This window comes from Homarus americanus, unplaced genomic scaffold (assembly GCF_018991925.1).
Source record: "Homarus americanus isolate GMGI-L3 unplaced genomic scaffold, GMGI_Hamer_2.0 scaffold24756, whole genome shotgun sequence".
Classification (NCBI taxonomy): Eukaryota; Metazoa; Arthropoda; class Malacostraca; order Decapoda; family Nephropidae; genus Homarus; species Homarus americanus.
Window position 1 is genome coordinate 185,959 of NW_024733940.1, and position 72,089 is coordinate 258,047.

Sequence of the window (72,089 nt, forward strand, 5' to 3'; positions counted from 1 at the left end):
CCCACCAGGGCAGTACACCTCCACCCTCCCACCAGGCAGTACCTCCACCCTCCTGGCAGTACACCTCCACCCTCCCACCAGAGCAGGCACTCCACCCTCCCACCAGGGCAGTACACCTCCTCCCACCAGGGCAGTACACCTGCACCCTCCCACCAGAGGGCAGTACACCTCCACCCTCCCACCAGGGCAGTACACCTCCACCCTCCCACCAGGGCAGTACACCTCCACCCTCCCACCAGGGCAGTACCTCCACTCCACCAGGGCAGTTCCACCCCTCCCACCAGGGCAGTACACCTCACCTCCCACCAGGGCAGTTTCCTCCCACCAGGCAGTACACCTCCACCCTCCCACCAGAGCAGGCCACCTCCCACCCTCCCACCAGGGCAGTACACCTCCACCCTCCCACCAGGGCAGTACACCTCCACCCTCCCACCAGGCAGTACACCTCCACCCTCCCACCAGGGCAGTACACCTCCACCCCTCCCACCAGGGCAGTACCTCACCCACTCCACCAGGGCAGTACACCTCCACCCACCCACCAGAGGCAGTACACCTCCACCTCCCACCAGGGCTACCTCCACCCTCCCACCAGGGCAGTACACCTCCACCTCCCACCAGGCCACCACAGGGCAGTACCTCCACCCTCCCACCAGGGCAGTACACCTCCACCCTCCCACCAGGGCAGTACCTCCACCCTCCCACCAGAGGCAGTACACCTCCACCCCTCCCACAGGCACCCACTCCACCAGGGCAGTACACCTCCACCCTCCCACCAGGGCAGTACACCTCCACCCTCCCACCAGGGCAGTACACTCCACCCCTCCACCAGGGCAGTACCTCCACCCTCCCACCAGGGCAGTACCTCACCCTCCACCAGTACACCTCCACCCTCCCACCAGGCAGTACACCTCCACCCTCCCACCAGCAGTACACCTCCACCCTCCCACCGGGCATTACCTCCCCTCCCACCAGTACACCTCCACCCACTCCCACCAGGGCAGTACCTCCACCCCTCCTACCAGGGCAGTACACCTCCACACCCACCAGACCAGGCAGTACCTCCACCCTCCCACCAGGGCAGTACACCTCCACCCTCCCACCAGGGCAGTACCTCCACCCCACTCTCCACCACCAGGGCAGTACACCTCCACCCTCCCACCAGGGCAGTACACCTCCACCCCCCTACCAGGGCAGCAGGCAGTACACCTCCACCCCTCCCACAGGGCACCTCCACCCCTCCCACCAGGGCAGTACACCTCCACCCTCCCACCAGGGCAGTACACCTCCACCCTCCCACCAGGGCAGTACACCTCCACCCTCCCACCAGGGCAGTACACCTCCACCCTCCCACCAGGGCAGTACACCTGGGTTTTCACCATTAGCCCTGCACACGTGAGCGGCCCCGGGGGAAATTTGCCTCCAGTCCCGCCCGTCGTAGCCGATCAGCAGCCAGCGTCGTGAGGGGATTTGTTAACTGCTGTGTCACTCGCTTTTCCCTGATTAGTTTCCCCTCTGTTTCCCCTCAGCACCACCCGATACTAGAGCTACAATTGGGATCCAATCAGGATTCGATAGTGTTGTGTTTGGAGGTGTGGTGTGGTGGTGAGGTGTGGTATGCGTTGTGGTGTGGTGAGGTGTGGTGAGGTGTGGTGTGGTGGTGAGCTGAGGTGAGGTTAATATTATATCCCCCTTTTCCTCCTCTTCCTCCCACTCTTCTTCTTCTTCCTCTCCTCTTCCTTTACCCCTCTCCATCTTCTTTTCCTATCCAACCAATCTTCTCTTTTCTCCTCCCCCTTCACCTTCAACCTCCTCCCTCTCCATCCATTCACTTCCTCATTACATTCCTCCTGTTCTTCCTTCTCTTCCTTTTTACCTTTAATCCCCCCCCCCCTCCCTTTCCTTTCCTGAGTGGTGAAGGAACACGAGGGAACACGTCAGGTCTTGTTGCGTCTTGGTAAAGTAACAAGTTACGTACAGGTAGCAGAGCCAATGACGTCATACTTACAGTTCTATTGGTAGTATCAATTGTAGATGTAATAGTAATAGGTTAGGTTAGGTTACGTTAGGTTAGGTTAGGTTTATGTTATGTTAGGTTTATGTTATGTTAGGTTTATGTTATGTTAGGTTAGGTTAGGTTAGGTTTATGTTATGTTAGGTTTATGTTATGTTAGGTTAGGTTAGGTTAGGTTAGGTTAGGTTAGGTTTATGTCATGTTAGGTTAGGTTAGGTTAGGTTAGGTTAGGTTAGGTTAGGTTTATGTTATGTTAGGTTAGGTTTATGTTATGTTAGGTTTATGTTATGTTAGGTTAGGTTAGGTTAGGTTCGTCTAATCTCCAATCAAGATTAACCCCCGTATTATTCTTCCATCATTTACTTCATCAATGACCTAATCCAATCTTCACCCGACACCTGGAACTTGTTTACATAGGGTCGCCCCCACTGGTTACCCCCCGCCCGGCCTGTCGTTGATGCAGTGTTCATTATCCATCCGGTTCATAATACTGTACTAGTCTCTCTCCTGTACTGCTGAGGCAAGGAATACTGACTGTACTTTCCTTAACAGCTGTAACGAGCAATAAGATTTCGTTTTTAGTTACAACCGCTGTACCGACCAATAAGCTTTCGTTTTTAGTTACAACCGCTGTACTGACCAATAAGCTTTCGTTTTTAGTTACAACCGCTGTACTGACCAATAAGCTTTCACTATGAGATATAACGGGTGTATATCGACCAAAGAACAGTCACCGTGAGTACAGCCTGATAAACACAACCAAGGCAAAGATTCACCCAATCACAACTCAAGAAAAGACTCGTCGACCAATCAGAACTCTAGCAAAGTCTCGTTTAGTCACAAAGCAAATAAATCTATACCAATCACATCTCAGCCAAAGTTTCAACCAATTACAAACTCCTTACAGGTGATATTCTCACAGCCAACCAATATTTCACATACTCTGTGCTGTATCAACCAATCAGACTCCATCAAGCTGTAACTACATCGACCAATCAGACTCTACCAAGCAAGAGCCCATTCAACCAATTAGATTCCACCAATAAGAGCTCCTTCAACCAATTAGACTCCACCAAACCATAACTGTATCGACCAATTAGTCTCCACCAAACAGTAGCTGTATCCACCAATTGGACTCCACCAAACCATAACTGTATCGACCAATTGGAGTCCACCAAACCATAACTGTATCGACCAATTGGAGTCCACCAAACCGTAGCTGCACCGGCCAATCAGAATGAGGTTGATTGGCAACGCTTTGAAGCTCTTCCTACATAATTGTTGCTACAGCTGATTAACAGGATTTACACCCAATTAATCCTCCCCCCCCTTGAGAGCCTCAGTCCAGGATATAAGATTACCTTGTTGAGTCTCTACTGGGCCTACCCTGCACGTCTCCTGGTGGGGGGAGGTAGTGGGTGTGGTGGTGGGTGGGTGGGTGGGTGGGTGGGTGATCGTGGTGTGTGATGGGTGTAGTGGTGAAGGGTGATGAGTGTGTGTAGTGGTGCATGGAAGTGTGGTGATGGGGTGGTGGCAGGGATGATGGTAGGGTGATCATGGGAGTGAGGGACTCTAATGGTGAAGGGGTGATAGCGGGGGTGATGACGGGGAGAGGAGTGTGAAAGGGGTGATGGGTGGTGGGGGTGATAGTGGTGGATGGGTTAGAAAAAAAAAAAACACATACATCATCATCACACACACACACACACACACACACACACACACACACACACACACACACACACACACACCTCCCCCTCTCCACCAATCCCCACCTGTCCTAAAGGTTGACTACCTTGTCGGGCGCTAATAAACATCCCTCAGAGGACCACCCGGTGCCTGGGGAGGAGGGAGTGGGGGGAGGGTGGTCTTAACACATACATCACACTACCTTGCTATTCCCTCCCTCTTCTTCCTTCATTGGGCCCTGGTAGAGAGGAGGACAGGGAGGAGGGAGGTAAGGGGAGGGAGGGGTGGTGGGGAGGGAGGGAGGGAGGGTAGGAGGGGAGATGCTTTGCTACTTCCACTTTACCTTACCTTCTCTCCCCCTCCCCTCAGGGGCGTGATGAGCTATTCCTGTGACAGATTGAGTCTAGAGCTTACCTGACGCGAGGGGTGAAGGGAGGAGGGAGGAGGAAGGGGATGGAGAGGAGTTGTCAGAGGTAGAGAAGTGAAGCGTGAGTGGGAAGGGGGAAGGTGAGAGGAGTTTGTGTGTTGGCAGGAGGGAAGGGAAGGGGGAAGAGGTATCTGAGGTAGGGAGGAGTGAGGGGAGGGGGGAGAGAAATACGTGAGATAGTAACAAGACAGAAGCCATATTATCAGAGACTCGTAATCCAATTCTTATCAACGAGACTGACAAAACAATAACACACATCTACTAACAGCAAAGCCTCGGTGATATGTGGCCTCTTACGACACAGGTGAGGTAAGACATCTTCTCTCACCTCTACAGACGAGAGAGATAAAAATAAAATAATAACTCAGGATAAATCTTGACCTTTGAAGAAGATATAGAGACTTTATGGGGGAACTACTTAACTATAATGAACACATACTAATGACTTATATTATCACAGGTTTGTTTATATACAATGACAGAGAATTAAACTCGATCTAGGAAGACATTTAAAGGGTGAATTATTATCGTTATGCTTCACACTGGCTGTTAGGTTTGTTCTGGTTCTGCATGACCGACACAGGCAGGTTTAGGATAGAGGAAATGAGTGGGGCGTTCTCTTTGAAGGGAGTGTGGATGTAGGTGGTTGGTGGTTGGTGGTGGTGGTGGTGGTGGTGGTGGTGGTGGATGCAGGTGGTTGGTGGTGGTGGTGGTGGTGGTGGTGGTTATTTTGATGGTGGAGGTGGTGGTAGGAAGTGTGACCCATAATTACATAATATAGAACCATACAAACTAACACTCACTCACATAAACAAGAATTAACGTCCAAAAAAAACAAAAACAAACAAAGACACTAATAAACAACACTTAATGACAAACAATAAAGAAAACACCACAAACAGACAACTAAACAAACAAAAAACAAACAAACAGACGACATAAACACAATTATATCAATAGCTCAGTGACATAAACAACCCGTGTGTGTAATTTCCTTATGAGCGAAACAAACTTGTACTCTTAACACTGAGTACAAGATGAGATGCCTTAATAACACACACATTGATCCTGAGTTGGATTTTGTACTCATTATGAACTACCAGTACTGTATTATGTACTTGTATCTGTAATTATGAACTTGTATCTCTAACTGTGCTTGTATCTCAGTATCTGTACCTGTACTTGTGGCTGCAACTGTACCCGTAGCTGTACCTCCACCTGTACCCCCATCTGTACCTCCACCTGTACCCCCATCTGTACCTCCATCTGTACCTCCTGTACCTCCTCCTGTACCCCCATCTGTACCTCCACCTGTACCTCCATCTGTACCTCCACCTGTACCTCCACCTTGCCTCCATGTGCCTCCTGTACCTCCACCTGTACCCCCATCTGTACCTCCACCTGTACCCCCATCTGTACCTCCATCTGTACCTCCTGTACCTCCACCTGTACCCCCATCTGTACCTCCACCTGTACCCCCCCATCTGTACCTCCCACCTGTACCTCCCCTTTACCTCCCACCTTACCTCCCTGTACCCCCACCCTAGCCACCCCATGTGTACCTCACCTGTACCCCCACCTGTACCTCCCACCTGTACCTCCCTGTACCTCCCTGTACCTCCCTGCCCCCCACCTGCTCCCCATGTGTACCTCCCACCTGTACCTCCACCTGTACCTCCCATAACACCCTCCTGTACCTCCACCTGTACCCCCATCTGTACCTCCACCTGACCTCCTACCTACCTCCATCTGTACCTCCTGTACCCCCACCTGTACCCCATGTTACCCCTCCACCTGTACCCCCCATCCTTGCCTCCACCTGTACCTCCACCTGTACCTCCATCTGTACCTCCTGTACCCCCACCTGCACCCCATGTGTACCTCCACCTGTACCCCCCACCTGTACCTCCACCTGTACCTCCCTGTACCTCCCTGTGCCCCACCTCCTGTACCCCCACCTGTACCCCCATCTGTACCCTCCACCTGTACCCCCCATGTGTACTCCCACCTGCACCTCCACCTGTACCTCCATCTGCCCCTCCTGTACCCCCACCTGTACCCCCATCTGTACCTCCCACCTGTACCCCACCTGTACCTCCCACCTGTACCTCCCACCTGTACCTCCAGCCACCACACCTCCCCATGTGTACCTCCCACCTGTACCCCCCACCTGTACCCCCATGTGTACCTCCACCTGTACCTCCATCTGTACCTCCTGTGCCCCCCCACCTGTACCCCATGTGTACCTCCACCTGTACCCCCACCTGTACCTCCACCTGTACCTCCCACCTGTACCTCCCATGTGCCTCCCTGTACCCCCACCTGTACCCCCATGTGTGCCTCCTGTACCTCCTGTACCATCTGTACCTCCCTGTACCTCCATCTGTACCTCCACCTGTACCTCCCATGTGTCCCTCCTGTACCTCCCACCTGTACCCCATCTGTACCCCTCCCACCTGTACCTCCCACCTGTACCTCCATCTGTACCTCCTGTACCCCCACCTGTACCCCCATCTGTACCTCCCACCTGTACCTCCCATCCTGTACCTCCCCACCTGTCCACCTCCATCTGTACCTCCTGTACCTCACCTGTACCCCCACCTCTGTACCTCCCACCTGTACCCCCACCTGTGCCTCCACTGTACCTCCCACCTGTACCTCCATGTGTACCTCCTGTACCCCCACCTGTACCCCCATCTGCACCTCCACCTGTACCTCCACCTGTACCTCCATGTGTACCTCCTGTACCTCCACCTGTACCCCCATCTGTACCTCATCCCTCCTGTACCTCCATCTGTACCTCCATCTGTACCTCACCTGTACCTCCTGTACCTCCCATCTGTACCTCCCACCTGTACCTCCACCTGTACCTCATCTGTACCTCCATCTGTACCTCCTGTACCTCCACCTGTACCCCCCATCTGTACCTCCCACCTGTACCTCACCTGTACCTCCATGTGTATCTGTACCTCCCACCTGCCACCCCCCCATCTGTACCTCATCTGTACCTCCACCTGTACCTCCATCTGTACCTCCATCTGTACCTCCACCTGTACCTCCTGTACCTCCATCTGTACCTCCACCTGTACCTCCACCTGTACCTCCATCTGTACCTCCATCTGTACCTCCACCTGTACCTCCTGTACCTCCATCTGTACCTCCACCTGTACCTCCACCTGTACCTCCACCTGTACCTCCATCTGTACCTCCTGTACCTCCTTCTGTATTAAATTAAAAGAACATAATTCTTCTTTGGGAATCATACAACTGGAACGCGGGAATGAGAAAGTGGGAATTGCACAAATTGCAGTGGGAACGTCTAGAGTGTTGGAATACCGAAGTGGGAATATCGATCGTGCTGGAACGGCAAAGTGGGAATGTCAAACGTGTTGAAACAGCAATTGGGGGGAATGTCAGGCGTATGGGAATGGAAAAGTTGGAATGTCGAGTGAGTGGGGATGACAAAGTGGGAATGTCAAGCGTGTGAGAATGTTCAGTGTGTGGGAATGGCAAAGTTGGAATGTTAAATGTGTGGAAATGACAAAGTGGGAATGTTTAATGTATGGAAATGACAACGTGGGAATGACAAAGTGGGAATGTTGAATGTATAGAAATGGCATAATGAAAATATCAGAACCCCCCCAAGCTTATACTTCAACCACTATTTAGACATCAATAAACTTTACCCTTTAAAAAAAAAATCAAAGCTAAAAAAAAATAAAAAAATAAATCCATAAATTTTTACTTAAAACTCAAGTAACATTTTAGAGTAAGAGTTATCAGCCTACATAATAAATTGATTATATAAGTACCTCAAGACAAGACACTCACACGTTCTACATCCTTACCTTGACACAGCTGAAGGGACACTGAATCCTGCCACACCTTGGTCATATCTTATATCATCTGTTGGTTTGTCGTGTGTGTGTGTGTGTAAGTGTGTGTGTGTGTGTGTGTGTGTGTGTGTGTGTGTGTAGTGATGGGAGGAAGTTACTAAGGAACATCAGGTATATAGTTGTTATGGAGGTATTTTATAAGATTATCTTCTCTTCCCTTTCCTTTCCTTTTCTTTTTTTTATCTCGTTTCTCTTCACTTCTTTCTTTCTCTTTTATTTTCTTTCTTTCCTTCCCTTCCCTTCCCTCTCCTTTTTCTCTCACTTTCCTCCACTCATTTCTTTCTCTTCTATCTTTTACCTCCCCCCCTCTCTTCTCATTACCTTCCTCCCCTTCTTCATTTCCCCTGTGTTTCCCCTCCCTCATCCCCTGTTTCCTCCCCTTCTCCTCTCCTCTGCCATCACCTCAGTCTTTTGATCCCAGGGGCGTGAGTGCAGGAGAGACCCGCCGACAGCCCAGGTAATTTACATACACAAGGTTATGATTAATTATTCACCTGAGGGGAACCTGGGGGAGAGGGGAACCGGGGGGAGAGGGAAACCGAGGGGAGGGGGAGGAGGGAGGAGAGGGTCTGACCCCGATGCCTAAGTAAGCCTGGGAATTTTCTCCCATTTACGAGTGTTGGGGAGAAGAGGAGAGAGGGGGGATGGGAGGTGAAGGATTTACATTAGTGGGTGGGTCAGTGGGTCTCCTTGGAGTGGGAAGGGGGGGTTTGGAGACGGTGTCACTACTGCCGGGGATGCCTCTAGGGGACGACTGAGGACTCCTTCAGGTAAATTAGAGGGTCCTAAAACCTCTCAAGACGGCGGAGGTTAGGGGTCCCGTGTGTTGTTGGCTGATAATGGCCGGGTGCTCGAGGGAGTGGCAGGTGGAGCTGTTAATTAATTATGGATGAGTCAACAGGTGTCGTCGTCAGTCTGAGTATACCGCTAAAATTATGGCTTAAGTACCCGAGGAGAAGACTGCCTTATGGAGACACTGAAGGTGGGAGAAGACGTACCCCCCCCCCACCACCCCTCCTACCTCCTGGCTGGCTGAGTGGCGAACTTTAGTACCACAGCTGAGGACGAGAAAGAGTGTGAGGTTCTCCTGCTGTATTGCCCCAATTAGGTTAGTTTAGGTTAGGTTAGGTTAGGTTAGTTTAGGTTAGGTTAGGTTAGGTTAGGTTAGGTTAGGTTAGCTTAGTTTAGGTTAGGTTAGGTTAGGTTAGTTTAGGTTAGGTAAGTTTAGGTTAGGTTAGGTTAGGTTAGTTTAGGTTAGGTTAGGTTAGCTTAGTTTAGGTTAGGTTAGGTTAGGTTAGGTTAGGTTAGGTTAGTTTAGGTTAGGTTAGTTTAGGTTAGGTTAGGTTAGCTGGATTATATTTTTGTTTTTATAGATATTATCACAAGGAGAATATATTTACAAGTATTAATTTCTGTGTGTTTCCCGGCGAACCTCATCTTGTTATTCACCGACTACAGCTCCGTGGCGTGTGTACTGTAGGCATCGGATTGAGTAAAAAACGCGATATATCTCTGAATGTACTGGTTAAAAGTAATCCAATGACGCCTCTTATCAAACTCCTACCTAGCTCCTGAAGGAAGACGGGGGAAGGAAGAGGGGAGGAAGGAAGGAAGGGGGAGGGAAGGGGAAGGAAGGAAGGGGGAGGGAAGGGGAAGGGAGGGGAGGAGGTAGGAAGAAGGGAAAAGTGAGGTGGTAGTCAATGTTTCGCTGAGAGCAAAGAAAATATATTTACCCTTTATACGTGAATAAAAACGCTAAGAATATAACGAAACGGCGGTAAAATTTATTCTTCACTATAACACCTGTACTGTACCTTCTTCCGGGTTATAATCACACCTAGACTCCCCCCCCCCACCCCCCCTCTTCATCTACTCCATCCTTCCCTCTCTCTCTCTTCTCCCCATATTCCCCTCAAGACTCCCCTCTCCCTTCCCCTTCCCCTAGACTCCTCCTCCTCCTCCTTCGGCGTCGCCTTATTAATATTCATGATTTGAACACAACACCTGCAGCCTCAGGTAAGGGATTAGACCAACGGCTGATACGGCAGGTTACAGGTGAGGGGACGGAGGAGGAGGAGGAGGAGGGGAGAGAAAGAATGAGAGGAGAAAGTTAGGGGGTGAGGGGAGGTGAGGAGCGGAGGAAGTGGGAGGAGGAGGAGAGAGAAAAAGAGACAGAGAGGTAGAGGAGGAGGTGAGGGAGTTGGAAGAGGGGGAAGAGGAGAAGGGGGAAGAGGAGGAGGGGGAAGAAGCAAAGGGGTAGAAGAGGGTGATAGGGAAGAGGAGAGGAAGGAGGGAGGAAAGGAAGGAGCAGGAAACGGGAAGGAAGGTGAAGGGGTTGAGAAGACAAATTAAAGGAAGGAGAAATGGGATTAGGTGAGGGGAACGAGGGGACAAATTAACGGAGGGAGGAAGTGGATGGATAAAAAAAGGGGGAAGAAAGGAGGAGATAGTTAAAAGGGGTGCAGGAACAGGTTAGGAAGGGAGAAGAATGGTAAGGGGAGGGAGTGAAGGGGAAAGGTGAGGAGTGAGGGGACAGGTGAGGTGAGGAGTGAGGGGACAGGTGAAGAGACAGAGACAGATAGAGAGAGAAGGCGTGAAGAAACAAATGAGGGGAGGGGAGGAGAGAGGGAGTGAGGGGAGACGACTCATTACAACATCTTTATGGCGCCGTATATTTTATTGCACTTAATGGCGTATGGTAATGGTGGGGCAGGCGCCTCATCCCGAGCGTATCTGGTGGTGTTGATGCTACATTATTAGGTGAGAGTGGGGAGAGGGAGAGAGGAAGGAGAGAGGGAGGAAGGGAAGAGGAGGAGGGAGGAAGGGAGAGGGAGGAGGAAGGAGAGAGGGGAGGGAAGAGGAGAGAGGGAGGAGGAGAGAAAGAGATTAAGGAGAGAGGAGAGGAAGGGAGGCAGTGAAAGAACAGGGAAAGAAGAGGGGAGGGAAAGATAAAGAAAGATGGAGAAGATGAAAAGGAAAGAAGGGAGAGGGGAAGATGAAGAAGAAAAAAGAGAGGAAATAGAGGGAGAAACAACCCAACGTCGACTCATTATCAATCTCTCTCTCTCTCTCTCTCTCTCTCTCTCTCTCTCTCTCTCTCTCTCTCTCTCTCTTCTCTCTCTAATACTAATGAGATACACCTGTCTCAATGGTAATGACTAGTGTATGTATTAACCTATAGCCTTACTGCCTTACAAGACCATATACAGTAGTTGTTGAAGCCAAGTAATTCATTATGACTTCAACAACATATTTCCTTTTCTATTCTATACCTTTTATCCCTCTTCCTCCACTTCTTCTTTCCTCTTCTTTCCTCTTCAGCCTCCTTCGCTTCCTCCTCTTCTTCTTCCTCTTCCGCTTCCTACTCATCTTCTTCCTCTTCAACTTCCTCCGCCTTATCCGGTTCCTCCTCCCCTTCTTCTTCTTCTTCTTCTCATCTTCAGTCTCCTCCGCTTTCTCCTCTTCTTTTTCGTCCTCTACAGACTGCTCCGCTTCCTCCTCTTCTTCCTCCTCTTCCGTTTCCTACTCCTCTTCTTCCTCTTCAACTTCCTCCACCTCATCCGGTTCCTCCTCCTCTTCCTTTTCCGCTTCCTCCTCCTCTTCCACTTCTTCCACTTCCTCCTCGTCCTCCCTCTCACATACTTAACACGCTTGAGTCTATAAGTGTTAACACCAGGCACTTCCCTACAGCACTACAATAAGTACATGGTGACACACTTAAGGCACTTCATATGTGGTATTCCCTCTCTCCCTCTCTCTCCCTCTCACTCACCCTCTCACTTCCTCTCACCCCCTCCCCCTCTCTCTCTTCCACTCACTCGCCCTCCCACTCTCTCACCTTCTTCCTCTTACCCACTCACCTTCTCCCTCTCACTCTCACCCCTCCTCTCCTCCCCCACTCTCTCGCCCACTCACTCCCTCTCCCACTCACACCCTACACCTGCTAAGCTTGATAATGGTCTACCAGAGTCCATATGCTCTCAACCCTAGTCTCATAAATCCCAGCTGTACATTGTGACCTGGTCTTATAAATCCCGAGCCTTATAATATAACCAAAAAGCCTAATAAATCCTACCTTTAAATCATCACACAAATCTTATAAATCCCAGCTTTGTATGGCCAAGAGTCTTATAAATCTCAGCTTTGTATGGCCAAGAGTCTTATAAATCCCAGCTTTATAGTATATCTTATGAATCCGAGAGGTCTATAAATCCCAGCCTTATATTGTCTTATAAATCCCAGAGTCTTATAAATCCTAGCTTTACAGTTTACGATTTATCACTATATCTTATACAATCTGGGATTAAACCGTTACTGTATATGTAAAGTAATATAATAAATTTAAGGAATATATTATTTAATGTTGTATGATGTATAATTTATATATATATACTGTAGTGTAATTTATACTTTATATATGTTTGTCTGTCTGTCTGTCTGTCTGTTCCTTGATCTCTCTCTCTCTCTCAGGTAAACTCCCCCACAACACAACATCCATTAACAATCACCACTACAAGTTAATGGACAAACATTTAAATAACACGTTTCAATATTCATCAATAACCAGATCACAGGAGAATGGAGAAGAAGCATTTAAATATTACGATTCAATGTTCGTCAACAACTACCTGTCACATCATCACTACAAGATGATAAATAAAGTGTAAATTACTCATCAGTTTTCATGTTCATATCTGACAACACGACAGGTAAGGCAAATTAATTTTCTATTTTTTTTTTAGATTAAATGTCAAAGATTCGCCCCAAATATGTCAACATTACGGAAGAAAAGAGGTATAATTCCTAAGTCTATTTCAGGAGGAAGGAGGGAAGGAAGGAAGGAAGGAAGGAAGGAAGGAAGGAAGGAAGGAAGGAAGGAAGGAAGGAAGGAAGGAAGGAACTGGGATTTAAGGCATAATAATATACACCAGTACATACAGTAAGTTATAGGATGAGAGATAAAGGCCGACTTGTAGGGTTAGGTTAGATCAGGTTAGACTAGGTTAGGTGACAATTAGCCTCTCAGAGGGAGGGAGAGAAGGAGAGGAAGAAGGAAAGAGGAGAGGAGGGAGGGAGGGAGGAGATCAAGAGGAAGAAGACACAAGTTAGGAGGGAGAGACGTAGTTGAGGGAGACATACATACATACATACATACATACATACATACATACATACATACATACATACATACATACAAAACATCGGGTTCAGAGTGCTTGAGAAGAAGAAGAAGAAGAAGAAGAAGAAGAAGAAGAAGAAGGAAGGAAAAAAGAAGAACTAAAGAAAGAGGAAGAAAAAGAATAAGGAAAAAGAAGAATAAGTAAAGAAGGAAGGAAAAGGAAGAAAGAAAAGCAAAGACAAAAAGAAGAAAGGAGAATGAAGCAGAGGGAAGAAAACGTAAAATAAGGCAAATTGCAGAACACAGGTGGAAAAACTACCATAATCCTTTTTTTAATATCTCCCACAAGGTCTCAAAGACAAGGCCTTGAAAAATAGTGAAAATCTTTATCTCCATTGTCTTCATTATCATCATCATCATCATCTTTGTCTTCGTCTCCTGGTAAGCCCGTGATGAGTCTCTCTCTCTCTCTCTCTCTCTCTCTCTCTCTCCACTTCCTGATCATTATTCCCGGCTTATTCCCGCCATTAACCTTAAAGTTTATAATTCCCGTCGCTTCCCCGGCCGGACAAGGAGGAGGAGAAGAAGGGGGGGAGGAGGAGGAGGGCGTCAGGGGCGAAGATGGATGGAGGGCCAGCCAGCTACCCGGGGAAAACTTCATTGTTTTCACACCGACAAAATAAGGCGGTATATCAATCACTCAGCTTTGGTGCCGACTCGGGGGTGAAGGGAAGCAGGTAGGGGGGGCAAGGAGGGGGGAAAAAGGGGAGGGGAAGTACAGGGAGGGGAAGAAACGGGGGAGGGGTGTAGGGGAAGAGGAAGGCACAGAGAGGAGGAGAAATAGGGTGGGGGAGACACAAGAAAGGGAGAAACAGGGAGAGGGAGGGTAAATATAGGGAAGGGGAGCCGCAGGGAATGGGAAGCACAGGGAGAGGGAAGTGAGGGGGATAGGAGGAGGAGACGAGAGCAGAGGGAGGGGTTGGGGGGGGCAAGGAAGAGTAGAGGTGAGATAATTAGGGTAGATGGGAAGGAGAGGAAATGTGGAAATAATTGAAAGGATAGGAAAGGTAAGAAAAGAGGAAGAGTTAGAGTGGGATAGGTGGGGAGGGGAGATGGGATAGGGGTGAAAGGGAGGGAGTGGGAAAAGGTGGAATCTATAAAGAAAGGGATAAGATAAGGTGGTAAGGAAGGAGAGAACATGGATGAACCCCAAGTCACCCCCAGCCTCACTAAGGTCAACCAAGACACAGGACTGAACCCTCCCCCCCCCTCCCACCCCACCCCACCTACAAGAGATCAACAACCACCAACAACAACCACAACCCTCTTAACCAAACAACCACCATCACCACCAACAACCACAACCCTCTTAACCAAACAACCACCATCATCACCCACCAACAACCACAACCCTCTTAACCAAACAACCACCATCACCACCAACAACCACAACCCTCTTAACCAAACAACCACCATCACCACCAACAACCACAACCCTCTTAACCAAACAACCACCATCACCACGAACAACCACAATCCTCTTGACTAAACAACCACAATCCTCATCCATTAGTTGACTTTAGCCTGATCCGTCCAAAACTAAAAAAAAAAAAAAAAAAAATTATTTCATCCGCTTATCAATTTCCACCCAGAAACTTTAAATCTTGGCCCTGTGCATTTTTGACAACTACTGGGGCTCGATTCGCTCTAAACTTGTCCGCTATCTCGTCAACTTTGGCCGCCGAGTTGGGCTGTCTGTCTGGCCGTCGGGGGCAAGAGAAACACCAAACCACAATCCGTCTCTAAGTCTCAAAATCCCTAAATCTAGTCTACGGAATCAAGACCTTATTGCTACTGGCGCATGTGTGTGTATAGATGTGTTTGGTTTATCTTGGTAGTTAAAGAAGGAGAAAAAAAAAAGAAAGGTAGATAATTATTTAACCTCACGAGTTTTCTTAAGGTAGAGTTTCTTGCTTGAAGGCATTATTAAAATAGACTCTATCGCCGGCTCAACCCACAACACACGCAGGAGGAGGGGGGCAGTAAGATGACAACCCACACCATCACACAGGGGCGAGTTTCACATTATGACATCGGGTTAATACAGACCCTTACGTGTAGTGTGAGATGTATCGCCGGTACACTGAAGAGCTGAAAGTCAACACGTAAAGATAATGTTTGATATTAAACATTTTAAACAACTCTTTTTGTTATGCTTATGACGTATGACACGAAGCAGATGACACAGACAACACATGACACATACGACGCAGATGACACATACGACACATGACACAGATGACACATACGACGCAGATGACACATATGAGGCAGATGACACATACGACACAGAGGACATATGTGACACAGTTGACACATACGACACATGACGCAGATGACACATACGACGCAGATGACACATACGACGCAGATGACACATATGAGGCAGATGACACATACGACACAGAGGACATATGTGACACAGTTGACACATACGACACATGACGCAGGTGACACAGACGACACTAAAATAACAAACTACGAACTGATCATACCTACCTTATTGTTAGGCTGGTGTCATACGCCTGACAAAAAGAAGGAAGGAAGGAAGGAAGGAAGGAAGGAAGGAAGGAAGGAAGGAATGAAGGAAGGAAGGAAAGAACTGGGATTTAAGGCATAATAATATACACACTTCTTAACTAAATGATATATACACAAATAAACAGTTTTTTACATTAGTGACATAAGTTGACAATACCCCACTTATAGGCTACAAACTTTCGGTAACTTTATAAAACTATTAATTAATTTTTTTCCCCATCATTATTTACTACCATGTATTGTGTCAATTTATTCCGAAAAACAAATAAATAAATAAGTAAATAAATGCTGGAAAATTGAGAGAAAATTGAGAAATATTAATGAAAAAAATAGTAAGGGAATGAAAGGTGTGTTGTTATAATCAACTTTAAATACAACCAAATTATCACAAGTTATCAGTTATCTTTAAACAACAGCTAATGATTATTTTGGTGGCTGGTGCTGTTTACCAGATGGTGACGTGTGGATGACTGTGTGTGTGTGCGTGTTCATGTACTTACACACACACACCGACCCACCCACATACACACACACACATATGCACCGACCCACCCACCCACATAAACCCACCCACCCACCCACTCACCCAACCTAAAAATACACGTATCAATGAATATAACAGAACAGTATCTCCCCTTCTAATACTCAACCTTCCATTACAAAAACAAAATCTATTTAATGCAGTCTTTCCCCTCACTGGCTCCTCCTCTCAGCGCCCGCCTGGATAATACTTTTTTTTCTCACTTCACCATCACAGAATTATTGAGTCTAGTACTGCAGGAGTATATCGCCTCTGTCCCTACCTAATATATATCGCATATTTTCCCCTTTGGTTATATTCCCCGTTAATGCCCTTTTTTTTTTACAGGACGTATCATACCTTCCCTCATCTTCTCCCCTCGTTCTACCTACTTTCCCTCGGCCACCAGCTTTTAAGATTCCCCTCGGCCGACGCCAAGACATGGAAACACCATTTTCCCTCCGTAGAATTTCCCCTCAAGTGCTTGGTGACCGACAGCTCCTCTGGCCGCCTCCTTCTCCTCTACCTCCCACCCTTGCCCGTCACCCCTCACCCCGCCCCTCCCCCCACTCCCCCTCACCTCTCTCCCCTGTCATATAATCATTAAATAATTTAGTGTAAATGGAATAAATGCAGTGATTCAGATTGTGTAGATAATAACAGTAACGACTCAACTGCCCAATTCTTGCTCGAGCTTTAAAAATAAATGAGAACAATTTGGCACTCTAACTGTAGTTCAGGATCACTGATAACGACTCAACAGTCTAATTGTCTATCGATAATTAAGAAGAATCGGATACAATTGATGTTTCCGGTGGTTCAACTACAGCCGCTAACGACCCTAGTACCCAATTCTGGATCGACATTTGAAAAAAAAACGCAGCAAAAACTCAACTTCAGGTTATGTAACTACTCCTCGCGTTTACTCTCCGCCGTAACGACCCAACTACCCAATTGTCCTTCAGCTGTTAGAGATACTGAGCACCATACTGTAACTTACACTACATAACTGTGGTATAAGTCAGCACATAACGACCCAAACACCTAACTACCTGTCGATGCCACCAGAGAGGAACTGTATACATATGCACCGATACTTCAGGATACATAACTAACCTGTAACGACCTAACTGCTGTATTATCAGTTTATACACAAAAGCAGTACATGCAATACAGCGATACAGGTTATGTAACTGTAGTGTAATCGCCGGGGGGAAGGATTAGCTGCTGCTTGTAAAGGATTAAGCTCTTCATTATACGCAGGATTAGGATTAAGCTGTCCATTCATATGAGGTCTTCCTTAGCCCCGGGAGTGGAGGATTACAAGGGGGAGCGATACGACTACAGTTATTACCTGTATGTATGTCCGCCCACACTACAATGGGGATGTACTTGATAAAATGGGCTAGAGATGTGCTACTAAGGACGGGGACTACTGTTAATGGGGACTACTGTTAATGGGGACTACTGTTAATGGGGACTACTGCTAATGGGGACTACTGCTAATGGGGAGGGAGAAATAGGGATGAGATGTGTTACTGTTAATGCTACTGTTAAGGGAAGTACTGTTCATGGGGACTACTATTAATGGGGACTATTGTTAAGGGAAGTACTGTTAATGGGGAGGGAGAAATAGGGATGAGATGTGCTACTAAGAATGGGGACTACTGTTAATAGGGAGGGAGAAATAGGCAAGAGATGTGCTATTAACAACGGGGACTACTGTTAATAGTGAGGGAGAAATAGGCAAGAGATGTGCTATTAACAACGGGGACTTACTGTTAATAGGGAGGGAGAAATTAGGAAAAATATCCACTCCCAATAATTTTTATTAAAGGTGATGCAAAATAATTGGTGTATTTAAAGTACAAATTAATAACACTAATTACGTCGGTATTTATAGACAGCAAATAAAAATAATAAATAATAAATAAACAAATAATCTTATAAATAACAACTAATTATTACAACAACAACAAAAACAAACATAATAATCATAATAATAATAATAATAATAATAATAATAATAATAATAATAATAATAATAATAATAATAATAATAATAAATAAATAAATAAATAAATAAAAAATACTGAATATTTTATCTCAATTCAACCAGACTTATCAATAGATTACTTGAATTTTATATTAATAAAATTTTGCATAATTTACAGAAAACTTAATTGTTCTCCCTTAGCATTCAATCTCTTAATAACACAAAACTATTCATACTAAAATATAAATAAAATCATAAAAATAATTAACACAAAACTATTTATTACTATTATTATTATTATTATTATTATTATTATTATTATTATTATTACTATTATCATTATTATTATTATTATTATTATTATTATTATTATTATTATTGTTATTATTATTATTATTATTATTATTATTATTATTATTATTATTATTGTTGTTGTTGTTATTACTATTATCATCTCAGTAGCAATTAACACTAGCATCTATTAGTTAAATCTAAATAACCTTCCATATATATATTATCCAAAAGTAAATAAACAACACCGATTTAATAATTTACTGTTTAGTTATTAAAGAACATACAGGTTGAGCCTTAACGCAAGCTGAGTACAGGTGGGCTTGTGTGTGTGTGTGAGAGAGAGCCAGTGTGTAGGTATGTGATGAGTAAGTGTGTGTACATCTATAAAGCGTGTATCTATGTGTGTGTGTGTGTGTGTGTGTGTGTACGGTGCCCTCCACTCAGCAGGCAGCCCAGGTAAGGTACTCACTACAGGTAATCGGCCACACGCCATCAACCAACAACCATTTGCCGCCAGTTTTCCACTCAACTAAATTCAAATCTAATTTATTTCTGGCGTTTGAAGGGCGGGGGAGGAGGAGTAAGAGGAAGAAGAGAGGGAGAGGGTAGGAAGAGGAGGCAGAGGAGGGGAAGAAGGAAGCGGGGTGAAGTGGGGTCGGGATGAGGAAGGGGCGAGGATGAGGGGAGCAGGGGGGGAAGGGGGAAGAGGAGAAGTGGCGGGGTTGAGGGGGTGAAGAGGCAAGGAAGGAAAGAAGGAGGAGGAGGGGGTGAAGAAGAGGTGAAGAGGAGAGGAGAAGGCGAGGAGGAGGCGAGGTAAAGGAGAAGGAGGAGGCGAAGAGGAGAAGAAATGAAAGCGGGTAGGAGGGAGCGTTCGCATTTACCTCCCTTTTATCCCAAATGGAGCGTTTTAACCACATTATCTCCAGCACACACACACACACACACACACACACACACACACACACACACACACACACACACACACACACACACAGAGGCAACATTTCATCACTACCACTGTAACTAACTCCCTAACACACAACACCTGATATATTAATGTTTCCTTCATTATTAATGGTTGGAATATCCAGTCGTCATTATAGCATATGGGCGGCTGAACTAATAAAAAGTATACTGTGTGTGTGTGTGTGTGTGTGTGTGTGTGTGTGTAGGCCTATACCGTCTTCCCCCCCAACCTGAAAATTTGAATAATCACAAATGAGCTTCGATCTTTTCGTTTTTTTTTGTGTGTGTCCTCGTGATTACCTCCGCATACATACATACATACATACATACATACATACATACATACATACATACATACATACATACATACATACATACATACATACATACATACATAGTCAGTGAATAAATTAATAAAATAAAATAAAATAATACCGCCCCCAAAAAAGTGTTAAGCTAAAATGTCACTAAGAGTCTTATTCAGGTCATCTCTTACGGAAATAAAACCGTAATTAAAAAGCAGAATATTTTACCGTCCTGTTGATATTCACGGGAGTGTTGACAGCAGTCTTGGTCAGCCATCAACTGGTCATCAATCACCTTCTGCAGCGCTTCACGTAAAACCCAATTTAATCGTGAGAGTTAGTGCTGACTCCCCCGGTGAACGAGTGGCACTTCTAAAACACAGCCACCTACCCTAATACCCACCTACCCTATTACCCACCTACCCTAACACCCACGTGGTGACGACACAGTAAGGTTCTAGTGTACGTGGTGACGACACAGTAAGGCTCTAGTGTACGTGGTGACGACACAGTAAGGCTCTAGTGTACGTGGTGACGACACAGTAAGGCTCTAGTGTACGTGGTGACGACACAGTAAGGTTCTAGTGTACGTGGTGACGACACAGTAAGGCTCTAGTGTACGTGGTGACGACACAGTAAGGCTCTAGTGTACGTGGTGACGACACAGTAAGGCTCTAGTGTACGTGGTGACGACACAGTAAGGCTCTAGTGTACGTGGTGACGACACAGTAAGGCTCTAGTGTACGTGGTGACGACACACAGTAAGCTCTAGTGTGCGTGGTGACGGCCTGGTAAGGCTCTAGTGTGCGTGTTGACGACACAGTAAGGCTCTAGTGTGCGTGGTGACGACACAGTAAGGCTCTAGTGTACGTGGTGACGACACAGTAAAGAATGCTTGTGCGTGGTGACGACACAGTAGAAACCAGTGTACGTGGTGACGACACAATGTAAGGCTCTGTGCGATGGTGACGACACAGTAAGACTCTAATAGTGTACGTGGTGACGACACGGTAAAGGCTCTAGTGTACGTGGTGACGACACAGTGAGCTCTAAGTGTACGTGGTGACGATGACACAGTGGTTTCTGGGTGAAGGCGACACAGTAAGGTTCTAGTGTGCGTGGTGACGACACAGTGGGCTCTAGTGTGCGTGGTGACGACACAGTAAGACTCTAGTGTGCGTGGTGACGACACAGTAAGGTTCTAGTGTACGTGGTGAGTGACATTGAGCTCTAGTGTACTGATGGTGACGACACGAAGTAAGGTTCTAGTGTACGTGGTGGCGGCACAGTAAGGCTCTAGTGTACGTGTGGTGACGACACACAGTAAGACTCGTGTACGTGGTGACACAGTAAGGTTCCTGGCGTGTGCGTGGGCGTGGTGACGACACGAGTAAGACTCTAATTATTGCGTGGTGACGACACAGTAAGGTTCTAGTGTACGTGGTGACGACACAGTAAGGCTCTAATTGTACGTGGTGACGACCTGGTAAGGCTCTGGTGTGCGTGGTGACGACACAGTAAGGTTCTAGTGTACGTGGTGACGACACAGTAAAGGCTCTAGTGTGCGTGGTGACGACACAGTAAGACTCTAGTGTACGTGGTGACGACACAGTAAGGTTCTAGTGTACGTGGTGACGACACGGTAAGGTTCTGGTGGCCGTGGAGACGACACAGTAAGGCTCTAGTCTACGTGGTGACGACACAGTAAGGTTCTAGTGTACGTGGTGACGACACAGTAAGGCTCTAGTGTACGTGGTGACGACACAGTAAGGCTCTAGTGTACGTGGTGACGACACAGTAAGGCTCTAGTGTACGTGGTGACGACACAGTAAGGCTCTAGTGTACGTGGTGACGACACAGTAAGGCTCTAGTGTACGTGGTGACGACACAGTAAGACTCTGGTATACGTGGTGACGACACAGTAAAGGCTCTAGTGTACGTGGTGACGACACAGTAAGGCTCTAGTGTACGTGGTGACGACACAGTAAGGCTCTAGTGTACGTGGTGACGACACAGTAAGGCTCTAGTGTACGTGGTGACGACACAGTAAGGCTCTAGTGTACGTGGTGACGACACAGTAAGGCTCTAGTGTACGTGGTGACGACACAGTAAGGCTCTAGTGTACGTGGTGACGACACAGTAAGGGGGTGACAACAGAAGTTCTTGGTGTACGTATAGGTCAGTGCACGTGGAGGCCAATGTACGTAGAGCTCAGCGCACGTGTAAACCAGCGTGGAGGTCAGTATAAGTGGAAACCAGTTAAAGTGGAGACCATTACACGCGGAGACTAGTAGACGTGGCCAGGAGACTTATATGGTGTCCTCTATAAGCGACGAGTCTCCAGGGAGGAAGGGGCAGCCCTGGGCTATTGGTGAACCATAGCGGCTCAGAGAGATCCCTGTGTGTGTGTGTGAATGTGTGTGGCTTTGATGTTGTATCTACATAAATATGTGGTGTGTGTGCGTGTGTGCGTGTGCGTGCGTGTGTGTGTGTGTGTGTGTGTGTGTGTGTGGAGAAACTAACTATTGTAGCCATTCCAGAAACTTGTATAATTTATTCTTTTATTCTAGAATCCTTCACAATATCAAATACAATAAAATAAAACATTAACTTTCAGCGCATTATAGCTTTTGAGGGAATTCAGGAGGTGAGGAGAGTGGGGTCGAATATAAACAAACACTGAACTACTATTTGTCACCACTAAAATTATCTAAACTAAACTGGGACCATAACAATTATACGTACTATCAAAACTCGCTTAATATATTACACAACCAAAGAAATCAGTCACTCAAACCTTTACACCAAGTTTTATCGTAATCCTCAAAGAATTTCTCAAGTTACTGATTGAAAACGATACTTTGCACTGAAGGACTGGCTGGTAGATTTACAAGCACCAATAACGTCTAATTTTCTCGTAAATAAAAAAAAATGGAACACGTTGATTATCGAACTCGACCAAGGTGTTCGAGAGATGAACTAGGACACCAAATTTCGTATTGATCCGCTTATTCTTCCTCGAGTTATTGGTCGGAAACGGTTCGTACTGATGGACGGACGGGTGGACGGACGGGCGGACGGACGGACGGACAGGAGAACGGACAGGCGGACGGAGGGATAATACTGTAAGCTCCCTCCCTCATATTCCAAGGTAGGAGTTCAAAATATGTGAACCCTAAATACATAGTTGTCTTTATCTCACACACACACACACACACACACACACACACACACACACACACACACACACACACACACACACACCTCATCCCCTTCCCAATACACACTTCTAACCTCCCCAACACACCTCTTTCATCTCCCCAACACACCACTCTTTCCTCCCCATCCCATCTTCTCCTCTCCCATCCTCTACCCCAATATCCTCCACTCGAAATCACAAATGTCAAAACCAATCAAGATTTATGGGTTCAAATGCTGAATTTTAACTGGCTAATCCCGTTTTTTGACGTCATCATGCATAGTAAATTTTACACGAACGAGATTACTACGTCACGAACACCTCCACTGGATAATATACCGTTGGATGTGTGCCCCCCCCTCCTCCCCCTCCTTTACCTCTACGACCGGGAGGGAGGGAGGTGGAGTTGATGGATGAAAGTAAGGGGAGGAGGGAGGGTGCTGGGTGAAGTAAGGAGGAGGGAGGAGTTGCTAGGTGAGCAGGGGAGGTGCTGGGTGAGGTGAGAAGTGCAGGAGGAGGACTGCTGGGTGGTGAGTGAGGAGAAGAGGAGCGGTGAGACATAGGGCTGAAGGTTGTTGAGGTGGGGTGAGGTGGGTTGGAGGGGTGAGGAAGGAGGAAGACTGGCAGAGAGAAAGGAGGAGGAGGGTGGAATATGATGAAGGAAGAGAAGGGTGATGAAGAGGAGGGAGGGAGGGAGGAGAACAGTCGTAGAGGAAAGTGTGAGAATGGGATAAAGGTGTGAGGGCGGGAGGGAGACGGGGAAGGAGAAAAGGAGGATGGAAAAAGTGAAGGAGGGGAGAGAGGAGACAGATAAAGGGAGGGGTAACAGGAGGGAAGTGTGGACAAGGTGAGGGCAGTGGAAAGGACAGACAGATGGCGAGGAAGGGGAGGGACGAGCTGAAGTTGGGGGAGGGAAGGGCGGGTCTGGGGGAGGGACGGGTGGAAAAGGTGAGGGAGAGAAGGGAGGGAAGGAAGGAGGGAGGAAGGGACAGAAGGAGGAGGAGGAGGAGGGGTGAGCGGGGTCTCCGGGGTGCCGTGACGACTCTACAGCTTGTTACCACTGTCACCCTGGCACTGATTGCACAGCCACCATCCGGGTTTTTACACACGGGCCCGGGGAAGTTATCCCACGGCCGCCCTTCCCGCGATATCCGCCCTTGCCGCACCACGCCCCAAGGACCAAAGCTGCCCCCGCGCCGTCATGAACTCCAGGCCGGGGCGCCAGTCGAATAACAATGCAGCACAGGTAGCCGACCAGCTGTACGTAAACCCCGGCTAGTGTTCATGTCCGTGTTCGCCTCTGTGTCATCTCTAAGTAAGGGCGATTATGGAGCAGGAGGAGGCGGAGTTGGGGAGGACCATATAGCGCGGGGAGTCATATATCACAGGTAGTGGGTCCAGCGGGCGACAGAGTGGAAGGATGTGGCTCTCTGGCACTGGCGACTCCCCAGGGGTCCAGGTGAACTACTCTCCCCTCACTCTCTCTTTCTCACTCTCACTTTCTCTCTCTCAGATTGTTTATATCTCTTTTCTTCTCCCGCTCTGTCATACACACTAGCTATTAGTCCGTTTATCTCTCTCTCTCTCTCTCTCTCTCTCTCTCTCTCACCATGGATGATCAGTTATGTATACTGGCATCATCACCCTCCATCCCTCACGTCCAGCCCTCGCATCCATCCCCCTCCCTTCCTCCTCTCGCCCTCCATCCCTCATGTCCACCCCCTCACACGTTCACCCCTCACACGTCGGCCCCCTCACACGTCGACCCCCTCACACGTCCACCCCTTCACACGTCCACCCCTCATACGTCCACCCCTCACATCCACCCCTCACACGTCCACCCCCCTCACACGTCAGCCCCCCTCACCGTCAGCCCCTCACACGTCCACCCCCCGCGTCCACCCCTCCACACATCCACCCCTCCTTCGTCCACCCCTTACACATCCACCCCTCATACGCCCACCCCTCACACATCCACCCCTTCACACGTCCACCCCTCACAATCAACTCCTCCCACTGGTCACCATCGTCAACACAGTATATACCAGACACTGTAAGGAAGGCGCCAACACAGGGGGGGGGGGGTTCACACTCACACAACACCCACTGTGGGATGACACTAAGTGGGTAACTCACCTATGGCAACAGATTATACCTTATACTCTTCCTCGTATACACAGAAAGATGTAAATAAACAAAAAAATAATAGTCTGACCCCGACGTTTGACCTTTTTGACCCTGAACGAAGAATCTCTAGTGAAAAGTAATGGTGAATGTATATGTTTGTCCTTCCTTGTGGTGTCCTGTAGGTGTTCAGTTACATACAGACGACGATGATCGATACTCCGTCACATAATTCACAAAGTCCAGGTCTGATAAGATGATCTGAGTGAAGAATTTTTGTCGGGAAAAGATGATCTGCTACTGAACAATTCTGGAAATGATAACTTTGTATATACTTTGTGATTGAGAATATTACAAAAAAGAAATGACTCCGTGAGTATTTGTCAGAGTTAAGACATCTGTATAATACTGCCAGTGATTGGACATTAATGTGTCTGATCTTTAACCTATATATCTACTCACAAATCTGAACATAATTTCTTAATCTGACTTATAATTACTTATAACCAACACTCTATTGCAATACATCAATTTATGGCGATCTAGTCAACAGTGAAGCTTTAAAAGCCTTTCCCTAACTGAACAAAAAATAAATAAATATTTACCAGAGAAAACAAATTATATAAAAAAAGGTGTAATTCAGTTTCTTGCCTCAGTGTAAAGATACTTGTACCCTGAATATAATTTGAAAACTTTACGAATTTATTTCCCAGGTGTAAACAGATAATGGAGATAATCAGAGATATTTCCAAGTTTCTTTTCCCAGTGCGAAGAGCTCGTGACGACGCTTGCAGACAGTAAAGTGGATGTGTTATTGTTGGGAGGTCGGTTAAGACTCGGTCCTCAGCGACGACCAGAGTGGACCCAATACTGTCGGTGCACTCAAGGTCATTTTCTCGTGCAGGAAGAGAATAAAACTAAAGGAGAGTAAACGATCATCTAGCTAGAGTGATGCCCATAAGCGAGTCATATATATATAGATACCGTACTGTACCTTAATACCCTTCCTCCTTCGCTCCCTTCCTTCCTCTCTCCCTTTCTCCTTCCCATCCTCCCTCTATTCTCCCTCCTTCCTTCACCCTTAAACCTACCAGCTGCATGTGGCATACTAGCCAGCGTGTTTGGTGTAACGCAGCAAGCGGAGTACCACAAGGCACGATTCTTGGCCCCGTCCTCCTTACATCAAATTAGTTTATCAATTTCACACAAACCATTATCAAAAACTAAGGATAAGAACACAGTTGGAGTAATAAGTAATAAAGTGATGAGCCGTGTGTAATAAAGTGATGAGCCGTGTGTAATAAAGTGGCGAGCCGTGAGTAATAAAGTGATGAGCCGTGTGTAATAAAGTGATGAGCCGTGAGTAATAAAGTGATGAGCCGTGAGTAATAAAGTGATGAGCCGTGAGTATAAAGTGATGAGCCGTGGTAATAAAGTGATGAGTCGTGTAATGAAGTGATGAGCCGTGTGTAATAAAGATGTGTAATAAAGTGGTGAGCCGTGTAATAAAGTGATGAGCCGTGTGTAATAAAGTGGCGAGCCGTGAGTAATAAAGTGATGAGCCGTATAAAGTGATGAGCCGTGAGTAATAAATGTAAGAGAAGTAGAGCTTCACAGAGAGACATACTAACAATAAAAGGTAACATTACGTAAACAACACACTCACCAATAATATGGGGCACTGTACTGTACGTTCTTCACCTCTGGTCACTAAACTTAATAAAAAACAAAAACTGAGATAGAACGACCGAAAAATAATAATTCCATCGCTCAGAAATAAACCTTATGAAGAAATACTCAAACATCTACTACAGTATAATGCTTTACTAATTAACAGGTAACACCCCTCATCCCCCACCACCCCCCTCCTCACCTGTACGTTGATTATAATATTTTACAGTGATTCTTAAAAAAAAATGTTGAGTGTTAGTAAAGGAGCAGTGGGCGGGGAGGAGACTGCTTGCTGCTGCTCTACTCACAGTATTTACCAACACTGTAAATCCCTGGGGAACTAATACCATCCTCTGGCAGATAAACCCCTCATAAACCAACATGTCTTCGCTTATCTGCTTTACCCATGTAATTCCTCCCTCTCTCCCTCCCTCCTTTATTTCCTTTCTCCTCCTTCCTCCCTCTCCCTCTCTCATCCCTCCTTCTCCTTCCTTCCTCCCTCCCCCTATATACTTTCCTTCCCTTTCTCCTCCCCTTCCTCTCACCTTCTTCCTCCCTCTCCTTCTCTCCCCTCCTTCCCTCCTTCAGCCCACCTGCTGTAGGTATCACACTACCCTCCGCTCTTAACTTGCCTTAACTCTATTAATTTACATAGATTGTCCAAGATATCCCAGGCTCCTCCCACGCAGGCAGGCAGTCTCTCTCTCGTTCCAATACTGCGTGCGCTCGTCAATTAATTGTATAAATACACTTATATCTACAGCTTGATTTCTATACGCTATACACAGTGTCGTATATACGCTATACACATTGTCGCTTCTATACGCTATACACAGTGTCGCTTCTATACGCTATACACATCGTTGTTTCTATACGCTATACACAGTGTCGCTTCTATACGCTATACACAGTGTGCTTCTATGCGCTATACACAGTGTCGCTTCTATACGCTATACACATCGTTGTTTCTATACGCTATACACAGTGTCGCTTCTATACGCTATACACAGTGTCGCTTCTATACGCTATATACAGTGTCGCTTCTATACGCTATACAGTGTCGCTTCTACTATCACAGTGCTTCTAACGCTATACACATCGTTGTTTCTATACGCTTAAAAGTGTCGCTTCTATACGCTATAAAACAGTGTGCTTCTATACGCTATAACACAGTGTCGCTTCTATACGCTATAACATCGTTGTTTCTATACGCTATAAAACAGTGTCGCTTCTATACCATACACAGTGTCGCTTCTATACGCTACACACAGTGTCGCTTCTATACGCTATACAGTTGTTTCTATACGCTATACTGTCGCTATACATATACGTGTTGTTTCTATACGCTATACAGTGTCGCTATACGCTATACACAGTGTCCTTCTATACGCTATACACAGTGTCGCTTCTATACTATACACATCGTTGCTTTATACGCTATACACAGTGTCGCTTCTATACGCTACACAGTGTCGCTTCTATACGCTATACACAGTGTCGCTTCTATACGCTATACACACCATATACACATCGTTGTTTCTATAGCTATACAGTGTCGCTTCTATACGCTATACAGTGTCGCTTCTATACCCTTCTATACACAGTGTGCTTCTATACCTTCTACATCTTGATCGTTGTTTCTATACTATCACAGTGTCGCTTTACCGCTATACCCTACGCTATACACGTCGTTCTTTCTACGCTATACACAGTGTGTCGCTATACCTATACGCTGTCCTTTATGCGCTCTACACTGTCCTTCTATGCCTGTCAGCTATACACAGTGTCCTTCTATGCGCTATACACTGTCGCTTCTATACGCTATACACAGTGTCGCTTCTATACGCTATACACAGTGTCGTTCGTGCCCCCCTTATGACAAATTATCCTCACGTGTCAGGTAGCTCACTCTTACAGACAACTTCCCTCATGCCTAAACTCCACAGAATTAGTCGAGAATATACAAGTCTTAATTAACATTGTCTTCCTTGTTCCGTCATTGTCTTCCTTGTTCCGTCATTGTCTTCCTTGTTCCGTCATTGTCTTCTTTGTTCCGTCATTGTCTTCCTTGTTCCGTCATTGTCTTCCTTGTTCCGTCATTGTCTTCTTGTTCCGCCATTGTCTTCCTTGTTCCGCCGACTGTCTTCCTTGTTCCGCCATTGTCTTCCTTGTTTCCGCCATTTTGTCTTCCTTGTTCCGTCATTGTCTTCCTTGTTCCGTCATTGTCTTCCTTGTTCCGTCATTGTCTTCCTTGTTCCGTCATTGTCTTCCTTGTTCCGTCATTGTCTTCCTTGTTCCGTCATTGTCTTCCTTGTTCCGTCATTGTCTTCCTTGTTCCGTCATTGTCTTCTTGTTTCACTCTTGTTTTGTTTGATTCGTCTGTTTGTTTACTTTGTTTACTTGTTTATTTTTCTCTCTCTCTCTCTACTATCATCTTCCCTCTCCTCTGCCTCTACTCCCACCTCCCTCTCCCCTCATCTCCTCCTTTCTTTTCCCTCTTATTCACATTATTTTTTCCCCACCAGCCTCTTTACAAGTTACCTCTCTCCCCTCACCCACACGTCACTCTCCTCAACCTCCCTTCTCCCACACGTCACTCCCCTCACTTCATCTATCCCACACGTCACTCCCCTCTCCTCTCCCACACGTCACTTCCCTCACCTCCCTTCTCTCACACGTCACTCCCCTCTCCCACACGTCACTCTCCTCTCTCACACGTCACTTCCCTCACCTCCCTTCTCTCACACGTCACTCCCCTCTCCCACACGTCACTCCCCTCACCTCCCCTCTTACCCACGTGACCAGTTTACAGTATTCCCGCCGCCAGACAACGTCCATGAGGTAAATCAGCTGTTATTATTCCCAGTGCGGACACCAAGCTAATGAACGCCTCCAGTAAACTTATCTCAGGCCGCCCACACCTACACTTCCCCGAGACGGACAGTACTCCAGGTGGGATAGTGATACTTCACACAGACGAACAGTACTCCAGGTGGGATAGTCATACTTCACACAGACGAACAGTACTCCAGGTGGGATAGTCATACTTCACACAGACGGACAGTACTCCAGGTGGGATAGTGATACTTCCCACAGACGAACAGTACTCCAGGTGGGATAGTGATACTTCCCACAGACGGACAGTACTCCAGGAGGGCAATGGTACTTCACTAAAGACGGTAATATCTATAACGAAATTTACCTGAGGGGGACAGTACTCCTGGAGTCCTTCTCTAAATGGGAAGTACATATGATGCCACTTACCTAATAAAAACAGTACTCGAAGAGGACAGTGATACAAAAGATACATCATTACTTCCCCGAGACGGACAGTACTCCAGGACGAGCAGTGGTACTTTCTCGAGACAGACAACACATGTAATAACACTTGATGATTAGCAGATAAAATGGCACTTACCTAAGGCGAAATTACCTCTGTCTTTGTTAAACCAGGAAGGTACAGCGGTGCTCCCCTAAGACGAACACTACGATACTCTTAACTACAGTGGCATTTCCCTAAGAAGGACACGAGGGTCTTAACAACAGTGGCACTTCCCTGAGACGACCAAGTATGTCAGTAGCACTTTCGGGAGACTAACAACTGATTTCCTTAATAACACACCGGGTACAGTGCCACTTCTCTAAGATGGTGCAGAGGGGCAGAGGGTGGCACTAGTGTGAGAGGGCCAGTGACTCCTCCTTTGTGCCTTTTAAACAGGGATCAATTTTATTCCTTTATCCTTTACAAGTTCCTCCACTCACACTTCTTCCTCCCCTTCCTCCTTCCCCTAGTTATCCCCCACCCACTTCCTCTCCCACTCCTCAGCCCTCTCCCACTTCCCCCCCTCTCCCTCCTACCTCCTGCAGTCACCCCCCACTCCTCAGCCCTCTCCCACTCCCCTCCTCGTCCGACCTCCTCCCCCACTTCTCGTCCTCCAGTCCCCCCCCTTTCCTCCTCCACCCCTACCTCACCTAGTCCTTCATCAGACTTCATTCTCCCCACTCCCCATCCCTCCCCTTCTTGCCCCACGTTCCTACCCCATCCCCGATACCATACCCCCCACCCTTACCTCCAACACCCCTCTCCTCACTCCTCACCCCATCACAACACCCCTCACCTCCTCCCCCCAGTAAAACAAAGGGCGTGACGAGCCTCCCAGCCTCCCCCCCCTGTTATATTACCCCGGAGGCCCACTCTCTCACCCATTCAAATCACGTCTCTTTGTTACGTACGAGTCAAACAAATCAACCAGAATTACGGCCGCCCGGGGACGTCACGCCTGCGGAGGGCGTACCTGGGTGTATCTGGGTGTACCTGGGTGTGGTGGGGAGTGTATCTGGGTGTGTGTGTGTGTGTGTGCCTGAGATAATAGGTATGCTACTTCCCCTTACTTTAAATAGATCTTCTTATCCTCTCCTTCTCCTTCCTTCCTTCTCCTCCCCCCTCCCCTCCTTCCTTCCTTCCCTCTTGGTCTTCTCTCCTATCTTCTATCATTAATCTCTCGAGTTTATTCTCTCTTCTACCCTTTCACATCCCAATTTCTCAACACCTCCCTAGTAACTGAGAAACACTGGATCTCTTTATTTATCTCTCGTGTCTCTCAGTTGTTCCTTTGTCTCCTATCCAGAGTTTATGTTTCCTACTATATAATAATGTTACCTCAATATACTCTCTCTCTCTCTCTCTCTCTCTTTTCCCCCCTTTCTCTCACCCTAACAATCTCCCATTTTATCCCTATTCAATTTAACATTTATTTCCCTTCTTTCTTTACTTATTTTCAATTCCTTGTTTCTGTTCACCTTCACTAAACACTTGTTACCTTTTTCGGCTCTATCGTCCACCACCAGAACAGAGTCATCAGTCACCAGCCAGCAAGGGACTCATCTCAAAACTCACAACATGCACCAGTGTTTACCTGTCTGGTAATCATCATCCTTATTCTTTTGTTGTCACCTAACCTAACCTTCTTCCTTATTCACTTGTTGTCACCTCTCTAATTAGCTCCTCCAACACTAAACAGCCTTGAATACCTTAAATATCCTTGACGTAACCTAACCTAATTTAACCTAACCAAACCTAACCTAAGCTAACCAAACCTAACCAGGAGTATGTATAGTTCCCCCAAAAGATGATAAGAATGAACACAGAAATAAAAGAGAAATAAATCTGTTTAAATACTGAGGGAAAAGTGTCTGGTGTGTGTGTGTGTGTGTGTGTGTGTGTGTGTGTGTGTAATAATAATAATAAATAATAATAATAATAATTAACGGTTTATTGAAAGAGCGTGTCAGCCGTAAGGCTGAAAATATACAGTTACATAATTTGGGAATGGGTCTCTTGATTTACAAATAATATACAAGTAACATAAGTGATGCAAATATGATATATAATAACTAGGTGGGGAGAAGCTCAAACTACAGGGCATTTCAACATAGTGACAGTGCAAAAAGTAAGATTGACTGGGAGTGAATACACTGGTTAATTACAAGTTATTGATAATTTTTACAATGGTTGGGACTGGGCTGTTCTTATAGCGATCAGTTCGTGATCGTATGGGCTGAATGCGGTTGTGGTGTCGAGCAGCAATTCTCGAACGAGGGATCTCGGATGGTAGTAGTAGCCGGTGTCGAGGATGGTGCGGAAGCTTCTCACCACATCTGCAGATGAAGTCGTGGTGATGGTCAGAGAGAGTCGAGAGGGTCAGTGTGTTGAACGCTTCTTGATATGTGGAGTAGGAAGGTGAGAGAATAATCTTTCATGCCCTCTTTTGCACTTTTTCTAGGTGTTTACGTTGTGTGGCATTAAGGGAGGAAGACCAGGTAGGGGAGGCATAGGTGAGCTTGGGAAGTATGAATGTTGAATAAACACTGCCTCACCAGTGTGTGTGTGTGTGTGTTTACTGGAAGGAATATCTGGAGGAGTCTCTGGAGGAGCAGCAGAACGAGGTAAGTTTGTTTGTGGCCTTATTTGACCTGGGAAAAAAAGTAGACAAAAAAAGTATTTGACCTGGGGAAAAAAGTAGAGAAAAAGGTATGGAGTAAATGGTAAATCGTTTTTTTTTCATATAGGTTAGGATAGGTTAGGTTAGATTATACAATGTGGCATCTATCCATTTAGTGTTGTTCTTCCGCCTTTCATCCTCAACCATTCCACACATCCCTGGGAACGTCTTCATTCTCAAACTTGTCCCATATCCGCCTTATTTATTAATCCTTCTTCTTCTATTCCGATTCTTTTCATTCCACCACGTTCCAAACAGACAGAGAGAGAGAAGAGGGCGTGGATAAGACGGTAAGAAGTGGATGATATGGATAGTGGTATGAAGTGGATGACATAGGTTGTGGGTATGGTCGGGGGTGTGGGTGGCCGTGGGAGGAGGAGGAGGAGGGGGTGACATGTGGCTCACCTGAGAGAGTGTGTGTGTGTGTATGGGGGAGGGGAGGAGAGGGTGAGGGAGGGAAGGGGTAGGGGGAAGGGGAAGGAGGGGGTGGCTCATGTGTATGGAGCAGCCAGGACCTTTGATATCCCCGCTCCAATCTCACCTCTCCTCTCTCCGTATAAGTAAGTAGCAGAAGCGAGTGTCAGGTGGGGGAGGGTTGAGGGGACAGGTGGGGGGGTGAGGGGAAATGTGAGAGAGTGAGAGAGTGTGAAAGAAAGAGAGAGGGAGAGAGAGAGAGAAGAAAGCTGTCTCTCTCAACTATAGCTTCCATCCATAAAGAGTATAAAGTCAATTAGGCCAACACACCACATTATATAAACTTGGTGGCGGGCCTCGACACACGACCACCACTCATTCCTGAACCTAACTGACTCATATCCACATACCAGACTATTTTATTAAACCATTAAACACACTATCAAAATAATGTTCACTCAGGCCAATGGGTGACGTCACTTTGTAAACATAACACTCCTACATCGCCCCTCAGCGCGGTGCATTGTGGGAGTTGAGTTGCAGGAGGAGGAGATGTTTGCCATTATGTGTGTTAAGTCCCATCGTAAACCTTTAGGTGTTTGTTTACAGTGGAATTAAAGGTCCAATGGTTGATGGTTCGCTAATAACGATATAATGTGTTTGGTGGTTGAGAGGCAACACACACCTTTTACCCACTCATGGTAGTTAAGTAGATGCTCTATTGGCTCATCCATGAACCATCCACTCAGCCACTTAATCTCACCTTCCAACCCCTCCCCTCCCCCCCCCCACACACACGCAAACAACCTAACTCCCACTAACAACCATGACGTGCCAGCCCAGGTATGTCGGTCGGTCAGGAAATACCACGTGAGGCAGCAAGTGGCTAGTGAGAGGCCGCGAGGTAACTGAGGACAAGATGCAACTGAAGACATTATAAAGAGGAAATTCAAGTGAAGACAGTAGGACTTAACTCAAGATGCCAGTTAAGACAGCAAGATGGAGGAGAAGCGAGAGTGAGGTGAAGTTTGTGTAGGAGGATAATGCCGCATTAACTTCATTTACTTCACTAAGAAAGAGTTGTTTACACGGGAACCCAAGTATGACGAGGCGGAAAGGTGTGTTGTGAGGCAGGTGAGGCAGGTGTTAAGGTGTGTTGTGAAGCAGGTGTTAAGGTGTGTTGTGAGGCAGGTGTTAAGGTGGGTTGTGAGGAAGGTGAGGCCAGTGTTAAGGTGGGTTGTGAGGCACGTGAGGCAGGTGTTAAGGTGTGTTGTGAGGCAGTGAGGCAGGTGTTAGAGGCAGGTGAGGCTGGTGTTAAGGTGGAAGGTGTTAAGGTGGGTTGTGAGGCAGGTGAGGCAGGTGTTAAGGTGTGTTGTGAGGCAAGTGAGGCAGGTGTTAAGGTGTGTTTTGAGGCAAGTGAGGCAGGTGTTAAGGTGTGTCGTCCCTGTTCACAGTTACTGTAGGTGAAGCTCGAGTATAATAGTTAGGATCTTGTGATGTACAGAGATAAGTGGATGGATGGATGGATGGGTGGGTGGATGGGTGGATGGGTGGGTGGATGGGTGGATGGATGGGTGGATGGGTGGGTGGATGGATGGATGGTGGATGGATGGATGGGTGGATGGATGGATGGATGGATGGATGGATGGATGGGTGGGTGGATGGGTGGGTGGATGGGTGGATGGATGGTTGGATGTGGATGGGTTGGATGGATGGATGGATGGATGGATGGGTTGGATGGATGGATGGATGGAGGGCTGGGGATGGGAGAAGGTGGGGGCGGGGGAGGAAGAAGAAGAGGAGGAGGCAGGAAATGAAGGATAAGGAAGGGTGGGGGGAGAGGGAGGCAAGGAGGAAGACAGGGAGAAAATAAGGAAGATGGGAGGAGAGAAAGAAGAGACAAGAAGGGAAGAGACACACACACACACACAATGCACACACACACACACACACACACACACACACACACACACACACACACACACACACACACACACACACACACACACACACACACACACACACACACACACACACACACACACACGACCTGCCGGTGACCAACACTAAAACTTCCCTCACATATTAGGCCACAGTTTAATCAAGGGAGAGTCTCGACCCAAAACTTGGTCAACTTACATAGGGGGAGGTGGGCCAACTCCTCCCCCTCCCCCCCTCCCCCCTACCCCTCCCCTACCCCCACCCCCATCATGTTTCTATGTTCCTTAGAGTGTTTGGGTTAGGGATGGAAGAAAGAGGGAAAGAAAGGGAGTTCTTGTCTCCCACTTCTTGCTCATCCTAATTTTGAGGAAAGGGAAGGAGAAATTACTTCAATGTATGTATCTACTTTCAGTGCCAGAATCTTAAAGTAAATTATTGTTCAGTATAAAATATCTTTCTTTTTCTCTCTCAACTATTTTATTGGTCAGTAACTAGTATGATGACAGTCAGGTGTGTTGTGATGACGTGCGGTTCATACAGGTGTTAGCGACAGGTATAACACACGTACAGTACCTAAAGCGGTCATTTCAGGGGTTCAATATTGCCTCGATATTGTTTTTGTAATATGTGTGTGTGTGTGTGTGTGTGTGTGTACGTGTGTGTATATATGTGTATGTGTGTGCGTGTGTGTGTGTGTGTGTGTGTTTTCCCCTGCCTTCTCGTCTCATCTTCAGCTCCTCCTCACCCCTCTCCTCCTTCCCTCTTCCACCCACCTCCCTCCACCCCTTTCCTCCTCCTCCTCCCTCCCACCTCCTCACCTCTCTCCCTCCACCCACCTCCCTCACCCTCTCCTCCTCCACCCCACCTCCTCCCCTCTCCTCCACCCACCTCCCTCCCCTCTCCTCCACCCACCTCCTCACCCCTCTCCTCCTCCACCCCTCCTCCACCCTCTCCCTCCTCCCCTCTCCCTCTCCACCCACCTCTCACCCTCCTCCTCCCACCCCACCCCCCTCATCCCCTCCTCCCCTGCCCCTCCACTGCCCCTCCACCTTCCCCTCTCCCCTTCCACCCCACCCCCCTCATGTGTATGTATGGGCGCTACACCTGGACAGCCCAGCATCAGACATTCCGCCTCCTAGGCAACAAATTAAGTAGTTTGGCCTGAATGAACAGGGGAACACGTCAGGTAATGGCTGGGGAGAGGCAGGGCGAGAACTGGAAAGTAAGGGGGAGGGGGTGAGACAGGGAGGGTATGGGGAGAGGAAGAGGGAGAGAGAATGGGGAAGAGGGAGAGAAGTGAGAGGAGGTGAGACAGGGAGGGTATGAGGAGAGAAAGGGGGAGAGAAGGGAGGAGAAAGAGGGTAGTCAGAAAGGGTGGAGGAAGGGAGAGGGAGGATAGACCGGGAGGGAGGCTGAGGGAGCAAGACAGGAGAATGAGATAGAAAGAGAGAGAGCAAGACGAGGAAAGAATAAGAAAGACAAGAGAGAGAAAGGAAAGGGGGGAGGGTAGAGTAAAAGGCTTGACAGATAAACAAAAACAAATAATATAACAAAATAAAAATACATTACTTCCCAACATGACTTTTTTTTATACAATTTGGACACAACAAAAATAATTGATTGCATTTATTCACATTTTATAGATAGATCGAGAGATGTGTAGCTAGACAGACAAAGATAGACAATACATACATACATACATACATACATACATACATACATACATACATACATACACACATACATTATACAGATAGATAAACAAACACAGACAGACAGACAGACAGACAGACAGACAGACAGACAGACAGACAGACAGACATAGCAGACAGACTGGTAAAACGAAGAAAACATCCCTGGGACTAATCTGAGTCACTGGAAGACTGGCTAATCAAGACAGAGTCTAATTAAACCAATGTGACTAAAATTAGGAAGCTGGGATTGGGGTAAGGGAGGGAGGGAGGGAGGGGGAGCGGTGGAGATATTATGTTTGGTAAGGCCCGACGTATACGTGTGTGTGTGTGTGTGTGTGTGTGTGTGTGTGTGTGTGTGTGTGTGTGTTACGGTGGTATAAGGGGACCATCTGTGTCATCCAACATTCAACTTTATGCTCCCAAGACATTAGGTCTCTGCTGTAGCGCGTCACCCCTGATGTACGGTCCCCTTCACTTGTGCGTTTACAGGGGCTCGTCATATAAACATTCCACAAATCATTATCTTTGAGATATTTATTTTAACATTGTTTTAATCTGATTCCATAGTGTGTTTACTATCGCTAGTTTCCTTCTGTCGAATGTAAACAGACACAGAGCTGCCACACTGCACAAAACCTGACGAGCCCCTGTAAACGTACTAGTGAAGGGGACTGACTGTACATGTTGACCGCCCCTCGTAGGTCACTGTCCCCCATCTCCACCAGACTTACCAACATTTATTGTCTTTTTTTGTTTCAGGAGTTTATGATCCGCAAAAACCTGATCCACGAATCTTCAGTCAAGAAAAAATGCTAAAACTATAGGTACAATATTTCACAGGTGATGGTAGTACCATAAAGGTGGTGACTGAAACATAGGTGTGAAATTTATGTGCACCTAAATGCTATGAACTCAAATTATTTACACCCGGCAATGTGTTCATCACACACACACACACACACACACACAGTTAATTTAACCTAACCTAACCTCCTTAAAGCAACACTGCCCAACAACAGACATCTCTCAGTGTAAACAATTCTCTGCAGTGATCAGATTTCACCACCTTACCTGGGAGTGTAGAGGTGAGTGTTCGTATCTCTGTAAGTCTGTCATTAATACGGGTTCCGCTACACTGTGTATCTCATAAGCCATATCAAGGAGGAGGCAAGATGAACAAAAACAAAAAAAATTAATCCCCCTCTCCTCCCACTCACTTCATCCCTAAAAATCCCCAGTCTGATATGTAAGATAGGTAACTCCCATCATCTCCTCACTCCTCCTCCTCTTCCTTCCCCTCACTCCCTGCTGTTTCCTCCCTCAACTAGAAACCACTGCCTCCCTTCACCCTCAAGACGGTTAAGTTCTAGTTTGTTGCTTCCTTCATCACTTGTTTACTCCCTTTCACCTCTTCTTCTCCTTCACACTCCTCCTTCTCACCTCTTCCTCCCCCTTACGCTCCCCCCTCACATTTTCTTCTCCCTCACATTTTCCCCAGCACCACCTCTTCCATCACATTATCAACAAATCTTTCTCTCCTGTCCACGACGACTGCCTCACTGCCAACTCCCTCCCTCCCTCTCCCCTTCCCTCCATCCCTCCCTCCCTCCATCACTCTCCTCGTCCATTCCCATACCTTCTTCACAACATCGTCACCCCCCCACTTCAATCCCACCGGCCTCCTTCCCTCTCAACAGACACCTATTTCTTCGTCTCTCCCTTCCATATACCCTTCCTCTCCGACTCCTTCACTCCCTCCCTTCCTCCCTCCAAAGTGATGGCGCTAGAAATTCAGATGAGCCTGAGCGTGATTTTCCAGGATTTCCAGCATCCATAATTCCTCGCAGCATTCCAGGTGAGGGACCCACTGATGCCAGATCTCCGTCGCCTCCAACCCCTCATCTTCACAACACACTGTTACCACGCCACAAACATACATCACCGTTTCCTTCTGCACAAAGACAGACTATAAAATCAATGAGTATTTACAAAATCCTCTTTATTCCTTTCAGAGATCCTATGGAAACTGTAAGCACGTGAAGGAGTGTCGGAGTGTGTGTGTGAGGATTGTTCGTCATGTTGGTTAAACCTTGCGACCTGATTTGACTTGCAACGCGGAAGGTCTCCCCCTACGCACGCCGAGTTATGCGTATTTTTCACGTGTGGTTGTAATTGACTTGTTGATGGCGAGGGACTCACTCACTCAGAATACCCAAGTTTTCATTCCATTTCACCTTATTAATAGTCAGTAACAAGAACATGTACAGCATCTTATTAGTTTATATGAGTCCTGAAACAACATTACAGGTGTAGAGAGACACAATTACAGGTTCAGGTACAGATACATGTATACAAGTTACACATACAGGTATACATACTCAAGGACAGATACTGTATACCTGTATGCATAAATAGCCCTCCATACAAACACCACCCACTGCCTCCGTCTGTCTCGTGATAATACCTACATTATTCCAGCAATTATCATCCTCCTGCCATCCTCCGCGACACATTCCTCAGCTTTCCTTAATCCTTCAACCAGAAAACGACAAACATCTCCTGTGCGTCTCAAGAAGTTCCCACACAGTTATAGTATAATAAACTCCGCTACGTCTGCGACCACATTGAATTAGTTTTAAAAAAATTTCCCAGATATAATTAAAAAGTTATTCCCATATTTGCATAGTTCCTGTTCCTTTTTTTAGGGGGGGGGAGGGGGAGAGGAGGGGGGAAGGGGTAGTTGAGGGAGGGGGAGGGAGAGTTGAAGGAGAGGGGTTGAGGAAAGAAGGGTTGAGGTTGTAACTAAATTTTGATTTCTTCGGTGAAAGGTTTTTTCCTGTGTGTGTGTGTGTGTGTGTGTGTGTGTGTGTGTGTGTGTGTGTCACCAGCAGCATCAGAGGACACACACACACACACACAGATGGCACTAGTGATGGGCGGCGTAGAAGACTTGTGATAACTTTTAAATTCTTGCGTCACAAAATTCCTCTGAGGGGGTTCATCCTTATGGCTGGAGTGGGAGAAGATAATGTTGTGTACTATACTCCGTGAGGGCTCGAACCCACGCCCACGCCCACGCCCACACCCACACCCACGTCCTGGACCATCAATACTATTTATGAATTTCTTTTATTTTTCACATCTCTGTACCTGTATCTGTACCTGTAATTGTACCTGTATCGCCACCACACGGAAATTGATGTACTGTGTCTTTAATATTGTCAACACACTCTACCTCCACCTGTCATGACACCTACAGCACGCACTACCTCCACCTGTCATTACACCTCCAACACACTCTACCTCCACTTGTCATAACACCACGCTCTACCTCCACCTGTCATGACACCTCCACCACACTCTACCCCCACCTGTCATAACACCACACTCTACCTCCACCTGTCATAACACTACACTCTACCTCTACCTGTCATGACACCTCCACCACACTCTACCTTCACCTGTCATAACACGGTGGCTGACACATGTGTAGTCTCGCTGTTTACATCACCTGCTGACACCCAAGCAACACCCTCGATCATTTTTGGCACTCAAGTAACCCTGTCATCACCTGCTGGCACTCAAGCAACACCCTCAACACTTACTGACACTCAAGCAACAGCTCAAACACAGCGCCTCGTCTGAGTAATGTTTTCTTCACTATTCCTCCAACTCGACGCTCTTAATAACACAAACAAACACCAATATTCCCTTAAGTAAGTTTCCTTTATGATCAAACCGAAACTTCGTTGAATTTGTCACCCAAAAAAAAACAAAATCGTTAATAAAAACACACACAGGTTGGAAGTAAAGAAAAAATATAGCTTTCCTTTCACAAATTCCAATAATGCCGTATGAGGCGATCTCAAAATCCTTGGGCAACTATAAAGTCTTGGGAAACACGCCTCCGCCCTGGGGGGAGTTCCCGCTAGCCCAGGTGTGCCGTCTTAATTTGACTTTCAATGTGGAACTCCAAAAAGGTCGGTTTTATTGGACCTTCCGGCAAACGTGTCGTCCCCAGCGTTGCCAGACCCGTCTCCAGACTGTGTGTGTAGTGGTACCAGATTGGGCTAAGTTATTCCTATATATACCATACAAGACGAGGGGCGATTTATTTTGTTTTGTTGAAGTATATTAATGGTATTTTACTTATAGTTTAATTACATTGCAAATTAATCTAGTCTTTTTTTTACTGAAATATAATTAAACTACGAAATTAATTCTTTAAAATAATTATAACTGACTTACTCCGTCTCTTTAAGTTCCTTCATGGAAATTGTTACAAAAAGTGAGAGATCAATAAGGTGACCCGCCCGGCCTGGCACCACTCACTGCCACACTCCTCCACACAACTCCTAACCTCACTACCCGCTTAAAGGCCACAGTTATTGAAGCGCAGTAACAAAATTATAACAACAACTAACGCCCAGAAAATTGTAGATTCGTGATGACTCTCTCGAAAGACGTGAGAATTGTCAACACACATAAACGAAGAGAAGTTATAAACGTTAAAATAAAAACTAGAAGGTGAAATAAGATTCGGGCAGTAAAAACGGAGAACCTATCTAAAAAACATCAATAAGAATCGGAAACAATCTTGGTGACGTAAAAGGATTCAATACCATCCTGGGGGCAACGCTTCTGATGCACTCAACTTTGGGGGAGGAGATTAAATTTAGGGAAGGAAGGTATGTTGGCGGAGCAGTTTTACCAGGAGGCGGAGGGAGGAGGGTGATGGATCTACGGTCAATAGTGACATAAGGACAACGACTGGTGCCGGGAAGGATTGGGGGGACGTCTAGCAGTAATCGAACAGGGAAGCATCTCAGCAACACGAGAAAAATTGCTTAATTAAATGATTATCCATAACTTTCTGGTAGAGCGTCACCAACGATGATAATTTAGTGGGTTTGGGAAAATATCTTCAGGTGTGAATAGAAAAAAAAGGAGATAAAGGAGTCGCTCTAAATAATAATAATACACACTCAAGACTGTCGGGTCTCTCCTGGACAGCGAAACACAGCACCTTATTGAAAGACTCTCCAACGCTGGTGTACACGAGCTGAAGGAGTCTCCCCAACATTGATGTATACAACAGCTTGTTGAGAGTCTCTCCAACACAGAAACACGGGCCAAAGTTGGTTACCTGGGTGCCACTATACATATGTATGAGGCCCAGCCATCTAATTTCTACTCCCCTCCTGGTCTGGGAAAAATATACACCTCAAGACGGGAACATAATCGGTTTTGTCCTCTTGGGGTAACGGGACCGAGGTGAACCCTGCCTGTCCTCCCTCGTGTATAATATGTTAGATTGGATTAAATACATTACGGGTCATACTAAGATGCTAAACCACGGCCGTATAATCTGTCCAGACTGAGATGTGTGTGAGACTCAACTAAGAGCAACAGGTAGATTAAAGGTGAACAGTTTAACCTGTACTCACCCTGTAGAGAACTAAAATAACAATAACAATTAATACAGTAATGATCTTCCTACAGCACTAACACACATATATAACTCTACAACAACAAGACAAGGCTTTTCTTTATTAACCCTTAAGAAGATTAACTTACAAAAGGTCAAACCAATTTAATCTGCATCATCATATTTTTAACGTTAGATTAACTTTAGTTTAGTTACGTAGTTTAGTATCTATTGTGGTCATCACATATTGGCCCTCTATATACTAGTCTACTGCATGGGTATGTTGTTGCATTAATAAACAACAGGTATCATGTGTTGTGTTGTGTTGTGTTGTGTTGTGTTGTGTTGTGTTGTGTTGTGTTGTGTTGTGTTGTGTTGTGTTGTGTTGTGTTGTGTTGTGTTGTGTTGTGTTGTGTTGTGTTATGATGTGTTATGTTATGTTATGTTATGTTTATTTGTTAAGTAGGTACACACACACACAAACACACACAACCACTGAGAATACTCGACCGTGGTTTAGATGGGACAGAGAAGAGACAGGAATTAATAAGGGAGGGAGACAGAGGCAGCGAGTTACTTCCACCGGATGGACAGCCTGTGGCATAGGCCTACCTTCCTACCCTACACACTACCTACACCTACACACCCACACCACACTCCCATACACCCTTTCTACACCCTAAACCTACTTACACTACGTATACTCCACCAAATACAAACATTTGTAAACTACAGTATAACGATAAGTATAGTACGGGTGTTGTCATAACTTACGATACACCTTATACAGTATTCACGATAGTTCTTGTACTCATTAACCTGGATGTACTGTACACTTGTTTATACCGACCAGGTGAGCAAGACAACAATCCGCTCTCCCCGCCCATCGTCTAACTTGACCGGTCGGCTGGTGCTCGGACAAAAATTTCCATTGGACAAAATCCTCATCAGACAAAATCTCAAGTTGACAAAACCCCGAGTATACAAAACTACACTGGACAACCACCTGAATTTAACAGAATTGTCCAATGTGATCTTCTTCACTGGGATTCTATACAACGGAAATTTCGGTGGTGGGTTTTGTCCGACAGCAGTTCTGGACAACAAAGCACATACCTCCAGGCCAAGGAGTGCTGCCGTAAGCTACTGTGTCTGATTATTTAAGAGGTGAAAGTGGATCCCATGTGCCTGAAGACCCGTGTGGGACAGTTGTGGATACATGTGTACTAAGCCTTCGGTACAGTGGGAGGTAACGAGGCCGGCACTACACTCGACCGCCTTCACATCCCCAACTGTAATGTTAGGCACCCATTTATAGCTGGGTGGACTGAGGGTGCCTGGGATCGAAGCAGTGTCTCTTAGAACAGAAGGTGAGTGTTTTATCCACTCGGCCATTGCACAGCATATTTAAGAGGTACGTACAGTCTCGTTCAAGATTCATCGAACACTGCTGGAGACAGCTGGCAACTCAAGGCCGTTTGTTTACTATAGTACGTAGTATAATATAATGCGAAACATTACTCCCAAACCACGAGAACCGTAACTACAATACTTGAGTACAATGACTTAAAACTTGGAGCGTGATGACTTGAACCCTTGAGTGATATGAACTAAACCTTCAAATACGGTAACTTAAAGCCTTGGATACAATCACCTGAACCCTCGAGAACAGTGGCGCTGTACAACAAGTCCCTCACTGTATACTGTGTCAGGGCGAGACACCTGACAAACAAAACAAACAAAGATATTGTTTACCTGCAGCTGAAAAAAATCAGTCCAATTTCAACTGCCATCTGGGATCGAACGAGGGTGCTATAGTTACGTTAGGGTGCTCGTTGGCCACTGCACCACGACAACCCCACCAGGCACAGTGGCTCCCCAGTGGCTGCATCAGGTGAGTGGGGTGTCACGTGCCGTGTTAATACCTGCGGCCAGGTGAGTGGCGGCTCCAGTGAGGCACTCCCGTATAAGTGAGTGCCTTTGAGCACCCTCCAGGCTAATAGTGCCATACAAACACCCCCCCCCCTCTCTCTCCCTCTCTTCACGACCGTCTTTCTCTTGTCCTTATTTACCTATTCTATATTTCCTCTCATTCTTATGTCACTGTGATCTCCCCTCACCGATATTCCTTCTTCTTCTACTTCTTCTTCTTCCCCCCACACACGATTTTTCCCTTTGTCGGCATGTCCTCCTACTCTCTTGCCTTCTTGTCTCCCCTCCCTTCCCTCCCTCTCCCCTCACTTCACACCAGCACTTTTATCTTTACATCACGTCTAACTCCCCTCGGCGTACGGCAACTCCCCTCAGACCATCCTCCCCTTCTTTCCCATATTCTTTCCCATCTTTCATCCTGTGTGTGTGTGTGAGGGGAGAGTTGCCCTCTAACCTCCCCTCCCCTCACCTGCTCTCACCTCCTCTCCCTTCACCTCAACTCAACTCAACTCACCTCCCTTCCCCTGCCTTCCTTACCCTCACTTCTATAACCTCCTCTCCCTTGATTCCCCTCCCTTTCCTTCCTCTCCCTCTGACCCTCCTTCCTTCCCTTACCTCCCCTCAGGGCCTTTGGCAGTATTATAAAGGGATGCTGGAGACCCACATCTTCAATTTCAGCACCACGTTCTTCACATCCTCTCCCTCCTCCTCCCCCCCCCCCTCCTTCTCCTTCCTTCACCTCGTTTCCGTCTTCCTCACTCTCTCTCTCTCTCTTCTTTTGTGGCTTCATCTCTTTTTCTGTCTCTTTTCTTTTATCGTTTCTCTCTTTCTCCTCTCTCTCTATTCTTTACTCGTTTTACTTCTCTCTCTCTTTCTTCTCTTTCCCTTTCTCCTCTCTCTCTCTCTCATTTTATCGTCTCTCTCTCTTCGTTTCACCTCTCTCTCTCTCTCTCTCTCTCTCTTTTCTCCTTTCACCTTCTCTTTCTCTCTCTCTTCTTTTATTGTTTCTCTTCATCTCCCTAATTTTTTTTCTCTCTCTCTCTTTCTTTTATCACCCCTCTTCCTACACTCTTCTTAACCTCATCTTTTCCCGTTCTTCTCACACCTCACTTCAGTTCCTCTTTCTCAACTCCCATCTTCCTTTTCTCATTTTTCTGATTCTCGTTTATCATTGTATTTTTCTTTGCTTAGTTTTCCTTATCCTCCTCTCAACCACTTCTCTAATTCTCTCTTCTTCTTTTTTACCTTTCTCAACCTCCTCTCACTTCTCTTACTCTCCTCTTTACTTTCCTCATCCCCCTATCCCTCTCACCTTCTCCCTCCCTCAAACACATTCTCTTCCTCACTCTCTCCCTCCCTCAAACACACTCCTTCCTCACTCCCTCCCTCAAACACACTCTCTCCCTCACCCCCCTCCCTCAAACACACTCTCTCCCTCACCCCCCTCCCTCAAACACACTCTCTCCCTCACCCCTCCCTCAAACACACTCTCTCCCAAACACAGTCGATGTCCTCCTCTGTGACCGTCGTTCCAACACTCATCTCTCACCTCTACCACTTGACGGCACCAGGCGGTCCTTCAACAACCAACTCAACCTAACTCTTTCTCCTCTTGCCTCTCCTCTTATGAAACTTGTCGAGGGATTCTTCTTTTTTTTTTTTTGGAGTCACTTTTGTCCCTTATTATCAAACTTTTCAGGAGTGTTTAAGACTCAGATGGCAGCTTTATACCTTCAAGGAATCAATCAATCAAATGGTATAGAATTCTCAAGTTGTTTTTGTTGTGTGTATTAAATCGTATTCTTCAAGGTGTTGGATTCTATTATGTTGTGAGTAAGATTAAGTTAAGGGGTGGGGGGGTGAGGTAGGGTAACTTTCTATTCACGTTTAGATAAAAGGGACTTGATTTATTGTTTTGTCTTATACTGTCACCGTATGGGATTCACTACACCTGTTCCTGATGTCTAAACATGAGCTCTTGATAAGTCTGATTCTAAAGTGATTCCAATCTTTTTGTCTCTCCTCTAGGACTGCTCAGGTGACCTCATTAGACTACTGACGACACTTCCTACGTCTTGTGGGCGAAGTTCTAACTCTCAAGACTTGATTTATGCGTCTCTTGTAACTACACCTGTCCGCCCAATTGTTTAGTTCCTGACATTGTAACAAAAACACAAAATTTACCTGATATTGAAAGAAAAACTCGTAACTTTACCTGATATTTTATGACACGCAGTAAGTGGGTTGTCGACTTAATAATTATCATGTGTGTGTGTGTGTGTGTGTGTGTGTGTGTGTGTGGCGACTCTGCTCACTCAACACTGACCTAATTTCCTGTTTCTCCTAGTGGTGCGGTGACGGCGACGCGAGGTGACGGTGCGGCGTGGCGGCGTGACCACCTCAGCGCATACCGCAGCAAAGGTCTTACTGCTGGTCTACCCTCCACTTCCGTCTTCCCTAGTTGTAAACACGCTCCTTGGCCAACCTTATCACGGCGCTTGACAACTATATACATTATAAGGACGACGTATATGACCCAATTATCACACCTAATGGTTGCCCCTCGTTTACGAGGATGGCCGGCACAAGGGCCATCTAGGTGTGAATTTGTTTAACGCAGTTTCCTTGTTGAACTCTGGTCAGTTAGCAGGTAGCTCCTGGAAGTAGGTGCGAGCACGTCAGCAGGTTCGCTGGGTCGAGTGTCAGCGCAGCAGAAAGAGGACACCCACACAAGGTCAGGCAGTGTAAACAACTTACCTGGGCCAGACACCGAGCGACGACACCAGCAGTCAGCGATTCCTCTTCCTGTATACCTCAACTCCCCTGACTCAGCCGTGGCCAATGTTGAAGTTTGAAAGTCAAGTTCCTGAATTCTAACTGGTCTGGCGTCTATTTGACAGTGCAAGGATTCACAAATAAAAGATTCTTGGCAATCTCAAATTTATGGAGTTCGAACCGACCAATTAAAGTTTAATTAGACATAACTCCGGGATTCCGATTGGTTCAGAAGAAATGATTGTTATTGAGTATCTTGTTTACAAAAAATCTGCAATCTCGAGCGTACTCATTAAAACTGACCAATGGCTGCGACGAAACGTAATTCCGGGATAATGATTGGGCAGGGGTGATGACCTCTCTAGATTATATACCTTGTTTACCGGCTCAGGTCAAGTGAGCTGAGCTGGAAGGGTCACAAACATGTTCGTCACTCACCACGCTGAGACCCGCCACCCTCACCCTAACTCTGCAATTATTGATTTTTTTCTTCTCCATCTAAAGCGATTGTGATTGTGTCGTACGTGCTGAAATGTACGAGTGTGTTGTGTAAACGTGTGTAATTACCAAGCCGTACAGTACCTCGGGGAAGTGAGTAACACCTCGTGCATCAGAGAACGTTAACCTACAATTCAACGAGATTAAACTAATAGTATTTATTGTGTGTGAAAATGTTACCCAAAATAAAAAAAACTATACAACACTAAAACAGTGAGGAATTTTTTCTTAACAGTTTCATAAAAAACAAAAAAATAAAAACCTAGTGATACTTAGTTAAGGATATAATAATAAATCCTCAGACATCTTTAACGCTAGTGAACAGACAGGGAGGACGAGGCTCTTTCTGAAGACTAACAAACACACAACACAAAAAACAACAACACAAGAATAACAAAGAATTCAAAACAAACCCTCACAAAAGACTTTCATGATTACTGTATGATTAATTCTCCTGTCATTATAAATCAACACTAAATACTAAATCAAGATATTTTAGAGTAACAAATAAAATAACTATATAACTCCACCTTAACATATACAGGGGGATGACACTTCCACTGGTGATTTTGTTGATGCTCAGGTCTACGGTAATCCACTTGATTCATTACATAAACTTTGTATTATCGTCAGACTTTATATCATTGTCTCCACTCCTCTGCTTCAAGTCGTACTGGTATAAACATCACGAGTTTGATCAAGTGGAAAGGAAGTTCTGTACGTTATGATAAAAACTTCCTCAAACTTTTTTACCTTCTTTCATCACCATTATCAAATATATCCTTCTAATCCTCCCTCTCTCTAATTACTATCACCTTCCCCTTTCACCCCTTATACCATCACCTGACTCTCACCCCTCCCCCTTCTTCACCTCCTTTAGCCCCAAAACTCCTTCGAAGAGCCCTTACCAGCCCTCAGCAGCTGTCAGTCATTGAGAGGAAGGGGGAGGGAGAGAGGAAGGGGGGGAAGGAAGGGGGAAGGCAGGGAGGGGAGGGAAGGGGTTATAGCTATCAGCAGAGGGGCGTGGAAGGAGTAAAAAGGTTGGGTGATGTACCATTCATCACTGATAACAAGGAGGAGCACCACCACCACGCCTCATTACACACAATACCTCTTAATACTCAAGATATTTACCAGCGCCGACTGACATGTAATTAAGATCTATGTGTTAACTTTCCCCTCACTGAGAGAAAGAGAGAGAGAGAGAGGGAGTGAGTGAAAGAGTGAAAGAGGTTTAGAGTGGTTCCTCTTTCCCCCCTCCCCTCCTCTCCTCTCCTCTCCTCTCCTCTCCTTTCCTCCCCCACTCTCTCTCTTGTCTTCTTCCTGTTCCCCCTGTTCCTCCCTCTTCAAATCCTATTCCTCATCCTCCTCCTCCTCCAATTCTCGTGTCTTCCTTCTCCTCCACCTCCTCTTTCTCCACTCGCGGCTCCTCACTATTCTTGTCTTTCTCCTCACCATAAATTATTTGTTCCCCTCTCCTCTTTTTCTTCATCTTCTTCTCACAATTTTCTCTTCCTTCGCCTCTATGGCTCTCCCCAATCCTGTCTTCAACTTCCTCCTCTTCCTCTCTTTCCTCCTCCCCTACCCTCCGCTTCTTCTTCTACTCTCCTTCTCCTCCTCATCCTCTTTCTCCTCCTCATCCTCTCCTCTTCTCCTGTACTCCCCACCTCCTCTTCATCCCATCACCTATACTCTTCTTCTCCTTCTCCTCCTATTCTTCTTCCTCCTCCTCTCCTCTTCCTCCTTCTCCTCGTCGTTTACCCTCCTCTTCACTGTCAGTATATTTCCCTTGTTTTTATAATCGACTCCCGCCTCTCCATTACGATGAGTCTCTCTCTCTCTCTCTCTCTCTCTCTCTCAGACAATAACATCACCACTAAGGGCTTCAGGCAGACAAGTCCCTCACCTCTACCCCTCACATGCATGACTATTTACAATGTTGTACTAGAGGTTAATGAAAATAAATTAGACCAAACAGAAAACAAATAACAAGGGACAAAGCAAACAACACGTGAGAGTAACACACGCACGACACAGACGGTAAAGGTGAAAAATAAAATATGACTGAAAAAAAAATCATAAAATTTAAAATAAAATAAACAGAAAAATTATAAAATAAACTGAAAAATAAAATAAACTGAAAAAAATAAATAAATAAATAAACCTGAAATATAAAATAAATTGAAAAATAAAATAAAATAAAAAGTAAATAAAAGTCTGTAGGGCGTTCATAGATAACTGCTACAAGGAGACAAGGCCGACAACACCAGGTGACGGAGTAACATTCCGGTAGGGAAGAGACTGAACTAACACACTAGCAGGAGGGGGGGAGAGAAGCAGGGAGAGTGTACTAACAAACCAGCAGGAGGGAGGGAGGGAGTGAGGGAGGAAGAGAAGGAGAGAGAGAGGAAGACTGAGCCAACAAACCAGCAGGAGAGAGGGAGGGAGACTGAGCTAACACACCAGCAAGAGGGAGGGAGGTAGGGAGGGAGAGAGACTAAGGTAAAACACGGGAGCAACAAGATCCCTGAAAATGAAGAAAATGATCAGCTGATGATAGGTCCCTGCGGGCCCTTCACCCCCCGACGGTCGGGTTGAAAATGAACAAAACAAATATTTACCTGGCAAACTGTGCGACACAGATGGTCCCACTAAACTTTTATTCCCGCCCGCCACGCCATTATCAACCTTCCCCACCAGGACTGTAAGGGCACATGTTGCCTTAAGGAGCGCAGGGCGAAGAATGAGTCGTCCCGGTTATACGAGGGAGCTGATAAAGGTTGATCTAGTCATATAATTGACGAGAAAATGGAGTTTTGATGTGGATTTTGATTAAAAACCTTAAAGGTGAAGAGAAGAGGTTTGTCTTCCTGTGTGTGTGTGTGTTGAGGAGGACGCCAGAATGAGACATGATTGGGTGCTGCTCACTGTGCCAAAAACAAAAAACATGCTGGTTGAATTTTACCGAAAAATTCGTCGAAAAATTTTTATGTGTTGTTTATTTAATTTCGATTTAATCTTTTATTTTAGAGTTTTACCAATTAACACGTGAACCATGGAGACGTAAACAGAGGCTCAGTCTCTCCCTCACCCCTCCTGCACCCCCACCCCCCCCCTTATCCCTACAACCCCATGTTTCCTCTTGCCACAGTAACACACAATCATCACCACCAACATTGCTACCAGTCTACCACCATCACCACCACCACCATCCACCACCACCACCATCCACCACCACCACCACCAACCAACCACCACCACCACCACCACCACCCACCACCACCATCCACCACCACCACCATCCACCACCAACCAGCCACCACTACCATCCACCACCACCATCCACCACCAACCAACCACCACCACCACCACCAACCACCACCACCCACCACCACCACCATCCACCACCAACCAACCACCCACCACCACCATCCACCACCAACCAACCATCCACCAACCACCCACCACCACCAACCACCCACCACCCACCACCATCCACCCCTCCCCTCCTCACCCATATCCCACTTTTTATAAAATGTTCAATCGGTATTTACACATCAACTTTGTAGCGGCGAGTGAGTCCTAATTAACTGAGCTCTAGGCCCTCGTTACAGTGACCACCTGCCTATACTTCGGCCCTCTCACACTACTACACCCTCGATTGTACGAACACCTTACACAAACAGGGATTAAACCTCGTTATAACCTACAATCATATATCTACCAAAGGCATACATAGATATTATTGATCACATATCTTCAGCTATAGGGAAGATTGCCATACTGTCACCTTAATTAGTTACCTTCTACTTTAATTAGTTACAAATATACGTTATGACATGTAGTAATGGCGGCAGGTGTCATACAGATGATGCCTAAACCATTCCAAATAATATTCATAAAATGACAGATATTGTATTGCGAAATTGAAATGCAACTCTATACATATTTTCCTGCCATGTTAGCTGATTTAATCCGGCATTTATAAAATCCTGGGCTTACTACAGATTTTCTAGGTAATCCGATTTTGATTTTCTCTTGATTACGAAGTCACAGAAAACGGATTTAAACTCTGTGTGTGTGTGTGTGTGTGTGTGTGTGTGTGTGTGTGTGTGTGTGTGTGTAGTAGTAGTGATGGAGGAGAGATTGCAGAGTTGGAGATATACCCCCATCATGACCTCCCTCCACCACCACCACCTCTTCCCTCCCTCACCTCCCCTCTACATCAGCTCTTTCTCCAACACCCTCCCCCCTCCCATCCATCATAACCCCCAAGAGAGAGAGAGAGAGAGTGGACTACACACGTTCGACAGACTGACTGACCATGTAAACAACTGCCTCTGGTTGTGTTGTTGTCTATTAACCTTGATGGCCCCTATTTACTGTTTGATCAACTCTAACTAATCCTCTATGACAAAATTATTAAATACTCTGACAAAAAAAAATGCCATTACGTTACATCATTACTGTATCCCCACCCAGCCCATCACCCCATCCCACCTCCTCACCTCACCTCACCCCACCACCCCACCCCCAATAATATATCATATATTTTGGAATATTTACAATAATTAAAAATCAAGCGTCACTTTATATTAATATTTTTTTAGCCCTAACAAGCGAGGTCATAGAGTACTTCCGGTGGATGATTTTTTATTATGATTATGTAAATAGAAAGTACTGCATCTTAGTCTGCGAGTAGTTGTACAGTACAGTAGTCTCTCGTCCCCACACCCCACTACCACATTGTTTTGTTCATGTAGGTGTTGACAGGCTGACATTACTCTCCATGCCGTTGACACTCACGCTGACACTGGCATAAACTTGTCATCTGTTTCTAAGTTTGTCTGCGTGAGTCATGACGGAACGGTTCAATTACGTAATTCAAACCAGTGTGCTCACTTAATCTTATTTTTTTTTTTTTAAGGGCATTAGCCCACCCGAGCACGGGTCATTTTTAATGACTCACATCAAGGCCTGGGGGGCGAAAATATAATACGGTATAATAATAATAATAATAATAATAATAATAATAATAATAATAATAATAATAATAATAATACAATTAATAACAATATTTAAAAATAAATAATTATACCCGGTAATAAAAGAAAATACAAATACAATAATAATAAAAGTTTATAAAAATTATCAATAATAATAATAATAATAATAATAATAATAATAATAATAATAATAATAATAATAATAATACCCCCTGTAATCATAAAGAGCCATGAATAAATACAAAAACAAAAAATAAAAATATCAATAGTGAGAAACGATATATGTATGTTGTGTTGTCAAAATAAGAGTAACAATCGAGACCCTGCAATTGTGTGTAAATGAGGCAGAAAGTCAGATCACCAACCTGGGACTTGGTCACAATTTTCGTGATGCCATATGGCAGCAGGGTCTACCATTAGACAACACATTATGCTTCCAATGTCTTCCCAGATGGTAGTACCTCCCTGTTTGGTAGCTGCCTACTATCAGGACATAAAACCTAACTTTACCTAACTTACCTAACCAGAGATGCCATAACCTATCCTAACCTAACTTAATGTAGCCTACCCTAATTTAATCCATCTTGGTGTACCCTAACCTAACCTAACCTAACCTCTCATAAGGAATTACCAAACGTTCGTAAAATTATTTTTCCTCGTAACTGAAGATCTAATCAAAAGTAATTCATTTTTTTCCTTATTTTCCTAAACCACGAAAGAAAAGAATTAGTTCCAAATACACCATTAAAGTCGAACTGGGACAACCTGGACTAGATGCTACACTTGATCCGTTCAGTTAGTGACGTTTATAATTAAGGTGACGAATCATTGCTAAAAGACATTAGTAAGAGACCTCCATATAACGCACTTTTCTTTCCGTATAATCGGTTAAATGGGGGGGGGGTCACATCTAACAGACCCTCGATATAACGCACTTTTATCTCTATATAGTTCGTTATATCGGAGGTTCCACATTTAATGGAACCTTGATATAACGGACTTTCACCTCTATAGTTCGTTAGATGGAAGGCTTCACAACTAACGGACCATCAATATAACGGATTTTCCTCTCCATAAAGTCCGTTAAATAGAGTTTGGCGCTAAGTTAACGTATCGAGTCAAGGAAGAGTCTGAAATACAAGCTTAGTGTTTTTATGGGGAATCATTTCTGTACTCTAGTTATACATTCTGGTTCATTCTATAATTTTCAGTTTGGGAGAATTATTCATCTTAAGATATTTTGAGAGTTAGGAACGTTACAGCTTCGTAATTTGTAACAACGTGATAACTACTGTATTAATGAGTACTTTCACCTACAACTTCAAACACAAGTAATCTTATAACAAATATGTACTCACGTATACTGTATTATATATTTTTTAATTTATTTATTTATTTATTTATTCATTTGTCATTATTGCTGTTGTGTACAAAATATTTCTACTGTTAAAGGGAAAACGGGCGATCATCATAAGGGAGGGGTAACTGAGTCATTGTGTGAGTGTCAGAGACGCCCTAAGTTACTGGCGGGGTTAGCGAGGCAAGACGGCTGCCAATGAGCCGTCTCGTCACGCCACGCTGACTTTTGGCATTTTGGGAGGTTACTTTTGGCTCGTAACCCTTCATTCATATGTAACAAGAGCTGTCAATCTATGCATTAGGTGGTTGTTTATGAAATCGGGATGTATGCACACACAGGGAGACATTACGGCTCTTATGCCACCAGAACGAACGGATTACAGTGCCATGTGTTGAATATTTTATGTCCGCCGCCCTCCCTGGGTAACCACACACGCGCACCCCTTTCCAGCATTTGGTTATTCCTATTGTGGTAGTAGGTGGTGTGGTGGGTGGCCAGGGCGGCGCGTGGCTCAGGTCCCGCCACCCATTGTCAGGAGAGGCAATAGATCTCTCTACCCTTCTAATGGTCCGCCAGTATTTTTTTCCCCTCTCTCCATATTCCCATTTTTCCCTCTCTTTTATATGTAAATACATCTGGTGAATAACAAACGTGTATTAATACTCTCACAGGCGCAGTAGTCAATTCATTAGACACGGCCGTCTTGGGTGTGACTCACTGCCTTTTAGCAAATTACATTACCAATCAAAATACGAATGGGCGGAAAATCTCCTCAGACTAACACGGAATACCAATGAGCAAAATGTAAACCTTAAATATGACATAAACTCGATGATATGAGAGTGTTGAGCAGCTGACAGTACAACACAGCTGAGAACGTTGACTGAGTGACTGAGTAAAATGAGTGTGTTTCCCTCGACGACTCCCCCAGTTAAGTAACCAGCTGAGAGAAGCATCTAGCTCACGTGGTAAACAGAGACACACGACTGGAGAAACGTTCCTGTGAGTGCTTACAGTTCGGCAGCTGGACTACCTACGGTGCCGGGATCATCTGGATTATGATGTAAACACACTGTGGTGAGGGGAGGACCCATTCTCTTATGCTGAAGTAGGAGGGTGAGGCTCCATGCTTGTACAGTACTGGAGTTAGTGCCATTGTAAGTTAAAAAAATGTACAAATCATCTACTACTACTACTACTACTACTACTACTACTACTACCAATAATAATAATAATAATAATAATAATAATAATAATAATAATAATAATAATAATAATAATGCTGTAAAATCATAGTTCCCGATTTTTATTTTTTTAAGCATTTTGACGAAATTAAGTAACAGCTACCAGTGATAAATTATCTAAATTAACTAATATTTATTAAGAAAGTTGCTATTTATCATGACTTTCCAGTATACAATAATTACTACAAAAACTAATGATGATAACGTGATAAACAAAGATATACAAGATAAACAAGAAAAAGAACTAAAAGAGAAATAAAAACAGCTTCACCCTCAACACAACACAACACCAGAAACACCAACACAGTCAACACACAATGTAATACCTATACCCCATCAACCCTACAGTGGGGGAAAGGAGGAAAGAAGGAAGGGAGGGTAGGGAGAGAAGGAGATAGAAGAGGGTGGAGGGAGGGAAGGAAGGAGGAGGAGGAAGGGAGGATGGGAAGGGAAGAGGAGGATGGAAGGAAGAGAGGGAGGGAGGGATGGAGGATGAAGGCGTAACAATCCGGTGGGGCGCTCAGAAATACCTCTGACCTACTCTTGTCGTCCTCTGGGAACAAAAAACTTGACCTTTTCCACTGTGATGACTTGACCTGCAGTTGTGTGCAAATAATGTGCTTCGGTCGTAGCTGACCTTCAAATTGCGAACAAAGTTGGCCTTTATCAGTGTAAGTGCGCTGACAGACGGAAAGCAGACGGACAGACGGGAGAGACACTGTCTACAAGTGGATAATAATAATAATAATAATAATAATAATAATAATAATAATAATAATAATAATAATAATAATAATAATAATAATAAATATCGCCACACTAAACCGCTATATTCATAACCACACCCTCCTCCTCCTCCCCCTCATCTCTGCTCCCTCTCCCTCTCTTTCCCTCTCCCTTTTCCATTTACCCTTCGTTCTCCCATCCCCTCTCCTCCTCCCTCCCACCTTCCTAAATATAAATGGCAGAATTATACATCTCATATTTACTATCTGCTTTTGCCCTGTCATCCCTCCCTCCCTCCGTCCCATTTTAGCGTCTCTCTCACTTCCCCTTCCATTTGCTTCATCTCCTTTTATCCTTCAATCTCTATTATTATCCTTGGTCTTTATCCTCAATTTTTACCTTTATCTTTGTATATTCTTTCCTTATTCCTTCTTTATCTTCCCAATATTCCTCGTACTTCTTCTACTTTTATCCTCTCTTTCTCCTATCTTCTCCCTTTCTCTTCTTCCCTTTACATCCCTCTTTCCTCCTCGTTACTCCGCCCCCAAAGAACGTTATCCCTCTTCTCTCTTACCTTTGTCATTTTCTTTTCCTTTGACATCTTTACATCTTCGTCGTCCCTGCCACTTCTACCCCCGTTATTCTTCTCTCTTCTCCCTCTCCCCACCATCTCCTCCTACCGCCCCCCTCTCCCCTACCTCCCTCCTCTCACCAACAACCCTCTCTTCCACATCTCCTTCCACCAATCCCTCTTTTCCACACCTCTTCCCATCACCCCCCTTCCCATCACCCCCCTTTTCCACACCTCTTCCCATCACCCCCCTTTTCCACACCTCTTCCCATCACCCCCGTCTACCACACCTCTTCCCATCCCCCCCCTCTTCCACACCTCTTCCCTCTACCACACCTCCACCCATCGACCCTCCCCCCCCTCCTCCCGGCCGTCAGCTGTGCACGATATAGATGTTAAGTACGGCGGTGGGACAAACTATCAGTGTGCCGTCACCCATCACCACGAAGCTGAGTTCCCAATATTTACATGATGTGAACACCACCTGGGAGACGCTACCAGGAATGGGGGGAAGGGGAGGAGGAGAGGGGGAGGGAAAGGGGAGGAGGAGAGGGGGAGGGAAAGGGGAGGGAGGGAGTTCTGTTGGAAGAGAAGGAGGGATTGTAGAGGAAGAGAGAGAAAGATTTTGAAGGAAGAGAGAAAGAGGTTCTGGAGGAAGAGGAGGAGAGGTTATGAAGGAAGAGGAGGAGAGGCTCTGGAAAGACAAGGAGAAAACTAAAAAAAAATTAATACAAAATTAAATGTGGATAAAAAGGAGTGGATAAATAACCAAAGTATGTGGTGAGAGGTGAGGTAAGAGGGAGGGAGTAGACCCTGGAGGTAGACGACTATAAATGGAAACAAGAAAAGACACACAAGAGGCAAAACTCTCTCATTCGCACCGTAACTCTACCAGATAAAGTTCTTCTTCTCTCTAAAGGGTCGCTGGCCCTCGCCAGCGGCACCCTCAGTCCACCTAGCTGTGAACAGGTACCTACTTTAGCTGGGGAAGTGAGGGTGGCCACATTGCCTCCATGTGTACCGAGACTTAATACTATGACATGACACCCACTTTTAGGTCTAGGAGGAGCACCTAGATGGAAGGGTTAGGTTAGGTTAGGTTAGGTTAGGCCTGGGAGGAGCAACACTAATATATTACGTACTGTACCTAGACTAACAGACCAATACAAGTTGTGAGTGAGTAGAGTTATGCGATTAAAATTCATCATGACAGTAAAGGTATCTGGGATAAGGCTACAGGTTTATGGTACTGCCGCCACAAGGGAATTACTGTAACTGTACTTTATACTAACTCGTAGTTCCAGTTTGTAAAATAAAGTTTCCGATACTGTCACCGCTTGGGAGTTACTGTAAACTGTATTTTATACCTACACTTGTACTGTACCTGCAGCTACATTTTTGATGCTGTCACCACATAGGACTTTTGAAATAAAACTGTTCCTGTAATAATATTTTAAATAGGCTTATTCATTCTCATTTTAATTATAAGAGAGATCTCAAGGTGGGGTGTGTGTGTGTGTGTGTGTGCCTTAATGGGTTGGGAAAAATTTTAGTGTACAGAGTTGAGACAGCGTGCGTGAAGAGGCTCATCTTACTTCACCTCTCGAATGAATGTGAGCCCCGAGTAGTGAAAAACGGCAGAAATAGAGAGGCGAATAACCTGTGGAGAACTGTAAATATGAGAAGACAACTGAGGATTATAAGAATTTACGTTCGAGGAGGTCGTGTGAGGTGACGGAGTCCTCCCTCCCCCCCTCCTATCACGACTTCACCTCAGCACCACCTCCCTGTCCCACCCCCTTCCATCTCCTTCTCACGTTAACATTTTGCTGTAATTCGTAAAACATACTGTACCCCTTTACGGGAATATTAATGATGTTTCGATCAATTCAAAGATACACCTCTACCTAGGCAGGAAGTTCTCACACTACTAGGTGGTCGGAGAGTGACACCGTCTGAAGAATCAACAAAACAAGAAACATGACGACCCGCTGTTTATTCCATCACTCAGCCATTTTTTACCCGTACGTCAACCATATTTCCGACAGTTTTTTGTTTTGTGATTTGTGATTGATATGTGTACAACGTTAGGATTTGTTGTGGTGGTCTGGGAGTTTGGCGTCACAACACGGAACCTCTGACATAAACACTCGTCGTCTGACCCCCCAAACACCTCCTGACCTCTACCGCTGATTGGCTGATCAACCTGCGTAGGTGGACGTTTATTGGTTATAATGATGGAGAGGCGGGGCTTAGGGTTTCTGCGGTGTTATGCATGAACGAATCAAATTAAAATTACCGAGAAGTGCAAGCCAATGACGGGAGGCCGGCAAGGACGCATGGTGACACAACATGGTGACCCACCACACACACACACACCTTGTGCCTCAGTGATACCATGTACCAAACATACATACAAACACACTATGTACCTAACGCACACACACACCTTGTACCTCACACTATGCACCTAACACACACACACGCACACGCACACACACACACACACACACACCGTACTACACAACACTGTATTACTTTGTACTACACTGTTGTGTCTAGTACTGTAATTTACTTTATCGTACTACAGTGTATTAATTTATTCTTGTATTGGATTGTAATATAATGTATTCTTTAATAAAATTACTGAATTGTATCGTCCTGTAATATACTGTACTAAGTGTCTTGCATTACATGGTATTGTATTACACTGTAGTTACGGTAGAATCTCAGTGTAATTTCTACGATATATTTTGGTCACAATATTTGTATCGTAGGTTAAGTTAGTTAGCAAGTTAAGAGGCTTTCTCACACCCATGATTTATGAGGTAAATTTAATGTATGAATTTATGAATGTGTTATGTTAAATGTGAAGGGGAGGGGAGTATGAGGGCTTGAGGTTATGAGGGGGTAGGAGGGTGTGATGTGAGGAGGCAACACACACACACACACACACACACACACACACACACACACACACACACACACACACACACACACACACACACACACACACCGTCCTTGCCACTGACCTCCGTTTTGTTGTTTGTTTACTAACATTATTTTCAAGCACCTGCTGCCTCGTCAAACGTCTCTTTCTCTCCTCTCCTCTCCTTCTCCTCCTTCTCTCTCTCTCTCACGCATTTCTTGCTTTATTCTTGACGTATGTTTTATTCATCTTTTTCTCTCCGTTGCATGGCAAAGATAGACAGTTTCTCTCACTTGTTGCATGACTAAGGTAGATAACGTCTCTCACTTGTTGCATGACTAAGGTAGATAACGTCTCTCACTTGTTACATGACCAAGGTAGATAACTTCTCTCACTTGTTACATGACTAAGGTAGATAACGTCTCTCACTTGTTGCATGACCAAGGTAGATAACGTCTCTCACTTGTTGCATGACCAAGGTAGATAACGTCTCTCACTTGTTACATGACCAAGGTAGATAACGTCTCTCACTTGTTACATGACCAAGGTAGATAACGTCTCTCACTTGTTACATGACTAAGGTAGATAACTTCTCTCACTTGTTGCATGACTAAGGTAGATAACGTCTCTCACTTGTTGCATGACCAAGGTAGATAACGTCTCTCACTTGTTGCATGACCAAGGTAGATAACGTCTCTCACTTGTTACATGACCAAGGTAGATAACTTCTCTCACTTGTTACATGACTAAGGTAGATAACGTCTCTCACTTGTTACATGACCAAGGTAGATAACGTCTCTCACTTGTTACATGACTAGGTAGATAACTTCTCTCACTTGTTGCATGACTAGGGCAGATAACTTCTCTCACTTGTTGTATGACTAAGGTAGATAACTTCTCTCACCTGTTGCATGACCAAGGTAGATAACTTCTCTCACTTGTTGCATGACTAAGGTAGATAACTTCTCTCACTTGTTGCATGACTAAGGTAGATAACTTCTCTCACTTGTTGCATGACTAAGGTAGATAACTTCTCTCACTTGTTACATGACTAAGGTAGATAACTTCTCTCACTTGTTGCACGACTAAGGTAGATAACTTCTCTCACTTGTTGCATGACTAAGGTAGATAACTTCTCTCACTTGTTGTATGACTAAGGTAGATAACTTCTCTCACTTGTTGTATGACTAAGGTAGATACCTTCTCTCACTTGTTGTATGACTAAGGTGGATCACTTCTCTCACTTGTTGTATGACTAAGGTGGATAACTTCTCTCACTTGTTGTATGACTAAGGTGGATAACTTCTCTCACTTGTTGCATGACTAAGGTAGATAACTTCTCTCACTTGTTGTATGACTAAGGTAGATAATTTCTCTCACTTGTTGCATGACTAAGGTAGATAACTTCTCTCACTTGTTGTATGACTAAGGTAGATAATTTCTCTCACTTGTTGCATGACTAAGGTAGATAATTTCTCTCACTTGTTGCACGACTAAGGTAGATAACTTCTCTCACTTGTTGCATGACCAAGGTATGATAACTTCTCTCACTTGTTGCATGACCAAGGTAGATAACTTCTCTCCTTGTTACATGACCAAGGTGAATACTTCTCACTTGTTACATGACCAAGGTAGATAACTTCTCTCACTTGTTACATGACCAAGGTAGATAACGTCTCTCACTTGTTACATGACCAAGGTAGATAACGTCTCTCCTTGTTACATGACCAAGGTGATAACTCTCACTTGTTACAGACCAGGTGACTCTACAGACCAAGGTAGATAACGTCTCTCACTTGTTACATGACCAAGGTAGATAACGTCTCTCACTTGTTACATGACCAAGGTAGATAACTTCTCTCACTTGTTACATGACCAAGGTAGATAACTTCTCTCACTTGTTACGACCAAGGTAGATAACGTCTCTCACTTGTTACTGACCAAGATAACGTCTCTCACTTGTTACATGACCAAGGTAGATAACTTCTCTCACTTGTTACGACCAGGTGATAACTTCTCTCACTTGTTATGACCAAGGTAGATAACGTCTCTCACTTGTTGCATGACTAAGGTAGATAACGTCTCTCCTTGTTGGATGACCAAGGTAGATAACTTCTCTCACTTGTTACATGACCAAAGGTAGATAACGTCTCACTTGTTACATGACCAAGGTAGATAACGTCTCACTTGTTACATGACCAAGGTAGATAACGTCTCTCACTTGTTGGATGACCAAGGAGTATAACTTCTCTCACTTGTTACATGACCAAGGTGATAACGTCTCTCACTTGTTGCATGACTAAGGTAGATAACTTCTCTCACTTGTTGCACGACTAAGGTAGATAACGTCTCTCACTTGTTGCATGACTAAGGTAGATAACGTCTCTCACTTGTTACATAACTAAGGTAGATAACGTCTCACTTGTTGCATGACTAGGTAGATAACGTCTCTCTTGTTGCATGACTAAGGTAGATAACGTCTCTCACTTGTTGCATGACTAAGGTGAATAACGTCTCTCACTTGTTGCATGACTAAGGTAGATAACTTCTCTCACTTGTTGCATGACTAAGGTAAGTACAGAATAAGACGATAATCAAAGCAAAAATAAAAACAAAACAAGTAATCAAAATAATAGATAAAGAAATAAACAATGACAAGATAAACAAAACAACGAAGATAAACCAAACACATGAACAAGGTAACAGAGACACAGACCAAACAAAACAAGCTAACAAATCAAATAAGACAAAGAGCAGCCCATGACCCTAGGTAGCCAGACATCTTACCCCACAGGAAGGAAGGGTCAGGCAGGTCAGACCAGGTCAGTGAGGTCAGTACAAAACTTTTAAGGGTGGGAAGAAACACGTCAATGGAGGCAGACAAAATGGCTCTCTCTCTCTCTCTCTCTCTCTCTCTGGGTGTGTGTGTGTATGTGCGTGTCTTGTGTCTGTACATGTGTGTGTGTATGTCTCTCTCTCTCTCTCTCTCTCTCTCTCTCTCTCTCTCTCTCTCTCTCTCTCTCTCTATTCTCTCCCCCTAAAAAAATTCTCCCCACCCGTCAACTTTTTAATTCACAATAAATACACAACTTTTTGCATTTGCACATTCCCACATGCATATACCTTTCCTCATAACAATTAGTATGCAAATGAACCCTTAATGGCTAGTATTCAGTGGGTGTTATTTCATGGACGTGTATACTAGAATCGTTTGTGGGAATATGTATAAATAACTATAACTCAAAACACTGGACTGAAATTTCATAATAAATGTAGTGTATATATATGTGTTTTTTTGTTTTGGTTTTGGTTTTCTAAGACGTTGATGTGAGCTGAAATATTGATTTGTATTACGAAAGAAGTTGAGAGGTTGACAATATTTTTAGATACATGTGTGTGTGTGTGTGTGTGTGTGTGTGTGTGTGTGTGTGTGTGTGTGTGTGTTTGAGGTAAGCAGAGAGGAAAGGAGAGAAAATGAGAAAGAAAGAGAAAGAGAGATGAGGTGAAGTATGTCCCAGGAGATCAACCACTAACACACTAACACACAGGCAAACACTCTTGTCACCTCTCCACATTTCTCTAATACATCTCAACAATGATTTTACAAAAACGAATATAGATTTTTTTTTACCCTTCATTAATATTGTACGTATTGATATCTTAATTTTCAGTCATATTCGAAAAAAGAAAATATTGTGATAATTAACCAATCGACCAAGACAATCACAGGAGGATTAACAAGCGATGTTTTATACCACTGTGGCGAGACCAAACACCGAGGTTACCAAGGGGTGAGGAAACTTAGGGTGCCCAATAAACTAGCACCTTTGCGTGATAAATAGCAAAATAATAATAATAATAATAATTGGTATAGACTAATATATCAATTAATCAATATGGATAACTGTAAATAGATCATGACTACGCTGATGACTTCGTTGCTGTGTCGAGGAACCAAAAAATACGAAGAGAGAAAACAAAAACAAAGTAAACAACAGATAACCCGATAAAGTAAAGGAGGAATTACGATATGGAAAAAGGAATAATAAATTTATAAAAAATGACAAATTTAAGGCTCAGATAAGGGAAGTACAAACGTAAATAATAAATATAATATCAGTGACTTTTTATCTGATTTTAATATTTTTGTACACCACTCCGTCTCCTCCGTTCAGTCTCCACGCCCCGTCACCACCACCACCTTCACGCCACGTCACCACCACCACGGCCCGTCAACACCACCACCACCACCTCCACGGCCCGTCAACACCACCTCTTCCACGACACACCGGAACATCTGGTCTTAAGATGTAGCGTGTGGAGATGCTGCTTCCCGTATCTGATCAACACCACATAAGCACCTTCCCCACACACACACACACACACACACACACAGCTGACTTGGCGTCTGTCCCTCCCTCACTCACACCCAGCAGTTGCTTGCCCAGGATGAGATCACAGAGCTAACCAACAATACTATACGGTCGACCCACACACCCAACACCTCCATTAAACTTGACCATAACGACACTAGCAATGTAAATATTTACCTCGCAGCTCTCAGATAATAACATCTGGTCACTTACCGATGCTTCCTTGACCCAGTCTGACCTCCAACAGTCTGGGCGCATTCTATAGCCGATCTTGAACTTAGCATGCTTCCCAGTTGGGCGCTGAAAGCGCTTCTGCGCTTCACCTTGCACAGGATGTAGGTGGGGTGCCCACTAAACTTAAAAAAAAATAGCCGATCTACTCCAGTTAAACACGGAATTACTACTACTACTTTTTTTTTATATATGGCCTCCATCCTCCCCCTATAGCCACACCTTAGCCGCCATTTTATTACCTTAAAATCAAATATCCTAATACATAAGTAGCGATCCTAGCTGTGTTGAGTTAGTTGAGCCGCAGATCTATGCTGCATGCAGTGACTGTTGCCTCATAGTCAATATCTGCAACTACTACAGTCAAAGACGTAACACACAAATACTACCACTACTACTACTACTAATACTACTAATACTATCACTATCAGAATATCGTCACCTCGTGGGAATTACAATAACTGCACCTCACATTTAAACCAATACTCTCTCGTACATTTCACACTAAAGTTTCTGAGTGACGTCATCATATTTCATTGAGTCGCGTGAACAAGGTATCGCCCATCTCCCACTACACCCATGACCTTCCTACCTCATAAACTAAGGCAATTTAAACAATAGTAGGAAGTAGGTCCCACAGGCTTGAAGGCTCGTTTAGGGCAGGAAGGGATACAGTCTACTGGATACTAAGCCTCGGTACACAAAGGACAAGGGGATCTACTAGTGGTGAACCAGCAACCCCACAAACATACAGTACAGTAAGTCAGCGCTGTATCCTCTCTGCCGCTGCCTTATGAACTCGGGATAATCGCTGGTTGACAAAAAAGATTAATTTGTTAGGTGTTGATTTAGAAAAGTCTATTATCAGTAAATGATATATTAAAAAAAATTAAAGATAAAACCATAAGTTATATATTAAGAAAAATGTATTACGCCACATTCGTGAAATGAGCTCCTAACCTAGGTTAGGTTAGGTTATGTTAGGTTAGGTTAGGTTATGTTAGGTTAGGAACCCATTTCACGAACTAGGGAATATTACGCAACGCAACCCAACCCAAACTAACCTAACCTAACCTAATCTAGGTAAGGAATTCACTTCACGAACTGGGCAAAAATACTTCATAAACGGGGCCTCGTAACATATGTATACATAAATTGACAAATCCCGTGTGTAGATATAACACTGGTCAAGAGAGGCTGACGAGTGCGGTACCGTGATTCAACCCTAGGGGCTCTCTCCACCCTATTTCAGTAAACAGTGAGAGAGTGAGGGAGAGCGGGATGATGAGGGAAGGAGAGGGGGAGTGAGGATGAGGAGAGAGACAGAGATATCAGCGTGTTATTCTCACGGATTTAAAAAATTAAGCTCACGGTTCGGTCTACTAATTACCCTGAGTCCCAGAGTGAAGTGTTTACCAGCCAGCTCTCAAAACTGTGGGTGCGGGAGGGCGGGCGGGCGACTATTGTATGTGTTGGCGTCGCGGTAAAGCGGTATCGCGCTTGCCTCTCACCATCATGAGTCGGGGGTTTCGATGCCCGCTTGGATTAGGATGTGAGGAGGAGGATGTCCAGCGTGACCTTTCTAAAACATGGCGGTACTGGCAAATATATACAAATCTGGTGTAGCTTAAACCCCTTTCAGTCCTGGAGGGTTAAAGTATCGTCTTCATAATCGTCAAAGACTTAAACTATCGTCCTGAATGAGCTAAACTATCGTCTTATATTTACTCCGCTTTTCTTGTTTCAACATTTACTAACGCTCTAAACCTCTGCTGATGTTATAACGTCTATACTATAAGCATCTGTTACTTAAAGCGATGTTCTTTTGTTTCTTCATAATACTCCGCCAGATAATCTCTTCAGTGTACTGTATAAGCTGAATGTCACCTAATCATAATACACAGTCACATCAAGACAAGACTTAATAATACTTCGAAAAATATAAGACTATAACACTCAACTCATAAAAACATAAGCATTATACTGTTACTCAAAAAATAAACAAAACACTACGACTTAAGTTTAAACAAAACATTATGAATAAAAAAATAAACAAAACTCTATAACACTCAGAACATAAACATAAGATTCTTTACTCTCTCAAAAAAAAAACCAGACTGCCGCGTCGCTAAGATAAAAAAAAAAGTGAACATCGGAATCCTCAAGAAATAAGATCCGGCACGAACGCAGCAGTTTCTTCTACCCTCCCTCCCTTCCTTCCTCCCTGCTGCCCTGGTCTGGTCAGTGGCCATAGCAGCATCATGTGTGTGTGTCTGTGTGTGTGTGTGTGCGTGTGTGTGTGTACCCCCTCTGACCCGTCCATCTCCCTCCCACTTTCATGCTTGATCCACTTACGGCTTGGGCGGCCACGGACCTCACGACCAATACGCTCTACCAATGTTTGCCCTGTGCCTCCTACGATGCTTCTCTGTTTTAACATTATCCCATGTTCGCCTATTTCTACTTTTCTCAGTGCCTGTACGTGGATACAACTTTTCTCATTGTTCCCCCGCGCGCGCGTGTGTGTGTGTGTGTGTGTGTGTGTGTGTGTGTGTGTGTGTGTGTGTGTGCTGTTTTACCCTCCGTCGATGGACTTAAATAAAGATTTCTTATAAAACATGTTTGTTTCATCTTCAGCCGATGTTGTTGTTGTTTTTTTCACTAGTATTCGAAACCTCTTTGCTTTAATTATTACCCAACGGTCTTGTGCCCATTTTTTATTCAGAACTGTATAGCATCTTCCCGACGTGAAGTTCGTTTTCCTCGGTTCATCCAATTTTATGCTATTCTGCTCGGAGTTTTAAACACCCAACTTCCAAAACTTTGACAATAAACCCAACAAATGAAAACAAGAGAGCATCGTCAAGATCCGACTTTGCGAGTTCTATTAACTGTACCAGGAGATTTTCCCGCCATCCTGTATTAATATACACCTACAACCTTCATACAGCGATTCACTTCACATCGCAATCTCCAGCCGTACTCTACTAAAACGATGCAATATTGCAAACTGGTGTGTGTTGACCGAGGCAAAACCTATAAACAAGAGGTGTTGACGTCAAGGGGAGACTGTGTTATGTGTGAGTAGCGGGGTCGCCCTCCCCAAGGTGCCTGCCTCTGAGTTTCAAAGCTTCCTACGTCAACTTTTTATCTTAACTGGGGATACGAGCAAGCTTCTAGCTCTACTAAAGACTCGGTGCCATTCCTACACTATCTGCACCGTCATTCTGGTGTTCAAGCTTAAGTGAGTCGCTTAAACGCGTTCTCACATCTCCAATTAGGGTGAAAATTTGAATCTACGAATATCTGATACTGTGGGCCCCCCAGACTCCTCTCTGGTCCCACGCACGCCAGCTGCCAGCCACGCACCCAGCATCACCTGCACGTTACCCGGCATGCAATACCTTCCTTGTCTGCATAATTTACAGAGATCCGAGAGTTCTAATCTTCTCTGGGGTGGAGCAACACAGACTTTCACAGCAACAACAACAACAAAAATATTGGAATTATTTTTTTGTTTATTTACTCTCTCTCTCTCTCTCTCTCTCTCTCTCTCTCTCTCTCTCTCTCTCTCTCTGTATTTCTCCCTTTCTTTCGTTTTGTATATCTTCCTCCCCTCTCATTCCTATCATCTTTCCTCCCTACCTCATACCTGCCCTCTCCATCTCACCTCTCCTCCTCTCTATCCCTTCCCTTCCCTTCACACACACACATCTACTCTCCCTCACCTCTCTCACATAACGTATCTATCACTAATACTCTCTCTCTCTCTCTCTCTCTCTCTCTCTCCTCATTCATTCATTCATGTTCTTTCCTTCCTCCTCTCTGGGTTTTTATCCCATCTTATCCTTAATTAACTCCTTCACCCATCCCCTCTCCTTCCTCCCTATCTCTCTCCCCTTCATCTTCTCTTTTTTGCTCATTATCTCACCCCTTTACCTTCTCTTCTTCTTCCTCCCTATCTTCCCTTTCACCCTATTTCTCTTCCTACTCCATATCTCTCTCCCTTCACCCTCTCTTTTCCTCCTCCTCCCTCTATCTTTCCCGTCATCCTCACTTCTTCCTCAGTATCCTCCTCCCCCCCTCCCCCCCCATATGTTCTCTCACTCCAAAGTTCTCTATGTCTTGTTTTCTCTGTCGGGTTCTCTATAACATGTTACCTGATAATGTTCTCTCGGTTAAGTTATCAAAATTCTCTCCATTGATGTTCTCTAAATTCCTTCGTGTAAATTATGTTCTCTCTGTTGTGTTCTCTCCGGCCTGTTATTTACGTTCTCTCTACTGGGTTCTCAAAATCATATCCTGTTTCTCACACTCATCTCTTAAAGTTCTCTCCCTCTCTTAAAGTTCTCTCCCTCTCTTAAAGTTCTCCCCCTCTCTTAAAGTTCTCTCCCTCTCTTAAAGTTCTCCCCCTCTCTTAAAGTTCTCTCCCTCTCTTAAAGCTCTCTCCCTCTCTTAAGGTTCTCCCCCTCTCCTAAAGTTCTCTCCCTCTCTTAAAGTTCTCTCCCTCTCTTAAGGTTCTCCCCCTCTCCTAAAGTTCTCCCCCTCTCTTGTAAGTTGTCCTCCTCGGTGTCTCCCCAGCGTGTCACGGGGAGCAATAGGTCTCACTTACCTTCACGACCCAAGCTATTCATAAGTAATAAAGGTCACATCAAACCCTAGCCGCTTGACCCAATTACAGCAGGTGGCCAGACATGATCTTACTCTCACCTTGAGTACGATGAGATTAAAAAGTTCCTTGAGTACGATGAGCTTAAAAAGTTCCTTGAGTACGATGAGATTAAAAAGTTCCTTGAGTACGATGAGCTTAAAAAGTTCCTTGAGTACGATGAGATTAAAAAGTCCCTTGAGTACGATAAGATTAAAAAGTTCCTTGAGTACGATGAGCTTAAAAAGTTCCTCGATAACAATGATCTTAGGGGTAACTTAAGTAGAATGATCTTAGGGGTAACTTTAGTAGAATGAGAATAGACTTATCCGTATCAATGTGGTGTATGGGCCTCTCTCTCTCTCTCTCTCTCTCTCTCTCTCTCTCTCTCTCTCTCTCTCTCAGGTGACGCAACAGATTAAGAATGACATCAGCTAAGGTAAAAAAAAAAAAAAAACATCACGTGTGTTTTACTGTAACACAAACTGACGTCCGTGACAGCTGGCAGAAGACGTTTACACTTCATTACAGGACAGATGCACCAAATGACATCTTAATTCATCCGTGATTTTTCTTCTTTTTTTTTGGGGGGGGGAGGGGTATTTTCCTCCCTATTGCATGATGTCATAAGGTGTCTCCCAGAGGTGATAGTTGTGGCAGCACGATATTGCCACCGATATGAAAATATCTTATATAGTAAAAAGAAAGTGTTAATCTATGACGAAGGCTGGTCACACACACACACACACACACACACACACACACACACACACACACACACACACACACGTAATCATCTTCCAGCAAACCTTCACAAAATAAAGCAGATAAATTTTAGTAGTGCGTGAGAGAGAGAGAGAGAGAGAAAATCAGGGAGGAGAGGGAACAGGTGGAGGATGCTGGGAGGGCAGAAAAATGTGGGAGGAAGAGGAATGTCGAAACTGTGATAAAGGAGAGGAATGGCAGGAATGTGGGGAGGAGAGGCAATGAAAGGGAAAAGAGGACTCAAAGGTAAAGACAGATAAAGAAAAAATTAAAAACATTTCAAAAATCATATTTCTAGGTCTCTCTCTCTCTCTCTCTCTCTCTCATCCACACACACACACACACATAAACACGCATATACACAGACATTCCAAACAAACAAATAAACAAACAGGTGTACACACAAAGGCATACACACAAACACTGAAGTATACACAAAGCTATGCACACATACACAAAACACACACACACACACACACACATAAAGAACCACGCTACCAAAGACCTGTGAAAAACACGTGTAAACACAAACAAATCCACACGAGAGAGAGAAGAGAAAGAGAAGAAGGGAAAAAAAAGAAAGAAAGAAAGAAAGAAAGAAAGAAAGAAAGAAAGGACAACCAAACCTTAAAAACAGTAAAGCACTCTAACAGCATCAAAATAAACGTCGCTCAAGACAACCAATTATATTTCTTTCCGCTCTACTGACGTTTTTTAGGGGAGACAACAGGTAGAGGAGGAGGAGAAGAAGACAAGTAGATTACCAGAGTGTCTTATGTAAGGTTGTTACTCTACTTGTTAGCCTTGTATCTCAACAAACTCAAGATCTCACCGAATTTCTACAATGTACCAAAAAACATGATCTTTACAAGTAACACACCATGTCTACACTTACAAGCAACACACTAGATGTCCACCTTTACAAGCAACACACTTGATGACTACACTTACAAGTAACACACCATGTCTACACTTACAAGCAATACACTAGATGTCCACCTTTACAAGCAACACACTTGATGACTACACTTACAAGTAACACACTGGGTGACTACACTTACAAGTAACACACTGGGTGACTACACTTACAAGCAACACACTAGACGTCTACACTTACAAGCAACACACTTGATGACTACACTTACAAGTAACACACTGGGTGACTACACTTACAAGTAACACACTAGACGTCTACACTTACAAGCAACACACTAGACGTCTACACTTACAAGCAATACACCATATCAACATTTACAAGCAGCATTAATATATTATTCTAACAATCTACCTGTACCCTGAGACGTTCATTTATCACTAATTAAGAAAGGTAAAACCAGGCATACACAAGACTCAATAAACCTAGACTCAGTACAGGTATTCTCGAAGGTTCATTATACGTGAAGTTCTCCCCTTATCTACAGTATATAACTTACCTAGCCCACACCTGAGCTATACGATGACAATGGCAGCACCGACGATCGAGATGACATCACAGAAATTATTATTATACCAAGATTCAACCCCCCCTCCCACCCCCCCCTCCCACTCCCCCCTCACCCCCACCTCCCAAATAAATAAATAAGCCATTTCTCTCATCCCCAAGTTAAGGAAAGAGACTGTTATAAGGTATCGAATTTTGAAGAGTTGGAAAATTTAGTAAACAAAAGAGAATCAGGAACAAGTTACCAGAGGGAGTTGGATCCTTCTACCCGCTCCTCTCCCTTTTCATTCTCTTCTTCCTCCTCCTCCTCATCAACCTCGTCTTCTTCTTCCTCCTCCTCCTCATCCTCTTCTTCTTCTTCCTCCTCCTCTTCCTCATCCTCTTCTTCTTCTTCCTCCTCCTCCTCCTCTGGCAATGGCGTCGAACCTCCTCAATGAAGAGTATTTAACTCCCATTGATTTCTCCTTAACACAGAGACTCGAGATACATACTAGCCGAGAAGAGGAGGAGGAGGGAAGACAGTGAGAAGGAGAGGGAGAGGAGAGGTGGAGGATAGAGAGAGGACGAGGAGGAGTGGGAGGATGGAAAGAGAAGACGGGGAGGAGGTGGGGGAGGGATGACAAAGTGGAGATGGAAGGAAGAAGAGGAAGAGGAGAAGGAGGAGGAGGAGGAGGAAGGGGGAAGAGGAGGAGGAGGAGGAGGAGGAGGAGGAGGAGGACGGGGACACGAATAATAAAAGGAAGAGAGAGAATGGAAGTAATAAAAGAAGAAGGGAAAGAGAGAGGAAGAAATGACGAGGAGGAATAAGAGATGTGGCAAAAGAAGAAAAGGAGGAAGAGGAAGAGGAAGAGGAGGGGTTGAAAGAGAGGCACAGGGTTGAAACTGGAGAATAGAAAGGGAAAGAAAAAGAAGAGAAGATGGAGGAGGGGAATAAGAAGGAGAAGAAAGAGTAGGAAAGGAGAGGAAAGTAGATGGCTAAGTAGACTTGAAGTGAAAAGGAGGAGTAAATGGAGAAAGAGGACTAGCAAGGAGGGGGGGGGAGGAAGAAGGAGAGGAAAAGAAGAGGATAAAGAAGAAGAACAAAAACAGTACGAACTGCAGCACAAGCAACAGTAGTAATAAACAGTAGCAACAAGAACACAAATAAAAAGTACAGCAACAGAAATAAACTCAGATAATACAGTGACAACAGAAGATAATTCACTTAACAGAAACAGTGGTTAATGCTGCTGTGTATAGTTTTCATTAGAGAGACAAGAGGGAGAGATAGAGAGAGACAAATAGACAAGAGAG